The 72,089-nt window shown below is 41.6% G+C and overlaps 1 protein-coding gene across 2 annotated transcripts; it reads left to right on the top strand.

The window, feature by feature from the left end:
• Window positions 1–9,491: 9,491 nt before the first annotated feature.
• Window positions 9,492–52,657, top strand: pax7a (paired box 7a). Of its 2 annotated transcripts, none has more exons than XM_061727380.1 (9): window positions 9,492–10,097; window positions 11,329–11,564; window positions 12,420–12,564; window positions 13,019–13,147; window positions 30,174–30,373; window positions 37,277–37,442; window positions 37,877–38,073; window positions 49,106–49,355; window positions 50,424–52,657. In XM_061727380.1, exons 1-9 carry the CDS (start codon window positions 10,010–10,012, stop codon window positions 50,537–50,539), a joined length of 1,527 nt encoding a protein of 508 aa, XP_061583364.1. In that variant the 5' UTR covers window positions 9,492–10,009; the 3' UTR covers window positions 50,540–52,657. The 2 variants fall into 2 exon arrangements, with proteins under 2 accessions (XP_061583364.1, XP_061583365.1); XM_061727381.1 differs by having other exon boundaries at window positions 12,420–12,549.
• Window positions 52,658–72,089: the final 19,432 nt, after the last annotated feature.

Consider the following 72,089-nt stretch of genomic DNA (forward strand, 5'->3'; position numbering starts at 1 on the left):
TGCCACAGTGGATGAAAAAGTAAATCCTGTGGGTGAAACAAAAACAACCTGTAAAATTTGAAAAAAAGTTTTAAAAAAATGAAATAAAATATAAAAATCTTCAAATTAATTGTCAGCCTATAGTTTTGATTTCATTTCCTAATTTCTTTTGATTCACAAAATCACTGACAGCTTTAGCAATAATTAATCAACAATTTCTTGTTTGTACTGAACAATTTTGAAGATTTCAAAAGCCAGAACCAAACTTCATAAACAGAAAGCTTATTGATATGTCACACACAGGCCATAAACTGTGCTTTCCATCCACTTTGGCTTTATTTCTCCCTCGACGTTGATACAAGGAGCTCATGCCAAGACGGCAATAAAACACGTCTTGTGACCAAATAAAAAGGACGAGTAATTATAATTCACAATGAAATATGTACTATTTTGTAGTGACCACTATTAGTTTAAAACCAGCAAGTAGTTTTATCATAGTGGTGAGGCACAGATTACAGAGTACGGGTCAAATTTATGCATTTTTTTTGTGTGCGTGTGGGTACGCATTTTTGACAAAAACTGACAGGCCAAACAGATTTTGTGGACAGAAGGAGCACTGGCAAAACTGTAAAATAGATTAGTTCTGTGGTGAGTACAAGGGGAAGAAAAATGCATGGATGCCACATGCCGTCATGTGGACGGCATGGTAGTTTAACATTTCATTTAACTTTATAAAAAACTATATAAAAGGAAGAAATCTGAATAGGTTCTGAATATGGGAGCTTGATTGAATTTAATCTGAATGATCTGATCAAGGGAAACATTTACGTACACAAAAAAACATTTATTTTTTTTACTATTCTAAGATTTCTGGACATAATAAAGAAAAAAATTCTGCTTCTTACAAGTTTTTGAAATTAGGGATATACAGTTTTTAGATGAACAGCAGCACTCAATATATAACACCATCTCAGTATTGATAATGTAAGATGCAGAAGTGTAAAAAACACCGTTGAACCACCCGTAGCACCATTTTCATTAAGATTTATAGGGAATTAATTCATACACAGTTCTCTTAACGCCCCACTACACAGTTTTAGTCGGGTGGAGGTCTAGATTCTTATAGAGCCACTGCAACACCTTATTTTTTTCTTTCTTTTGTTTCAGCCATTCTGCATTAGATTTGCTGGTCGTATTTTCTTGGGTTCATTGTCCAGTTGAATCACTTGACTCAACCAAGTCTAGGTGTCAGATTTATGGCCTCATTTGACCCTTGTGCACTTTTTTTTTTTTTTTTTTAATACAGAAGTCCAAAACCAGTCCAAGCCCTCCCTCCACCACCATGCTTCACAGCCGGTATGAGGTGCTTGTCCTGATATGTTGTGTTTGTTTCACCAAATACACCACGGTGCATTTAATTCACTTCAAATTCATTTCATTCAGTTTGATTACATTAATTTAGAGAGCATCCGTTCCGTTAAAAGTCATCTCAGGGCACTTTACTCATAAAGAAAACAAGTTCAGTACAAGGCCAGTATAAAACAGTTCAATTCAATCCAATTATAATGGAATTACATTTGATTTAAAACCAATTAGTTATAATACCACCCGGTGCCATCCAGGTAGACAGAGTCTGCCTTCCAACCCAAAGCTGGGGACTGAGTCAAATGTCAAAATATATCCCTTTCAATTTTATGTGTCTAGATAACATTGTCCAGTGTTCAGGTGCAACTTCTTGCTGTTTAGCGAGCAGGCATCTGCTTGCTCTTCCAAACAAGCTTTGCTTGATTAGTTTTTCTTTTATAACTGACTGTTGTATTGCGTTTTAAAATGTACATTTACCTCAAGAGTTCAAGGTGCTGTTTTTGTTTCTCTCGCTCTCTCTTTCTGCTTTATTGCAGTGTATCTGAGCAGTGGCCCAACCTTGGAGTGAAATTGCTAGGATATCCACCTGGCCCTACTTTTAAGAACCGGAAAGCAAACAAATGATATCTTATCATCTTCAGATATGTCTAACTAACTTGAGGAGCATGTGCTCTCTTGTTCACATGACTGTATATCGAAAGGCATCAATACAACACAGTCTCCATCAAGACCACTCCCTGATCTTCTCGTTGTAAAGAAATTAAGAAAAAAAAAATCTGCGCCAATATTTAATCATTTTCTCTTTTACTAACGCTTGGCAAGTCCAGCATGTTCGTTGAGAATAGGCAGGTTTGTTTTTGTATATTTTTGTTGTTAAACACCCTCCAAGAGAATTAAGAGTTCAGGACTGATAGATTATATTCAATGTTTTTGCTTTTCTTTTTAGTATGCTTTTACAGTCTGTCTTATAACCAAATATTATCCTCCGTCTCTGCAATCTGTACATTTTGATCTCAACAATTTCACTGTATCTGCTAGAATACAAGTTTTGTTGTTTTTTCCAAGATTAAATATTATAAAGGCAATAAAAAAATAATAGAGTCAATAGAAAAAAAGGTTTCAAATTTACAACTAAACATGTTTGAACCATTTGAATATTCCTCCCAAAATGCAATAAATCACGTGCTCATGCTTCACCTCTGAAGGGGCATTGAAAAAAAATGCTACGGAGATGCTTCAACCCTTGATGGAAGTAATAAAACAGTTAAGAGCCAGGGCAGGAATAGTTAATGTAGATAATATTGGGGTTGAGCACGCATACGTTGAGATTTCTACTATAAAAAGGTCCTGACCTTTCTGTGGTGCCGCCGCTCTCCCCCGGACCTCCACTGGCAGAGCTGAAACGGCAGCGCCACACCAGTAGGTTGTGTGAGAGGACAAGCGGATTTGGCATGCACATCAGAGCGTGATACCCAAGCATTTTGCTCCTATCACATGCCACACACACCGACACTGAGACACTCGCGCGTGCACACTCACAAGTACAGCACACACGCAGAGAATTCCTGGTCGTATATAATGGATTGCAACACTGGCCACTGTAATGAAATGATGCCAGCAACACACAGGATTCCTTTACAGCCAACTTACTAAAGGTCTGAGTGTACTTGTGATGTCCAATGTTGTTGTTGTTGTTAAAAATAAAACAGTTTAACCGCTTTAAATGAAACTTTATGTCAGAAAATACATAATCTGGCCAATGGGAATTGTCACACAGCCATTCTTCATTGTCCTTAAATGGACAGAGCATGAATGAGTTCAGATTTGAAAACTGTATTCAGTTTAATTTGATAGGTAAACATTGTAATTGCTAGAAAAGCGCTTCTGGTTGCGTTTCAGTCAAAGCTTTGAAGGGATTTTGGGGGAAAGCGACACATATCATCAGGGATGAACTTTTCCAAGGTGCCGGTTGACTGATTTAGTCTCACGCTTCAGGGAAATCTGTTCATCTGTGATCTTTCACATCATCTAGGTGTTCACGTAACCTGCTTGTTTAACAGCCAGTGTCAAATGCACAAATTTCAGCATGTGTAACTGTAAAAAAAAAAAAAAAAAGCCTATGTCTGTTGATACTGACACTAAACCCAGAGCAGTCTTATCTTAGGGACATTGTAGGCGACCATGACATGTTATACACCATTTAAAATGTTGCATTATGTCAATGTGTGTGAGCCAGTCTGAGGCAAATCATCAAAGACATGAAATCATCGGTTGGCTGTGATGCAGTACTTTGTTTATGCGCAACTCGGACACACATGCGCTGCTTTAAACTCTCATCCTTATGTAAAACAAATGTTGGGCATAATGGTGTATTTGAAGTTGAAGTGTGATCGCTTACGACGGCGGAGCAGAAAGGAGGGCTTTTTTTGGTGTTCTGTTGTATTAAACCGAAGAGGGCAGGTAACCCTGCTGTGGGGTGATAAGAGCCTCTGAGTATCCAGACAACAGGTTTTTTGTTGTTGGGGTTTGTTTTTTTTGACATTGTGTTTAAGGGGGATAAAGAAGAGCAGTTTCACTTCCAAGAGACAACAGTCATCATCAGCACTTTATCATGTGCCTTGTATTTTTCGCCTGTTTGCTCCCCGGCTTCAAAGTGTAAAATCGCTCTCATTCGTGGACTTAAGATTGTCTGTCTTTGTGCATTGCTGCGTGCACCATCTCCACCCGTTCGTTAGCGATCGGACTAGATTTGGAATCCCTCGCTTTCCTTTCGAGACCTCTATCTGCACATTCATGTCCTGAGTTTGTGCTGCTCCTGCCAAGAGAAGGTGTTACTCGTGATGAGCAGAATTCACACCATAATGAACATTGACAAGCTGCCACCCGCTCTGACACCGATCAACCCCCAGCCACCATGCCTCCACCGTTGCACCCACCTGCACCCATCCAGCTGAGTCCGCCTGTTTGTTCAATGTCACCCTCGAACCTCATTTCGGCTGCAACAAAAAAGCACCGTTAACCTTCATGTCTCTGAAGCTTGGCCAAAAACGGCTATGCGCTTCTCCTTATTTTTAACAAAGTTTTACGATCCTTTGGGTCTCACGTACACTTCTCAGTTTTTCTGATCTGTTAGAAAATGCGGAGAGAGCTGCCCTCCCTAAGTGGCCTGTAGCTGTGTTTGATCACTGGTTGAGTGATTCGCTCGTAACTCAAACGCCAGACTCGGATGTCGACTTAACATATGTTGTTTTCCTCTCCAGCACCACACGTTGTGGGTGAGCAGTACACATGATGTTGTAGGAACAAGTTTGTTTCGGGGTTTCTTTTGCGGTGGTTACCAACCCTGCTGGCTTGAAGTGCCACAAAATAAATCTCCATTTCTCATTTGACTCTGAGTTGTGGCCAAATCAGTCAAAAGCTCAACTCACTCCTTTTTTAAGATTTCTACATATCACAGATGTGTTTAGCATTAGTGTTTCTTTGCTAAAAATGCTCAAATCAGGTCAAATGATACTTGGCGATTGGATAGTCTGTCTTTTTATGTCAGTGGGAAGGTTTCCTTATTTACAGGTTTATCAGGCAACCACTTTTGAATGTCTGCAGCGTGTTTGCTGGTAAACATTAAGATGCAGTTTCAGATCACTTAGAAATATCAAACTGTGATTCATGTCCCGGGTAAATTAGTTTCTTTGGATATACATATGTGTATATTCTGTTTTTATAGGCAACTAGGTCCGTACATGGAGGTGGGAGTGCGTTTGTTCGACTGTCATCTGCTGAAACCCAGTTCTTCTTCCATCCCCACCTGCAGATTCTTTCACCATAATTCATTTTTAGACCTCAGCTTTGTTTTCAAGTGTTGTTTCCTTTTGCATACTTTGCATTTAGGCATTAAAACCTGAAGTAGTTGTGGTTATAGGAAAAGGTAGTGGCTTGCATTAATACAGACCTTTCTTACGACATGTTAAAAATGTCCTTTTTTTCCGGCTTACGGGATGGCAAATTATCACAAAAAAAATTAAAAGACATCATGCAGGCAAAAAAAAAAAGAATATAAAACCTTCCCACACATTATTTAAAAGTCACACTAAGTGATGTGGAAAAAATAAAACATGCATCTATACATATGTTTGAATGTTTAAGAAACAGAAGTGGATTATAGTTCATCAGTGATTCCTAGAAACAAAGAAACCGCACTGGAACAAGCTTGTTTCCTATCATCTGATTGTTTTTGGGGTTTTCTGTTGTTGTTGTTTTTAAAGTTGTAGAAATGATCTTTCTGTCTCTTCTTCAATGTTCTCTTAAGGATCAATTAAAAAAGAAACACTAATCCTGAGAAGCCCCCTCTCTGTACTAACTAGTCTAAATGATCATGCGAAATCAGTTTATTAGTTGTTCTTTTGAGAATTTTTAACATTTTCCAAACTACTTTGCCTTCATTTTACTTTTCTCTTTCCTATGAATGTATAGAGCGAGTTGCAGACCGAACAGGAAGATGTCAGACAAAGTTCACATGTCACCTAACTTGTTCCAAATGAGTTGGAGGAATTCCTTTCTCCTCGCTCTCCATATTAACCAAACATCACCTTGTCATACCCTACATGCCTGTTCAGAGCTCCTCCTCTTGCCACACATAATGTGATGAATATCTCGAATCAGCTTTCTTTAATTACAGTTACAACACATAGTAATCTCTTCACCAGTCTCCCTCTAACAGTGCATTTTATATGCTTGCTCTCGATCAGTGTGAAAATAATTCCCATAAGGAGATGATTACATATCTGGATAATTCTGAGCAGATGTGAAAATGTCTCAACGTGCTAACAAGGCAGCGGTGGAAGAGCAGACTTTGTCACTATTGAAGCAGCATAAAATATCCTCCACTGACGTCTACAATGAAGGTGAAACATAAAGCGGTACAGGATGATAGCAAAAATATGTTTCCTGGTTTTCTCTTCGTGAAACTAAACGGCTTCCTCCTAGAAGTCTTTTGGTCGCAGTTTATCATGGTGAATTATGTTTTTCAAGAGCATAGATTTTGCATGAAATACGATCAATGGCCGCATAAGTGAGAGCAGCCGTCACAGGAGTGAATGACAGCTGATTGATAAACTGACCACTTCAACAGATTTAAGATCATTTTTAGAAACAACAAAGGACAGAACAGAGCTTTCTCAGCATTAAAAATGCACGCGAAATAGAAAAGATCTTCACAAAACAATTCAGAATTAGGAATTTCTTTGCATCATTGTTATTCAGGTCTGCAGGGCTCAGGAGATGGAGTATTTGTTTGAATGTTTACTTTGGTTTGAATTTGGTTAGTGCTCAAATTATGTTCATCAGAACTTTTTGACTGTCAAATTTCTGATTATAGATTGTCATGAAATAGCTGTCTTTTTTGTTTGAACAGAAAAAAACCCAACTGCTCTCACTATTGCAGTGTATTTAACATCCACTGAACAGTTAACTGAAAGGAATCTCATAGAAATTGATTTAGATATTATACTCTTTGCAACAGAAATGAAAAAAGCACATTTGGTTTCAGTTTAGTTGCATTCAAAAACAATACTTAATGGAGTTTTTTGTTTTTTAAAGGAAAAACTTTTTTTTACCGTGTTTGTTCATCTGGGAAAAAGATAAAGCCTAAATTCGCAATCCATCTCATCAAAGGTGTTTTTTTTTCTTTTGTGTTCAACCAAAATCTCTACAGAAATACATGGTTGGGTGGATGGGGAGTGGGGGAGGGAGAGAGGGATACACCTACAAGCAAAAAAGAAACTTAGGTAATATCCATATCACAAATAATGAAAGGCTATGCAGGAAAGTGTTTGAACAGCAGTCCTGATCAAGATAAGATTGGAGACAGTATCATGAGAGAGGAAGTGTTTTTTGGGTGTTTCATTTTTTTTCTTTTGGTTTTTTTTCTGTCTGCTGCAGCTGAGAGGAAACTTCAGTGACAGAGTTACATGAGCTGAACTCTGCAGAAACAACTGGGCTAAATGGGGTTTAAGGTGTGACCAGGATGAGCATGAGTCAGACTACACCAGATGCAAATACATACATAGGATTATAAAACTGTTGTTTTGAAGTGACATAAGCTTACACTTAAGTGGTGTTTGTCCCATTTTGTAACCAAGAGTGAACATAATGTCTTCATGTCACATGTTTGGCCCTGGAGAGTACTCCAATACTACTTCTTAAGAATTAAAAATGAAATAAAACAATGAATTGCTAAAACCAGACTTGCCTGGATTTGAAATTTTAAAATGAACTGTTTTTATTATGATGAGCTTTATTTTTAATGCAACTAAAATTAGTTAAACTGGTTGTTTCAAACACCAGTAAATGGCTGATTTGTGTTCATGACAAGCTGAAGTCAGCAGTGATTAGGGAATTTGACCGCTGGTGTCAGTGCATGGAGAGATATGTGAACATAAAAGTGGGAATAAAAATGGTGCATCTAAACAACATCTAAAAAATTAGCTTTTTACCTTTTTTTTCCAGCTCTGATTTTATTCTTATTGGTTTGCAGCCTTTTTGTTGAAATGTTGTTGTTTTTTTTCCATCTCTTGTAAAGATCGAGCAAACAAAAGATTGATATAACCAAGATTGCATTTCATGTTGGAAACAAAACTCACCTGTGTCATCATGTTTGCGAAAATAAACTACACGTCATCTTTTAAAACTCCTCATAATGTCGATTTTTTTTTCCGCGCACTGCAAAAGCTTCTCTTCTTGCTGTAATTATCAACAGCTGCATAGCAAATGAATATCAGGCTTGTAATGATTAGGAAAACAGAGGCAAGACCTGATGGCGCTGAACCAACGGTATTTTTTTGCGGGAATATACGGGGTTATCAGTTTCATTCGTGTGTCAATGCGCTTTCAAAAACATACCTGCTGCAGATTCACAGAAAGAAGAGCAACAGAGACGTGGAATATTTGTGCTTTCCTGAACAGAAATGTGCCGTTGTCTGGATTCCACATGATTGATGCTCGACTTAATCCAGCGCTCTTTGCGCCTTCCCAGGAGGGTGAGCGGTCTCTTTGTGCTCTCTGTCCCATGTGAAGCAAACCAAAGCGGGAGAGTGAGGGTCAGAGCTATTCGGCAGGGTACCAGATCCTTCCCACCGGCACATCTGCATGTGAAATCGCCATTTCACCCCTCCACACTCCCTAATTGTTGCTAAAATTATTTGTGAAATTGCCTTCCACCAGGAGTGTTTTCCACGGCAATTGTCACACAATTTTATATGCACGGTGGGCCCACCGAGTTAACACATGCACCTCTTCTTTTCTGCCATATGTGCTCTTTCTATTTGAGTTTAATAATGACGCATTATTTATTTAACAATTACCTTTAAGCAATTACTCGTGTGCCTATACTGCAGGGCAAGTCAACCTGTTGTCATCAATATCCTAGTCGATCCAAGTGTTGCAGACTAATTGCCACACAAAAAAAAAAAAAAAATATAGGAGCAATTTGGTTGTTCATGCTGCGCACATTTGCTTAATTAAAAGGTTAACAAGCTGAAGGCATTTTATACACTAACCTTCGTCTGGCAGGGCAGCTTTAGCGCAGTTTCATGTCGAGACTCAATACTTTGGGGGATTTTTGCATCAAATAAAAAGCTTTTCGTACACACACAAGTTTTAGTGAGTCAGAATTAACGAATTTGAGAAATTAAATTAGATAGGTTTACCATATTTCTTGTCTTCATGTTGGGTTCCTGTATTACATTATTATTAATTATGAGATTGGGGATTTTTTTTATTGACACTTTCTTTTTCTTTTTTATTCCTGTAAATGCATGTTGCAGGATGTGTATTTTTATTTTCAAAAAAGAAAGAAAGAAAGAGTTGAAATATGATATTCAAATATTAATATTCCACAGGTTTGTTCAGCTGAAAGTAATCGAGGCCGACACGTTTGAGCTTTAGAATAACATTTATAGATACATTAACATTTTGAACTGTTTTTGGTGTATGGGGTCTGACGAGAGAGGCAGTATTGAAGTAAAAGTGCAATGTGTGGATCTGATTGGTCGGCCGGTTCCTGGCTAAACCCACTCTCTTTCATCCATAAAAGAAAGACCAGGGAGCCTATGGGAGCGCTCGGCTGTCTCCTCCTACGACATGCACGAAAGTTGGCCACTTAAACTACTTCCAGCCAGCCATCAGACATTATTCTGAACCCAAACTACACCAAGGCAAAAGAATAACACTGCATTTCCCCAGCGCAGATCATTCAGGTGCTACTTCTCCATTTTGCAAACTTACGACTGGAGAGGTTTTTACTCCATTTGTTGCTGCCATTTTTTCTGTATTTTTGGCATATTAATCGCGCCAGAGGACAGCATAAATCTTATTTTCTCTCCCCCCCACCCCCCTCCCCCTCCATCACCACCACCACCAAGTGGAAGAAGGGCTTGTTAAGATCCACCGCATGGGATTGGGATTTGACAGCAGCAGCCGCGCATCTTTTTGAGTATTTTAAATACATTACGGGTTTATTTTTTTAATTCTTACTTTATTTTTTATTTTCTGTTCTGGGCTTGGACTTTCAGAGACTTGCAGATTCGAACAGTGTCCAGGTTGTTGTTGTGGCTTTTTTTTTCTTTCTTTCTTTCTTTTTTTTTTTTTTTTTTCTCGCCTGAGTAGCTGCATGATGGCTACTCTACCAGGAACGATGCCTCGGATGGTGCGTCCTGCGCCGGGCCAGAACTACCCACGTACCGGCTTTCCTCTGGAAGGTGAGAAAAAAAGGACTCTCTCAATATATATATATAAATATATATATGTGTGTGTTTGTGTGTGTGATATTTGGACTTGTGCTGATAAAGCACGACAGTTGTCGGCTCTGTCAGCTCGCCGCGTGGCAGTGACACAGTTTGTTATCGGCGACATGCTGGGAAATTAAGATGGGTGATAAATGCGCGAGCCATCAGGACTGATTCAAGTTCAAATCAAGTGATGCCTGCAGCCTTTAAAATGCCCTACACTTACACACACACTTACACACACTTACACACACACTTACACACACGTGTGTGTGTGTGTAAGTGTGTGTGTGTATATATATTTATATATAGCCTAAATAGGAAGATATTTGGGTTGTGTGTGTGTTTGTTTTCCCCCCCAACTGTTTCAGGCCTTATTTAATTAAACCCTCAGTAATTCTTCAAACAATTTCCCCACAAAATAGTTGCAGTCAAGCAAATCTATTTAAAAAAATAGTTCTAATATTTTTATTATTAAAACGGCAGTATTTTAATTGCTTCATGGCACTCTAAAATACTTCATCATAAATCATGCTTACGTGACCTCAATATTTGCATATAAATATAGTTTCTTTTCTTCTTTTTTTTTTTTTTTACATTTTGCGGCTCAAATTTGATTGTTAGTAACCTAATTGGATTTCTTTTCTCACCTTCGATGCCTATTACACTCAAGTCGTCTGCACATATGGGCGGAAAAAAAAGAGATCATCCTGTATTTGCATGCATTTGCGGGAGCAGTTTTCCCAACACCCGCTTCGTGCTCAAGTACCCTGGACTGAAATGTGTAAAAACCACGTAGCTCGCAAGTTACTCAAGCTCCGGGATTTGTTCAAGTGTCCTGCTGCTGGAAATGGCAATAACACATACAGCAAAGAGATGGCTCAAAGGATCACATCAATATTTGTACAGCATGACTAGGAATAATCAAGGTGGGGAGTGTCACCCTCTTTAGTGTCTCTTGAATGTGAAATTGCTTCCTGGAGAGGCCTCGGATGCGTCCTGTCAGCCAGACCGAGGCGGCATGAATTTGGCATGAAGCTCCCTTGAAAATGTATAATATGATAATATGCGTAAACCGCGCCCTATTAGACATCAGTTACAAATACCTTTTTATTTGATTAAACTGCAGCCTCGTTTGCTTTGCAGCAGGTTTTTTTTTTTTTAAATTCCTTTTTGAACCTCTTTTTTGTTTATTGTGGCGCAGTGTCTACCCCTCTGGGCCAGGGCAGGGTGAACCAGCTTGGCGGAGTGTTCATCAACGGGAGGCCTCTGCCAAATCACATCCGACACAAGATAGTGGAGATGGCCCACCACGGCATCCGACCCTGCGTGATCTCGCGACAACTGCGGGTTTCTCACGGCTGCGTCTCCAAGATCCTGTGCCGGTACCAGGAGACCGGCTCGATCCGCCCGGGGGCCATAGGAGGCAGTAAGCCCAGGGTGAGTGGGGGCCCGTGACCGCTGGGCTGCGTGGAGCACAGGCGCAGAAAAACTATTGTACCGAAAAGGCACGATGGTGATTATTAAGCCTGAATTATGTTTCTGCGTTAAATCCACGCAGAGCCTACGGCGTACCCTACGCCGTAGGCTCTGCGTTGGTGTAACGCGGGACTATAAATCTGCCTTTACTGATAGGTAGAGGATCACCACGAGGGTGTCAAACCTGCAGCCTAATAATAATAATAATAATAACAACAATGATAATAATAATCATACACGTCGTAAGGATGATGATGATAATATCATAGCAATAATTCGGCATGTGTTTTATAGCGCACCTGCAGGCTTCACATGATTTCTGTTAACATTTTTAAAATGATAACTATCGTGTTTTTTTTTTTTCAAGCTGATAATATTATATATATATCGTTTCACCCTTAAAAAGATGGCTTGCAAAATAATTTTTGAACTGACGTTCAAAATGAAAAGTAATAACACACACACACACACACACACACACACACACACACACACACACACACACACACACACACACACACACACACACACACACACACACACACACACACACACACACACACACACACATATTTGTGCCATACAAACATATATATATATAAAATTATATATTTATGTTCATGTGGGTTAAGCGCCATCAGTCCATGTTGTTGTTTTCCATGGAGTAACATTTCCAACAATGTCCCCATAATAAAAAGCTAAATAAATTAAAGTGTTCACCCTTTTTTGTATTAGATCCCGGTTGAAACTGAAATCTCTTGCCTTCCTCGCCTCTCTCTTCCCCCTTCTACCTTGAACATAATTTCAAACTTAAAGCAGGTGGCAACGCCTGACGTGGAGAAGCGGATCGAAGAGTACAAGAGAGAAAACCCGGGTATGTTCAGCTGGGAGATCCGGGATAAGCTGCTGAAGGACGGGGTGTGCGACAGAAGCACGGTTCCTTCAGGTGAGGCCTCATCTGGTAAGCTGCACTTTTTTTCCCCTTACTACCAGCGAACACTGCAGCATCACTTTTGAATGAATATTACCATGAATTCAACACGTTTTAAAGCCCAGCTTCTGATAACAAAACGCATCAGTAAGCACATTCAGAAAAAAATTATATATATCCTGTTGAAATGTGGCTTCAGTGGTCCATATACAGTTAATTTCCAAAATTGTGTTTTTTTCACTTTAATTATTAAAAATAAATAAATAATAATAATAATAATATTAATAATAATAATAATTTAAAAATAAACACCCACACACAAAACCCGCAATTTTATCTTGGATACTTTATCCACGCTGCTGCTTCATGTAAAACTTTTCATGTGCCATTTCTGTTTCATTTTTTTTTAATGTGTGATTGGATTACTATGGTTCTTTTATGGGTTTTAGGGCTAATCACCCATTTACCTTTTTGTTGCCATTAGTGAGCTCCATCAGCCGCGTTTTGAGGGCCCGATTTGGCAAAAAAGATGACGAGGATGACTGTGATAAGAAGGATGAAGACGGAGAAAAGAAAACAAAGCATAGCATCGATGGCATCCTCGGTGATAAATGTAAGTTAACTACAGAAAGCATTTGTCTCAAGTGACAAACCATTATTATTATTATTATTATTATTATTATTATTATTATTATTATTATTATTATTATTATTATTATTATTATTATTATTGGAAGCAAATGTTTTAAATAGACTTCCTTGACGTCCTTTGGGGATATTGTCGCACATCAGAGCCGCAGCTAAACGCACTAGGTTTAACTCGAGGCCAGCAGTTGTTCAGTCACTCAATTATTTATGAGAGCCTCGCAGAAGGTATTTAACAGCAGAAAATTAATTTGTGTAGCACATTTCTCCTCATTCATTCAGTCATTTAACGACCTCTAAACGACAGCTGACAGTTGACCCATTTCACAAACCATGTCAGTTCACTGACATTTCACCACTTGTCATTTAAAGGTGAAATCGATGTTCATATTATTATTTGCTCTATAAGTGATGCTGTTAGGTGAGAAAGATAAAGGGGTGTATTTTTGTTTCGTGTTAGTTTTTGTCATTAGTATTTACGAGGTTTCAGGAACCTCAAAAACATTGGAATCTCGTCTGGGGTCCCTTATATTTTCAAACATGCGCTACAAATCTTAGAAAAAAAAAACAACTATAGTTGAATAGAAATTATATTTATGGCTGGCTTAAATTTAAATATGAACACAGTGCAATTTCCGTGGTTAAATAATAATGGAAAGCGCAATGAAATACGCCTGATTTTATTTTCGAATTTTGCGAATTATTTGCTAAGTTTGACAAAAAACACACCGCCGTTTTTTTTCTTTCTTGGTTATCAAATATGTGAATTTATTTTAGATGTTTTTTGTTTTGTTTTGTTTTTTTTTATCACAGAAGCCCAATTTTTCTCAAAAGGACACTGTCAAACACTTTTCAAACTTGAAGATGAACTTCATGAGCAACACCTCCTCTCCATTGATGCGTTTCTCATGTCCGAGGTACAAAAGCAAATCCTGGAAAGCTAGGGTGGCCAAAGGATAAAAAAAAAAGAGAGAGAGAAAAGTTTGGACAAAAGGCACGGAGAGACATAAAGGGGGATGAATTATTCAGTGCGCCCTGCTGCTAGATAGTTTTGTAATTTTGTATAATGGCCCGTTGGAGAAGACTCGTCCACTAGCTTGAAAACGTCTTCTTTTTTTCTGTCACGCATTAATGTTTAGAGAAAAATGTGACCATTTTGTTACAAATATCGTCTGTACCCAAGTAGATGCGTTGTGAACACTGCTGACCAAAAATAACCGGCATGTTTTGCTGCGGGCTGGTCTTTACGCACAGCTATATAGTCGCACGCGTGCTGCTTTATGAGATAGTTTGACTTATAAAATGTTGACGATGTTATATATCTATATAATCTTTAATGACTCTGTTGTTTGTGTAAAATACCCACGTAATTTTACTTTAATTTTTTTTCTGGCGCTGTTTATAAGTGTTTTAAGCTGATTGTGTTTTTGTGCTATAAAAAGACACACACTCTGCGTAATGTAGTTTAGACTACCAGCATCCGGATGGCATTTAATAATGTTAATACTTATTAGAGTAAGCACTGGAAACGACGGTTGCTGAATAGGTGCTGTGTTCGTGCCGGGTGTAATAGCTTGAAGGCATGGTAAGAAATGTATTTATCCCCAATCAGCCCCTCACTCTCCGAGTTTGAAGCACAGCCCTTATGTGGAGAGGGGTTTTAAAGCAGATTAAATAGAGCCTTTTATTTCTTTTCACTTTCATCTTAGAGCGGAGCTCACAGTGGCTCGCCCTGGGCGAGAAAAAAAAAAGAAAGAAATCATGAGATTTTTTTTCGTTTATTTATCCAGATTTTAATACTTTATTTATTTATCTGTTTGTTTATTAGGTCTGCCTATTTGATTTCCTCAGAGGTTACATCTCGGATTTATCCCTGCTCTAATCTGTCTATATTAAACCCGTATTTAAACTATACAACAAATAATGTGCATTTTATTTTCCTGCACATGTTTTTCCAGAAGGATGTTGTGGTAAATTTACCAAGCAAACCCCGGCAATGTGTGCATCGAACATCGTCCCACATTTGTGTTTCATTCACAATTTACACCGTCCATTCAAACGCGCTAAAGAAAAACGCGCCAAGGATCAATTACGCGCAGGAAATAACTTAAAGAACTGCATCCAGATGCGCACAAAGTAGCCATCCTATTGTTTTGTGCCAGCCCGGTGATGAACAGACGCGACTGTCTCGCGTACTTCTGCGACAGCGAATAATCCAGCTGACCGATGGACACTTCAGCAGGGCTCAGCGTTTTCCCAACCTGTGCTCCTCAGTCTAATTAAACAGATGTCAGGTCGGATTATTTTAAGAGATCGGGGAATGAAAGTGACAGAGTGTTTGGAGAACTGGGATGAAAAGAGGCAGTTGATGAGATCCAGAGATACATATGCTATGAGCAGGAGCCGCCACTTGTAATTGTTTAAAGGTATTTGTAGAAAATAGTCCTCTCTTCATTTGAGTTACTCTTCAAAATGTTCAATTAAGCAGCACCCACCCCTAATAAATACACAAATAAATAAAACAACAATATGTTTTCCTCAAGAAACATAGAAGCAATAGAAGGAATAGTTTTTTTCCTAGTGATGAAAGTGTGAAACGCGACCCCCACTCCACCCCTGCGCTTTTTCACGTCACAAACACACGCGAGCTCAGGCTTTTACGCACACGCGCGCGCACCCCGGTCTCTAAGTGTATGGTAATATAATGTAGCTATATTTCGGGTCTAAAGCCGCGCTGAATGAGAAGGACAGGGGAATGAAGCGAGAGACCACTTCAAACAAATCCATCTGGAACAGTGTGTGAGAGAGATTCAGTGAAAGTATGGTGAAGTTATTTAGCTATTAATAACGTTTTTTCCTCAGGCATTGAGAGTGACTCCATCTGCACTTTCTCGCAGCTATTTGGCTGGGTGGAAATTGAGGGAGGCCCAAATGTTGGGCAGAGATAACATAACCATCATAGCCCAGACCCTGCGCTGTGCATCACTGCATTAAACTCGGATTAACCTCCCCTGTCCCCCCAGCACTCAAGCCACATTTCACTGGAATTTACATCGGTAGGCCTACATTTCTTATAAAAGAGACAGGAGCTGAAATACACAAAATAATCTTTATTATTATTATTATTATTATTATTATTATTATTATTATTATTATTATTATTATTATTATTATTGGGTTTTCAGTAGCCGATTTTAATAACAGAAAATGTGTAGCCTACTAAAAAAATCTTTTAAAAACTATAATCACAGAAATAGAAAGAAATCAATCAACCAATAATCAATAGGTGCTGTCAATTACATTTTTGGGCTCATTTGAGTCATTTTTAAAATTAAAATTAATAAATAAATATATAAGCCAATTTACAAAGGTCATGCAGGTCTGTAGCTTCATGAACAAAGTGAATTATCACTTGCCTTCAAATCTTTAACACTCCTCAAACTTTGGCTTCCTTTTTGAAGTTAAGTTGTTGTTTTTTTACAAGACTATCTTGAATTTCTACTTTTTGATTCATTAATTCATTCTGTGATTTACTAGGATGCTATTTCTTGATATCAAGTGTTGATATAAGCTATATGCTGCTAACTGCTACATGCTAGGAGCAAACACTCGCAGGTTAACAGCACAAACTATTTATTAGCGTTCACATAAACCTACTGACTGCTACATAATTCAGCTGATAAACAAGCTACCAAAAAAACAGTTGGCTATTACATCAAAAAGATAATAAAATAGTAATGTCCGCTTAACTATTCATTAGCTTAGCATGTTTTTTGGTTGTGAGGCAAGATGTTGCTTAGCAACCAGTGCTGTATTTTATCTGTTTGTTAAATAGGCGTAAAAAAACATCTGGCTAATTTCACTTTTACTTTATGTAGGGTAATAGGCTTAACAAAAGATTTAGAATAGAATATGTAGACTACACTATATAGCTAATCAAAGATGTGTGTCTTTGCAATGTTTTAATTCAGCCTTCTTCTTTTTCTAAATTGTGTGATTTGTGTTTGAGGCTTTTTAATGATATATTGTGAGACTCGATGACAAGAACGACTACCCTTGTCACAAATTGGCCTTTTGGTTCCAGCAAGGTATAATGTGAGCAAAAACCGAGCAATACAATAACACGAAACCCACTGCTTATGAGTAATGAACATCAATTTTGCAGAGGACAGTTTAAGCTTTTAGGCCTACAACCCAGCGAGACATTTCAGTGTCAGGAGCTTTAAGTGTCGACAGCATTAAGGAAGAAAAAAATGGAGTAGGCTTAAATTCACTCTGTGCTGGCATTTGACTTTGATCACATGAGAAATATTCATGGAAGCACAAACACTAGCTCTGTCACCATTATCCAGGCTGACAGTGATACCTCTCAAGGCTGTCTATTAATTAAAGTGGCGCTTACCATGTGGGACGACTTCCTATCTGGGCACAAAAATGGTTTTTCCATCTCTTGTGGGGCTCTTGAAAATGGGCAATCTTTCCTCTCCAGCTTCTTGTGGGAAATTTAAAAGTGTACAGAGGAAGACATGGGGATTTCTAGCTCATTTATAAAGACGAATTTATAATCCTTTCCTGCTTAATAACTTAAAAGGATTCAATTTCTCCCCTCATTTATGGGGTTATGATCACACATTGTTAGATGCAGATAGCAGCATTTCAAGGTTAACGTTTCCTGCTCAAAAATATCAGAACATAAGCTGTTATCCCATAGGTGCCCTTTGTTTAGCCTGCAATTTCCCATCCACAGATACTGATAGCCTCATTCTAGATGTTGTTACTATTAATGTGATAACAACGACCACGCCGAGGAATACTGAGTTGATAAGATACTTCCATGTCACAGAGTTTAAAAAAAAAAACTATGTGATATTTAATTATAGCATATAATTTCACCATCGAGAATTAAATTCAGTAGGCTTACAGAGACTCTGAGGATTGAATGACTGGTTGGGGGTCTCAAACCATACGAGACAAATTAAAGAGGAAGCGCTGCCCTCCAGGTATCCTGTCACAACAGTAGGGTGCTTCAGTGAGTCTCTCATTTCTGTCTGTGTTTTATTCCGCCAATTTTCACTATGGGGCTCTGGGAGCCTGCGCCTTGCCTGCAGGGCTGGAGGCCAAAAGAAATAGAAAATCTAAATTTTTCATCTCCTTCCTTTGCTCAAGTTTGACTTCTCTCTCTCCTCCTTCCATTCTTTTCACATCTGCATCACACATTCATGTCAACAGGTGGGGGTGTTAAAAAAACTTGTAGGCAGTTTGAAAAAAATTCCCAAAGCAGACAAATTGTTCCTCAATTTTACAAGAAAGATTTTGTAATTTTCTTCTTATACATACATACAAATATATATATATATATATATATATATATATATATATATATATATATATATATATATATATATATATATATATATATATATATATATATATATATATATATATACATTTTTGTGCTCATTATTATAACCATCACCAGCCCTATTGACTGAGGCCCCAAACATCTACATTTCCTTTTTAGGCATTGTTTAATTTATTCCCTAAATTGCCAGAGCTTTGTTAGCATTAATGTTTAATTGGCTGGAAGAGGATGAATGAGGCTGACAGGAATCAGCTGTCCACAGATTCCCCTGTGAGTCTGACTCGGAAATCATAACCTGACCAGCTTTTCCTCCACTGAAACCAGCTCGTTGAACTTGTCACATCTAATTAGGGCGTTAAAACGCACCGGGTGCATTGGTGAGAAACAGTAGGTGGTTGGTCCGGGGCAGCCAATAAGACCTTTTTGGGTCAGATGGTGGTGGGGGTGGGGGGTAGATGGATGGTGACGTTGCTGAATTGGACTCCTGCAAGCTTTTATTTCCAAGCAGCCCTCCATTTTCCGCTATTACTTCAATTATGGCCTTCCAGCAGGCTAAACAGGCCAGCGTGCGTGAACTGGCCTGTTTCTAATTAGGTATGAAATTAATTAGACCAGACATCTATTAAAGACTTTTAAGTTTGGCTCATTTTTTCGACCGAGTTTAAAGGTATAACAGTGGATTAATGGCTTAAATACACAATTACATGTCATTGCATCCCATCATTTCGGTGCTGTCTGTCTAACAGGTGTCACACAATCTATGAATTCATACAGACTGAATGGAAAACTGTATAATTCAGTAGTTTACAAACACAGGCTTTAAATTTTTAAACTAAATTATTAAGTTTTTATTCTATTTAACTCCCTGTTCGTATCAGCCTTTTGATTTGTAAAAAAAAATAAAAAGAATTAAGTTGTTGAATTACTTTATAGTCTTTGCATTCCCTCCAAATGTGCGTTCAATTCCCATTTCAAGAAGCTTTTTCTTCTCTAGAATACTTTTTTTTCTTGTATAGTTACAAGAAAGCCCTGTGATGTCTGACAGCCTGCTCTCACCATTGTTAGATGAACAGGCCCCTAGAAAAGGAAGAGAGAAAGAAGAGGGAGGAGAAAAGGCCTTTCTGTTATTTTCTGTCTTGCGACTTGCTGCATAGGCTATTCAAGCAAGTTGATGAACTCCTCCAAAAAGTTTATTAAGGGGACCAAAACAATACGAACCAAAGCCTCTGGGTGCCTGGGCAGACAGTTTATAAACTAGCTGCTATTGTGCCTCAAAGGCAGATGCTTGAATACTTTTGAATAGGGGCCTTCAAACTGACACGATCAGGCTGGACAGCAGCAGTTTTAAAGGGAGACAGGGTGCTTCTGCTGCAGCTCAGATCTCTGCCTCTTTCTGCATTAATGTACATCTGCAAAGGAAGGGAAAAGGAGGAGGAGCGGAGCACCGCCTGTCATGGTCACTGTTTTATTCTTTGGCTTTGACAATATACGTTTAAAAAAAATGTGAAATGATTATTAGTTATTTTAGTTAGATTCGATGAATATAATAATACACAAAAGCATTCAGACTTATGTATGCCCTACTTTTGTATATATACTGTATATATATGTATGTATATAGATAGATAGATAGATAGAGAAATCAGAAAGGCCCCATAAATGCGCAGTCGACGCATTCTTTTTTATTTTTTTTTGATGGGCCAGAGTGGTTACGCGCACTCAAGAAGATACATTATTTCTCCCCTTGTCAGTAAACAATGGACTGTCACTCTTTATCCTTCTCCCCTCCTCTGTCCCTCCCTCTGCAGCTTTCTCTTTTAGTCCTCTCAGTCTCTGGCTCTGTGCCTCACAACATCAGAGGGAGTCCAGTGATTTGTGACCCCAGCAACCCACACTTAATCTCGCTAAAGAGGGGGAGCATCCAGTTTACAGCTTGGCGGACCCCAAATAGACCAAGTCTGCTCTGGCAGGTGTCACCATTAGCAAACAATTGGTCCCCAGTCCCATGCCCCATACCCCAGTGTGACACTGAACCTAAACTATTCGAGGCTCGCTGAAAGGAGCCACATAATAGAGAATGTGGAGGGGAGGAGAGGAGGGTGAGGACAAGGGAGAGATTACACTCTCAGACAGCTATTAGCAGGGATGAGGCTTTTCTAAACAAACAAAAAAAAAAGAGAGAGAAGACGATCAATACTGTGTTAGTTTACCAAGTGGTATCATCATAGTGGCTTTGGAGTATTTATTTTCTGCTCCATTGTCTTTCTTGACTTCTCAAATGTCTGAGGGCTGTATTGGCAATCCAATTAAGTTTTTAGGGGGTCCTTGGAAAGCCCATTTTCTTCTCCAGGCCAGTCTTGTGTCTGCGCTTGCAGTGGGCAGTTCATTCACAGATTCTGTGTTGTAATGAATCCTGATTGGCCAATATAAACCTTCGATGGCGGACAATGACTGGGCCGTCCAGGGGGAAAACAACAGTCGGGGATGACAGAGGTCTGTTTGGCCCTGCGGGATTGCAATCCCTCTACTTCATTAGACAGAAGTGTCTTAGTAAAGAGAGCTGAGGAAATGGGAAGAGAATGAGTTGACATGTGGACTCTTGCTGCTGTTGAGTGGGTATGTGTCCTGACAAGGGGGGCTATGTTTTTAAAAAAAAAAAAAAAAAGCTATTTATTTACCGCTCGCTTCTGATTCATAGCCATGCCACAAGGTAAGACAAGTGCTCTCAGGGGCAGAGAGTTTCAAAGGTTTTAATGGGGAAAAACCTATTGTTAACCTTTTGTATTTGTTATTGGAAAACAATCTTAATTAATTGCTTGGACATATCTTCTCTGTGTCTTTCTTCCACCCCCCAAAAAGAAAACAATGGCTACAGCAAATGTAATTGAGCGGAGGCTAAAGTAGCTATTGTTATTTCCTTTCAACTAATAAGAGTAATTTAACTAATCTCTTCTACACGTCAACAATGTCGCTTCCGTCAAAGATAAACGTCCAATTCAGTAAATCAGGACATCACATCTACATCACATGTAGGTGAAGTACTTAAGATGAGGAAGTTTAGGCCTAAGTAGTGTGAAATTAAGCATGTAATTTCATAAACTGTGGTCATTTTGCCTGATAAGTTTTCTACCAGACAACAAAAACGTTGTCGTCCGTTTCCAGATAATGTCTCGTAGTGACAAAGATCCATAAATTCACAAAAGCTTTATCAGTAATTATGTACGATAACTGTGTGCAAATAATCATTCGGGAAGAACGTCTTGAGCTTGAGCGTCGGGCTTTTTGATTTGAGCTACGTGACACTTACCATCTTCAGTTCATCTGTTGAACTGGCTTTTTAATGCCCCCATCTTCATATTAAATTTGTAAGCATGCTTTTGACTACAGCACATGGAACCCTGTTTCATAGACTTCTCCTTTTTTATTGCTCACAATCATAGATGCATTAATGATGATGACTGAATGTACTTGAATAAGTAAAAAGAAATGCTCCATCCATACTCTATTCCCACCATTAGAGAGTTCTCTGTGCATTTGAGGAATATAGAATATCATTGCTTGTCAGATTGAATTTTCTGCCTGTCTGAAGTAAAAAAAATGTAAGATGAACGATGCAATAACAAGTACAATGTTTGCTAGGAAAAAAAAAAGATCTTTGTCTTGGTGATTAAGCCATTGTTATTGTGCTAAACAATGGAGGATCACAAAACTGAGAGTACAGTACATCGGGACATCTCAGGCTTTATTATGTCCGTGTTAAATTGTGCGACGGATGAGCGGGTAAGAGCCACATAATTTATTGAAAGAAATGTAGTTTCCTCCGATTCGCCTTGCCAGCTAAGGTTGTCAAACTCTGACAGCTGGCACAGATCAGGACAGTGTGTTGCATTATGACCGTCCGCTGGTTACCATGGAGCTGCATTAGAAAAGACAAAAAGCATTTCTGGCTAATTTTATTACAATACAGGAATAGCCCACATAATGTGCAACAGTAATTATGTTTAGCACAGTGCACCCGCGCTCTCCCTCCGTGATGAATAAGGAGCATTGACCATGGTCTGCTAGTTTAAAAAATCGCCATTAGCCTATGCTACTTAGGGCCAGAACATTTCATATTTTATGCTCTTGATGTGCTACACCACTGAAATATTCATTTGTTTTAATTGTGCATCTTTTTTTGTTGTTTTTTTTTCACAGCCACAAAGACAATAAACATGTTCCCTGAGTGTTGCAAATCAGAAATGTGTTTTTCTCCTACCAAGTTAAAATGTGAAAGCGCTTGTCCAAACAGTGGGGTGGAGCTCCTGTCCTCGTCGACAAAATAACAACTTCAAATGTTGTCCCCTCTTTTCAACTAATGGGCTTATTTCTGCATCGTCAGTCATTCTCTCCTTGGGGAATATGTAGTCTCAGTATAAAAAGCTTTTCTACTGTTCAACATTACAACCCCTCAATATGGACGGCTCTCAGAAATTAATGCCAAGTACTGTAACGCTAGACCGTGCCCAGAACATTTCATTTCATTTATTCATTTATATTACGTTTTACAGGAAATATCAATCCGATTGTTGTATATAAACAAGCTTTCAGACTAGAGTTTTGGTATTTGAAATCTGCAAAGTGTTTGCAAGATAAAATAACCTGATGGCCGCATGGAAAACATTTTTCAGGATTTTACATGCTGCTTAAAGCGACTTTTCTCTGATTTTGATTTTTTTGTAGATTTCGTTAAAAAGACATTCTACTGTCAGGACATGGTGGAGTAACAGATGAATATAGCTATATTTAAAGAAATGGATAAGTAGCTTTTCCTTGATGAAATATTTTCACCTTTGTTGAGATCAATTTAAACGGTTTTTGCTGTTGTTTCTATCGTTCTGTCTTTCGCCAACTCTTCTTCTTTCCTTCCTCACTGTCCTCGATATCACAAACTTTTCTACAATATTTGCAGCCCATCCTTGTCCAGAAAATTAGGAAACTTCCCTTGGGCACTTAAAAATGTCCACTGTGCATTCCTATACACTGCTCAGTAATCTCTCCTTGGCTTTGTCGAGAAAATGATTTGTTCCTCCAGGAGACCTCGGCTCACAGCCCTGAGACGTAGCTGTTTGATTTCCTGTGTAGGTTTTTTGCAGCTTTTTGCTGGGGGACCGGGGTTCTGGCTCCAGTGCCATTTGGCAGCGACCCCCATGGGCTCTTCTTTACTTTCTTGTGCTCTCTTAATTTCATTACTTTTGGTGTGACCTCAATTAGCAGAGACTTGGGCTCAGGCGGTGACATTCAGCTCTACAGAAGAGAAGACCTGGTGTGAAGCTGAGTTGTAGTAGAGAGGAGTAAGAGGTGGCGACGGCCTAACAAGTAGTGTTGCATTTTCTATTCTCTTAAGTCTTAAATGGCCAAAGTGCTTCTTTTCTTTTCTGGTATTGCAGAGGAGGGTTAGGGTTATACAGTCACAGTAATATTTTGATATCCCACATTGTGTTTGAAGCATATTTCTCCGTTCAACTAAGCCTTAAAAAATCAGCAAAGCAACACGATTTAAGCAATGCTTTGGAAAGAGACCATATTTGCCTCATGCAGAAACAAAGCATGTCTTAAAGTCAAAAGCAAACACTTATATTGTCCCTAATATCCCACTTTTAGCCTGTAGTATATTAAAGAAAAAGAATCCCACCCTTCAAGCCCCTTCACGCTTTCACACTTAGGCAGCGGAGAGGCATGGGGAGTCAATATGTCAGCGTTTATGGATGCCCTGCGGAGTTGCACAGGGCTGTCAGGCCCCTATTCAAGCTCTAATGGCCCCCTGAGGAGCTCGTCTCTCCGGGCTGAAAAGGCCGGGAGGCCCAGTGGACGCCCTGTTGTTGAAGGTGAGCGTGCGCTCTCATGGACGCGCTGCGCCTTCATCCATATGACAAGAGCCATAAAAGAGCATCACTCTCACTGCTTCTCCCTCTCTGTCTCCTCTGCTTTCTCTTGTGCCCCCCTCCCCCCACGTTCTCCCCACCTCAAACAGAGAGAAGGGGGCTAATTGTTTGTTGTGAGAGCCAAAGATTATAGAGCCTCCCATCTTTCTTCCTCCCTTGCCTTTTTCTCCTCGTTTTCATGCCCCCTACCCTTTTTTTTTTCTTCTTCTAAAGACCATGATTCTGTCAGAGAGACAAGGGAAGAAAAGTGTTGGAATTTTCTTTAGGAATGTTGATGGAAAAGCGCTTAAAACTCCCACTCTGGCAGTAAAGGCTTGTATATTTCCGCACAAGAACAGACAATTGTTGTCTAGTTGTATCTTGTTATAAAATATGTTTTTATTCTACAACAGTTGCTCGCAAAATATTATAGATCCTACTTTCTTTCTCAAGTTCTTCACTTGAAATAGACTTTGGCACAGGTGCCCTTGGCTGTCAGCCACCTGCTATAAACCAGTAATTGACATGATAGGCATGAGATAAAACTGAAACCACTGACATCTGTCCATAAAGGTGAACTGAAAATGATTTTATTTTAGATAGACTTTGGTTTTTTAATGTCCTCATGTACAGTTACACATCTCAGCCAGATTCAATTTCGGGTAAATGTCAAATTACGAGCCAGAGAAGGTCACTGACAACCAGAAGAAATTGATGATGCATTTTGGCTTGTTACCAGACGAAGTAAACAGTTAAGTTAATTTCGCCACATATCCAGTTGGTATTTTGATCTGAATATTTTAATCTAATATTTATAAATGAATTGCAACTCCGCTGAGGCCGTGCTCACTTTTTGCAGTTTCAAATTTGTTTTTCTATTGCATGGAAATATCCACAGGAAAAGATTATTCGGAGACAATCTGTCTTTAAACCTTTATAGTTATCGCTGTCATCTATCTTGTATGCATACAAGGGTCCTATCTCATACATCCTTTGGTAAATGCCTTGAATCACATGCCTCCTTTAACTTGGCAGCCCCTTAAGGATGAACAGGCAAGTGCATTAAACCGAGATGCCGCACCATTCTCGGAAAAATGCAAATTGGGAAGTTGTTAGTTATTTGATGTTGCTGTGCGACCCCCCCACCCCCGAAACATCCCTCCACTCCAGTGTTGGTGGTTGAATCGCATGCAGTCCTGAGGACAGGCAGGGCTGTTTATATGCAGGCCTGGAGCAGAGAAGACAGCACAGAGACAGATGCATGTCAGAGATAACAGATCCCATCTGAGGCAGATGCTTCTTATCACAGGCCTGTTTGCATAATTAGGCCTTTTGATATTCACCCCCTCTGACTGACAAAAAGTATAATTGCAGTATCAAGTACGACAAAAGGTAGGCACAAAATAAACAAGTCAACATAAATAGGGAGAAAAGAATCCGGTGTTATTTTTGTCCTGTGGGAAAAAAAAAAAAAGAGGGCGGAAAAAAAACAGCTTTTTTAACTAAATCTGCTGTCAGTCACAGTCAACTGGTGTGACTCGGTGCTCAGAGGCTGGTCCTGTGAATGCCTGCAAAAACACAGAGCATGAGGCCTGATTGTAATTATGCTGGAACTAATATGCTTTTCAAAATGAGCCATTATGAGCTAATGCTGCACTGCCAGAGCCCTGTCTGTTTTTGTCCCCCTGTCTTCGATAGTTTGCAAAGGTATGGCAGATATTGAGGCCATGGGTTATGATATCAGAGAAAGACTGGGTTGAATGCTGCTTAAGCTTATGAGGGGTTTAAAGCATCTGCACTGCTGCGAGAGCATGATTTCTTTTCCCACTTTGCAAATAGAAACTGTTTCATGTTACTTTCAAGACCAATTTAAATGATTTTATTTCATTTTTATTTTATAAGTAATGTAATATATAATAAATTCCTATTTTTTATTGCCATTGTACAAAGAGCTGTCACTAAAAACGTAAAAAGACCTCATGATGCTCCAATTGAGTTTATTGGAATCATTACATATCATAAATCTGCAACTTTATGCATCACTTGGTTAATTAAGAGAGCGTTGTCAGCTGTCTATTTAATTAACATTACCCCAGCGTGAAAGAATAAGACTGGAGAAGTCAGAGGGTCAGTAGAGAGAAGCGCACCAGAGAGGTGGTGGACATGAGGACTGGGTTTGAGGAAGCAGGGTGATGAGGATCCCATCTGCCTGTGGTCCATCTGCAAGGTCATCAGAGGAGCATCAGGGGCGAGAGCAAGCTTTAAACCTCACAGTAACCTTAACACTATTAACTAGCAGCTCAAGTCGTTCGAGAGCAAGAGCAGTGTTTTATCTAAAAGGTCTGGTCAGAATTAAAGCATCATCAAAGCAGAGTCACAGCGGGGTGAAGAGATCTAATGAGCTTCTTCACATCTGCAGACTTATAATATGGGTTTCTCTCACATTAATTAAAAATGGGCAACGATATGGTAATCGTGAACTTTCTCCCGTTACACAGCCATGGTTTAAATGAAAACACGTTTTATTTTTAGTGATTTCTTAATTGACACTTATAACAGATCTCACGGGGATAGCATAGTCCGCCGCAAAATCGCTGCACTGCACTATTTTGTAGATTTAAAGAAAATTATCTGTACCAAATGTTTAATAGGTTTGCCCATACTCTACCTCTCCACCAGGAGAGATTTCACGAGATTTGACTTGGTGATTTTTGCACAATGGGTCGAGAAAACAGATAGAAAGAAATGGTTCCGATAACATCTCAGCCCTTGTCCCGCTGGAGGAGGTGATGAACGTGGTGCAGATGGAGAAGCAGCGTAATCTGCTGCTGCTGCTCTTACACCTCCATTCAGACTACATCCTTTTTCTAAGCAAGGACACATTTTCATGACATTTAAATGCTCGAAGGGAATAAAGAAGTTAAAGAAAATCTGGTGGAAGACATTTTAAACTAATTGTAAAAAGGTTTTGAAACCTCTCCAAGAACTTTATTTTATGTACTTCATGTGTGGGGATATTTTGCTGTATCTTTGAGCTGAAGGGGGAAATTGCTCTCCGATTCAAGCACTGCTTCCTTCTTTGTCAGTGTGGAAACTATTTGTGTTTGAATCGGAAGCGTCTACAATAGTATAGATTTAGAGCACATCTTTAATCTATGCTTCCAGAGATTAACATAAAACTTTTTCAAGCCTAGTAATGACTAAATTAGATCGTTATAGGATAGAGTAAATGTTTTGTTAGTCATCTGAATCTTTAAACTTTCCATTTTTGAACTTATTTCTTCTAGAAGCTATTACATGCAGTAAAATGGGATTCGCTTAAAATGTTCCTGGTGCTATTTTTAAATCTCGATCAAGCATTTGCATTGACAAAATAGAGTGTAAACCTGATTAATTCCTGTTTATAATGGGCACAATTTAAATCAATATTCAAGTAAAACCTTAGAGGGCCTCTGGAGAAGATTATGCAGCTCTAATCGTGCCCACTGGATGGCTCATGATTAGATTCTAATTGGACAATAAGTAATGACACGAGCCATTATTGGTTTATCAATATCCCATGAACCTTTGAATGGCAATTACGGCAGTTGTATTAAACAAAGGTCTAATAAGAATGGAGCTTGACCTAAACTTGCCCTTAGCAGCCCTGCAGGGATTTCATTCAGTTTTATTTTGTCTTTTTTTTTTCTTTTAAACATAGTCTGAAAGGTGGCTGCCATCTTCCTGCAGTCTTCCTCGTGTTCACATTCAGCCTCAGTCTCCGGCTCTGTTTTACATCAACAAAGAAAGCAGCCATGTGTTTCCAGATATTTTCAGTGCTCCTCTCTCCAAATATAGTCAGCATATAGATGAGTTTTACATCCTCGGTCCCATTTGGCCCCATGCAGCATGCGCCGTGTTCCATTTTCCCTCACTCATTACAGGCAGGGCTGTTGACCTTGTGCTTGTAGTTCATGTGCAAGAGCAGATGTGTTGCTCTGCGGGCCTAATGATGTGCAGCGGAACGAGTCGTTGTCTGTTGGGTTTGTCACTGCAAGTATGACAGCATGTGACGACTGACGCTGAGGTTTACTGGAGATATATAGTTTGTGCAAGCCCCGTCAGACAAAGAGAGGACAAGCAAATGGTTTAAGGAGAAGGTTTTGGTGTCTCTCTCTGAACTCCTTTTGAGCATGTGTCGACTTCGACCCCGGTGTCTCCCTTCGGGGACGAAGGGGTGACTTTGGAAATTGATCTGCAGGCTGCTGGGCTGGTCTCAAGTGTGGTCATGGCTAGTTACTGGGCGAATGAATATACGCTTTTTCATGAAAACCAACAAAGGGATATGCGGTGTATGTACATATTCAACTTTGTATGTTCAAGGGTGTTCTGCAGCGGAGTGAGCTTGTGCTTCGAGAATCAATCTTTATTAAAAAGGATAAGACTGAAGAATTGATTTAATGAATGCGGCCTCATGTCCTGCAGCCACATGTAATCCGCAGAGAATCATTGAGCATGAGCTCAGGGGGACAAAAAATGTTCGTAGAAGACTCATAGAGTGGCCTGTAATGATAGTCTCCATATAATCCCATAATTCCTTGTTTAATTAAACTCTGGAGCTGGCCTTGAGACTCCGCCAGCTCTGTTGCTCTTTTGTTCTCACAGTTGTTATTTGGAGGCAAGGTCTGAGTATTCTCTTGTCCACTTATGCTGAAAGATTTGACTAGTGCAAGATGCAAACACCAATCGGAGCCGCGAAACAATGAATTCGACTCAGACACGAGATGCTCAGGTGAGCACTTTCACTTGAGCTGGATGGCAAGAGGCCTCCGTCAGAGGCAGAAATCTCCTCATGCACCCCTCTTCAGTATATCTCCCTTTATTTTTCCTTCTCCCACACTTTCTGGACGGTGCATGATGCAATCCAAGTAGGCCTGGAGCAACACTGGCACATCACTCCGCCTTGTCAATGTCTCAATGAGGACATTATGAAAATAAGAATTTTATGACATGAAATGAAAAGGGCCATGTAGTTTGAATAGACATGCAGAGGAGGTGAAAATGATGCAATTTTCTAAATTCAGTTATAATGGTAATATGCAATGGTAATGCGTATTTACTGTCAAAATTTCCCTGTCGGCCTGGATTGTAAAGCTTTGTGCTGTATCTACACTCCTCAAGCACAAATTCAGCTTTGTTGAATGCTAAAAAGTAATGTAAAATATGTTCTAATTCATTTAATGGCAGCAGGTGGAAACACATGGGACTGAATGGATCTGGTGTGATATTGTGCTCTATTTTATACAGTTTGGCTGAATTGTATATGAGTAATATGCCCTGGGCCAATGACAGAGAAAAGCAGGGTGAGGAGCAGCAAGGTGGCCTGTGCAGATTAACCCCACTACCCACCAGCTTCCCGCTCCCCCTTAGCTCTCAGCCTCCACAGCCTCTGGGGCCCCTCTCACAGGCAGGATTGTATATCAGGGCCTCTTCTATATTAAATAAATATCCACAGATTAAGATAATATTTTCTCTGTTGTATATTGAGAGAAGAGTGACTGTCATTTGAATCCTCTCTGATGCCAGCTCTCCTATCTTGAGCGACAAAGGAGTCCCTTTTTAAAAAAATGCAGATAATGCTGCTATTTTCTAAAAACACCCCTCAGTTAATTCACACAAATGGCTTCTTAACTCGATTTTCCATTACACAATCTCACAGGTGCCCTTCTGTACCTTTCTTTCCACCTCAGGCAACCGCACGGACGAGGGTTCAGATGTAGATTCGGAGCCCGACTTGCCCCTGAAGAGGAAGCAGAGGCGCAGCCGCACCACCTTCACCGCAGAGCAGCTGGAGGAGCTGGAGAAGGCTTTCGAAAGGACACATTACCCCGACATCTACACCAGAGAGGAGCTGGCTCAGAGGACAAAACTCACAGAGGCGAGAGTGCAGGTTAGACAAACAGCAAAAACAGAAAACACAGTCTTATCTCTGACTGAGGTCTGGTTTGGTGACTGTGGCAAAAAAAATGGGCCATGCTGTTTTTTTAGAAGGAAGGAAAAAGAAAAAGATTGTTTCAAGGACATCATGAAAACAAATATAGATTAAAGTAGGATTCTCCAAGTTGAACTTTCCAAAAATAATCTTTATGGCTGTATTTTTATCTATTTGTATCTAGGAGTTGTGAAACTGAGCTGAACAAACTTCACCTGTCAGCACGAGCGTGAAAAAAATATATATTTAAGCTCAATGTTTTGACTTTTACTATTAACCGTGACATTCGTCACATTTGTTTTCAACCATATCCCACTAAGACATGTAGAGGTGTCCACTATTATCCTTTATCTTCAAGTAGCTTGACAGAGGGACTTCATCCCTCACACCCAAGACCAGAGAACCCGCTCTGACGGTCTGAATGCCCTAAAGTTGCACGCACACGTACGACTGAAGGAAGATGTGTACAGTAGAGTTACAGCAACAGCTGTTCTTGCGAAGATGGAGAGGGGGAGAAAAAAAAGAGGAGAGGAGAAAAAGGGGATGCATTCCTGGCGGATTTCTCATTTCGGCCTTTGGCCAGGATCTCATCTCATCACTTTCAAGCTCGCCGCTGCTTGTAAAACCCTCCACATATCACACAGGGTTCTTCATCCTCTCTAGGGACCCCGTGCCCCGACAACAACATTAATCAATCAACCACTAGTAAAAAGGAAGAAAAAAAGAAAGAAAGAAAAGAACAGAAAAGCGGGGGGGTCCCCTCTCCTCTTACCACAGTCATTCATACTCACTTTAAAACTGCCCAAACTCCTCGCTGCATGCTAACTGTTCATCACACTACAAACACGCAGTTCTGGTAACTGATTCCACACATGTCTTTGTCCATCTTGAGACAAATCCCTCACAACCCCCTCCCCCCCCCACCCACCTCAACATGCAAGGGTGTCCAACATGTCTGAGCATTTACTACCTCACTCAGGGACAGCCAAATGTATCTCATGGTAGCTTGTTTCCTCTTTGGATCTCCAAGAACTTAATGCAGACAAGAGCTGCAAAAACCAAAAGCTTCGCTGGAAATCTGTATGGGATGTGTGCTCCAACACATTCAGGAATTGAATTCACTTTTGATTTATAGAGATTGAGTTTAACCAAACCACACATTTTTTTTCCTGCCTCATAGTCAGAATCACAACAAATGTCATGGTTTAGTTCTTCAGGGAGTCATCGCGGAGGACAGTGATACCTCATTTAAAAGAATAATTCATGTCTGTATTTATGGCTGTGTGTTTATGGATCAGTGTGCCAAATATTTATGGAGCAGCATGCCAGAAGTGGCTAAACATGGGAGCGGGAGAAGAGAGACACCAGAGCAGAGTGCTGTCTCTTTGTGGTTAGATAATAGACTTAAATGATGTCATGTGAAAACCTGAGGAATTTGAGTCATGGCTATAATTTGTTAATGCTGTTTTCCTCATAATCTAATTCTTTGAAGCTTTGAAAGTCTCGAAAGGTCAACTTAAACTTAATTTTCTGAGAAGGTTATAAAGAAAAGGGCTCTAGTAGCCAAAACAAATAATGCCCAAAGTGGTGCTGCAGTTTGCATGCTTTAGTGAACACATGGCTGCATAACTGCAGCTTTCAAGAGTTTTGTCTTTACATTTCTCCAAAAATGACAGAAGTTTGTAACATGACTTTTGAAGGCTGCTAGAATGTCTTTAAAACCCCTGCATAGCTAGCGTAAAACCAAATGCGGAAAGTTGTTTTTGAAAGGTAAATAAGGCTGTTTGGTACATGAGAAGATGTCCTCCAGCTGGGCTTTCACATGGGTGCCCAAATGACCCATCACAAGCCAGAGGAGAGGAGACCCTTTGGCCCGAGCGCAAAGCTTCTCCAGAACAGCTGCAATGACGCATCTTCCAGATGTCGTTAAGATTCTAACAGCAGTTTGGGGATGAGGGAGAAACTGCAGGGAGGGGGCTGCGGATGGGTCTCCAAAGCTCATATTTTAACTCGAATATGTGTGAGCTGTCATGGTTCACTGTTATGCATTTGTCATTAAACACAGTGTTAATGTGGAAAGCAGTTTTTACGTCGGGCGCAGAGGTGCACGGTGTGGGGAGCACCTCTGTAAATAAGGCCGCCATGGCGCTCAAAGCCGTGTTGTAAATTAAACAATTAGATTCTCGTGGAAGTGACAAGTGTTTGGCTTAGCGCTGATTCGCAACCTAAACTCATAAACAGGTCTAACTCCCATGTGTCTGCCCTCGTCTGCCATTTTAAGACCCTCTAACCATCTATCTTGGTCAGCCTTGCTGCTCCTTTCAGCGTAGTCTACCGGCACTGCTTTACCGCCACAAGCCGCCGCAATGGTTTTATCACCCCGGCTGACAAATTGTGGGATGTGATCCATATCTCTCAGCAATTAGTTCCAGGCCGTCTCAGTAGGAGGGGATGCTGCCAAGTCTACCTTCACTAAATCCTCCGCTGATGCTGTGTGCTCTGCCACTTTCCATCTGATAACCCCTCAGTTTTAACAGGAGCAGGCAGCAAAGCCATTCCATGAGAGCATCGTTTCGCGTCCGCTCCCTCTGAGGAGTGGACCCGGTGGGGGGAACCACTGAGGAGAGGAAGATGTGCAGGCAATAGGCTGAAGGTCGCTGTAAATCAGCTCTCACAGATGAAGGAAATTACATCCACCTCCTATTTAGACTGAAGTTTTTAAGAGACAGAGGCCGGCTCTGAGTCTTGGCTGAAGCTCATCATCTCAGCATGCCGCTGCTGGATCGCTTTCCCGAATCTGTCACATAGGTCCTCTTTCATTACCAATAAACATCCTGCATGTAGCTATTATAGTTAGTGGAATCTAATAAGGCATAAGCATTGCTGTTTACGAAGCATGCAAATCAATTTGGTAAAAAGTTTCTTTCTTTATCTGCGGCTTGTGCTGGCCCGAATGAGAGGACAGGAAAAAAAAGGGCCTATATGGAAGTCCGTATGCAACAGAGCTGGAAAGCTGAATTCTACACAGCGAGTGAAATGATCATGTAATGTTGATGATTCCTGACTGTTGTATCAGTCATGTTTCAGCACTGTGACAGAAAACCACAGCAGAGCTGAACCCAACAGGCAGCTGTATTCCCGCTAGTGCTGGTTTACTTTTCATAAAGGAATAAATAGGATTTGTGTAGATTGTAGGGAGGAAATTGTTGCACTGCATCAGTGTGAATGTTCGAACACTTTCTTATTATTAGAATTTAAATGACTTTGGTACAGTGCTTCTGTACTCCTGATACTTATCAAGCTAATCCCACTCTCCTCACAAATTCACACTCCTAGCTACTTTAATTAGCATAGTGCCAGTCTGGAAGGCAAGCAGGGAGGGAATCAGAGGGGAAAGAAGAGGGGAAGGAGAGAGGAGGAGGAGGACGTATGAGGCAAGGGGGAGGGGGAGGAGGGTGGTATTGCGTGGTATAAGACAGAAGAGGATTTATATGTTGAAACTGGTTGCATCACCCCTCTGCTGCGTTTTTGTGGGTATGAAGTCAGCAGCACATTTTGTTTTGTCATTATCTCTCTACGCTCAGTATTCATCTACAAAATGTTGCAAATTGGCTCCTGAAAGGCGTCTCATATTCAGGACTTGTCTTTGGCAAAATAATTCATGGAGGCTTGTTTAAATGGGCAATTCTGAAATAAGGGTGATCCTGTTTAAGAGAAACAACACGGAGGGATGTTTACTTCAGCGCAGTGTCATGCCTTCACAAAATTCGCAGCAAATGTGTATTATCACTGATCAGAGAAAGGCATGCCACTTGATCACTAGGAATCAATTCTTTTTACTGACAGAGAATGGAAGATTAAGGTCAAGGAAAAGACAGATGGGCCGGGGAACAAATTCATGGCTCTGTATTGAATATTTCAGGTTTGCTATCCAATTGCAGATTTGAGGTTTGCATCTAAAGCGCTCATCGTGCTATAAAAAGCATAAACTCCCCTCTATTCTCCTCTCTTCTTCCTTTGTTTGTCAAGCAGGGTTTAGCTTGACACTTGATGGGTCACAGGTCCTCTCTCTCCCTCCCTTCACAAACATTCACCACAATGATGCAGACCCGTCAAAAGAAACCTTTCCGTGCGTAACAAAAAAAAAAAAAGGGACAGAAGTGAGCCACAGAAATTCGGCTGCACACTTGTAGGTAGATAGAGAGACACAGAGGAAACGCAGATGCTCTCTGTACTGCAGAGAATTAAACCGGATTGGGGAGAGCAGGGGAGAATCTCTGGTCCAAGGTGACTTTGTGATCAGGTTCCAGAGCGCAGCCTCAAATCCTCAAGCTTCGGGCTGTGTGCTACTCAGTCCGAGAGTGGATGTGTGCATGCACAAGACTGTGCCACTAATGCATGCATGCCCGTTATAGTGCGCGGGCACATATGCATCGCCACCTGAGAGCATGTTTATCCCTGTCTGTGCTGAGAGCTGGATGACTGTTGGACAAAGCCACATGGCTCTCTACTTTCCATATATTAGAGTGGGTGTGATACATCTGCTGTTTGAATGTTCTTACTAAACAAGAACTGGCTTCTGTTTGAAAGATTGGATCATAGTATGACAGTAATGTTGCACTATAGCGATTCAAAACCAAAGAATAGCACAAAGCCTTTTAGATTATGATGATGCTGTTTACTTAAATCTTAAGACTAAATCCATATGAGGATGCCCGGTCAATAAGATTTTTCTCTCAATACAAGCAAACAATCAAGCATGAGTAAATATCCTTTAAAAGAGGCAATTTGGTACCAACTTAGGTCAAAGCAATAGTGAAATATTACTGACTATGTCTACTAAGTCATTAAAGTAAAACTAAACATGTATTGAAACTTTTGTCATCATTTTTCACAACAGAATCCCTTTAGAGTAGTACCAGGAGTGTGGTTGAGCATTTTATGCATATGTATTGGTTTAAATATTAACATCAAATGGGGTTAAAGTCATGTTTCAATGTTGACGCAACCCAACTGTAGCTTAAATCTAAGGCATGACTGTTATTGTGAACAAAATTGAAAGGTTATCAATGAAGATCGGAGTTGGAAGTTACGTAGAACGCGAACACAAACGCAACAAAGGGAGCGGCGAAAGCCAAAAGTGACACTTAATATTTAAGTGTTTTTGTGTCTGCCATGATGGAGCGCCTCCTTCCTAAGCTGGGATGACAAAAGGGGGAAGGAAGTTAAAGTGAGCATAAAAGAGAGGAGGGGTGAGTGGATGAGGTCGGAGGTGAAGTGGCACCGTGGGGTGGAGGGGGGCGTGGGGGGCTCCCTCACCACACCACCACCCCCACCCGCGCCCCCCCCCCCCCCTCCCTGGGTCAGGCAGCTGTTTGTCTGGCCCAGTTGGAGCTTAGTTCAGACCTGCGACCACGCTCCACTACATCCCAATAGCAGAAATTTCACTGGAGCCACAGACCGCATTTGTTTTGGAATAGCTGATTGAGGGATTCAGAGGAGGTCTTTAAAAGATTTCCTGTTGGTTTTCCAATTGTACATTTGAAGTTTGGCCCTTTTTTTTTTTTTTTTTTCATGCGACGACACAGTTGTTGTATCTCATTTACTTCCTTGTAAACTGAGCTAAAGGCAAGAAAGAAAAAGGATGGAAAAAAAAAAGAGGCAGCAACTGAGTGGAAAGAGAATCACATTTGAATTAAGATCTCGCTTGGGCTGAGATCCCTTGTAGGCCTATACGAGTTTATATGTATGTTTGTATGTACAAAAAGAGGCAGCCCCCCAAAAAAAGCAGAGTACGTCGCCGTGTAAGTCCCCTTGAAAGTGTCCCTCTTTAAGACCTGTTTAAAAGGGACGCCCCCTCTTTGTGTCCACTGTTCTCTGTGGCGTATGGAGGGGCTTTTGTCCCCTTCTTTCATGTGGTCTCACAATAGCCCTGGCCGTTTGAAACACAACAGTAGATGAACTGCGCTGACAGTGTATTAAACTCTGATGAATTGCCTGTGCGAGGCATAGATCAATGTCCTTCAACCCCAAGCACATAGTGAAGCCCTGCCTTGTCTTCGTAAATGGAACAGGTTGCTGGCTCTTTTCAAAAGAGTCTGATTATATTCATGTTTTGTTGAAGCAGAAGGCTTTTTAAAATGTGTAAATCTTTGCCATTCTAAAGAGTCCTATTTTTCCCCTTTTTATTCAGGGAATTGACATTGTGTCTCCTCTCTTTTGGCGCTGCTCATTCAGTGAGAGTTTTGCTGGAACTTGTTTTGACTGGCACGTTTTCCTCTGTAAAAAAATAAAATAAATAAAAATAAAATATATATATGTATGTATATATATATATATATATATATATATATATATATATATATATATATATATATATATATATATATATATATATATATATATATATATATTATAGCTTTAAAGCTGCAAAATAAATAAAGAATCAGTACTGTAGCACTTTCTGTTTCACTGCATCTTCCAAAGTTCCTCTCAGCTTGATAAACACACTGGATGGAGTGTGATGCCCAGGCTAGTGGCCTCCCTTTGACCTTTTAGTGACTTTTTCCTTCTGAAGAGGGGCTAGGGGCAGCCTGTTTACACAGATCACAGCCGCTGCAGAACAGCAGGACATGTAGCTAGCAGCAGCAGATAAACCACTAACACACCAACCAGGAAATCAGTCACAGGTGACAGGACATCACTGGGTGTACCTGCAAGCATAAATACAGTTAAACAGAATCATTAACAAAAAAGAAAACAAAAACAAACAAAAAAAACATTACATTGAAAGGTAAAAGTTTTTGTTGTTGTTTTTTTAAGCTTTTATTTTGAAATGATACATTTTACCTAACTTCGCAGGTGTGGTTCAGCAACAGACGGGCTCGGTGGCGCAAGCAGGCCGGCGCCAATCAGCTAGCGGCCTTCAACCACCTGCTTCCTGGAGGATTCCCCCCCACAGGGATGCCAACTTTACCCACATACCAGCTGCCGGAGTCCAGTTACCCCAGCGCCGCACTATCACAGGGTAAAACTGACACAGCCACAAGTCTGGCAACACAAACATACAACATGCTCTGTCCTCCGGGTTTAATCCAATTTTGGCAAAGATTGCATTAGTCCTGTTTATTTGTGGTATGCCATCCATATTTTATTTACATGTTCATAAAGTGGTAGGAATCATGTGCTGCATATAAGAGCCATGCAGCAAGTAGTTATGTTTATAATCACATCTTTGTCACAGTGAAGCAGGAACAAGTCTCACATTATGAGTAGGGGGTCGTGTCAGCCCTTTACACTTTCCATGAATAAAAATGTTTGTACTTTCTTAAGAATTTTCAGGAAGGACATTTAATGTATGACTTATGACTCATTGAGCTTTAATTTTGAGGCCACTGTTTTCTACTGCAAACCTTTATTCACTTTGTATATTGTGTGTATGTGTGTGTGTTTGTGTGTCAGAGGGCAGCAGCACATTGCACAGACCCCAGCCACTGCCTCCATCCTCCATGCACCAGGGAGGCTTGGGCGCCGACAGCAGTTCCGCTTATGGCCTGTCGTCCAATCGCCACAGTTTCTCCAGCTACTCCGACACGTTCATGAGCCCCTCTGCATCGAGCAACCACATGAACCCAGTTGGCAACGGGCTCTCCCCACAGGTCAGTCCGACAGGCTTTACATCCGTCCCCCTGCCATGCCTGCACACACGCAGTTTGTAATGTTCCCTCGTAGGTGGTGTTAACATTCTTGAGTCAATCACCCCCTCCTCCTCTTCCTCCTCCTCCTCCTCCTCCTCCTTCTTCTCTTATTGCTCAGAAAATGTAATTGTATTTGAGTGAAATTAAAATTCTGAAACAGCGTGTTCAGCAGAATTACTGCCAGTGTGTGGTTTTACGTTCGCGTTTTCCAAAGCCCTGGATTTATTTTAGCTACTCCAAATTGCTACATTTGTAAAACAATTGGATTAACATCAACAAATTAAAATTCATCTTGATAGCACCACAAGTGCTCAAGCTGCTCCAAACAGCGGTTTCGACTTTCCTGGGACATCTAAATCCTGCACAGCGCAGTGAGAACACATGCAGATGAAATAATTAGCTAAAGCTTATAAATGTAGACCCATAATCTTCTTCACGTAATTGTCTGCAGCTGGAAGACTCCAGTGCTATGTGTGATTTAGTTAATTTTTTATTACTGCATGAGCTCTGCGTGCAGAGAGACGCTCTGCATGAGATTTTAGTTTTCCCTGCTGGCCATTTCACCTGCTTCCTGCACCTCACCTCTATCTACCCTTCTCTTTGCCGTCTGAATGCACGATACTGTACAGGCAGGTTTGTTCGCCTCCGTCTCTGAAAAGCAGCTTGGATTTGACTTCTTACACCTCCATTAATGAGCGTTTAAATGTGACTCTATGGTAAGGGTTCAGCTTTAAGTAGCACAGAATGAAAAATGATTTGTATTGATGCAAATCGTGTGTACGGAGTGAATTATACACAATTACCCATCAATACTGGCCAGTCTTGCCCACCCTCACCAACAAGATGTGGTTAACAGGCAGAAAATAAGATTGAAATGGTGTGTAAAGAGTTGAAAATGAATTTCAATGCTGCATTTGTCCACAATTACCCCGTCGTTCACACGTGTTTTATTGGGAGTTTTTTTTTTTTCCTTCTTCAAATATTTCTCAAAGCAGATTGGAAACATTCTTGGTATTACCCTCTTTCTTCATAGAAGAAAGAATTAAGGATTTTGTGACAAAAAAGAGATTTTCTCTCCTGCTGGAGCGACGGAGGATAACATGGAGGCTCACAGCGTGTTTGATTGTTAATCGTGGCACAGGGGTTTTAACTGCTAATGCTCTCGTTGCAAACCTGCAGAAAAACACCAGGAACATGGAGTCATTTTAATTTTTTTTTTTTTTTTTTCATTAATGGGTCTCTGTACTACTGGCATGGGGTGCACTGTCGCTTTCTCTCCCTCCCTTCTTAGGCATTCAAGAATTTCTCGGGATATTAAACATTTCCTGTCACAGTGAGGATTAGGGCAGGAGCTTTTGGGCGACTGTGCAGCATGGATTCTAGTATTCTATTAAGAGTGATTGATGAAAATCTTTTTAGAGATCCACCCAACATGCACTTAATTTGTTTTTCTTCTCCTTTTTTGTCTTGGTTTATTCAGATATTTTTTTTAAAGAAACGCTGTAAATTCTCTGTTTGTGGCAGATGTTTTGACCACGCAGTTGAAGCGAAATGCTTTGAATGCATACAGAATGCTGTGTGGCATTCCTATCAGTCTCTCAGCGTGGAGATGGATGTTCCCACTGACAGCAGAATCAGAGTTCACTTTCTGGTGCAGTGTCCTGCTGTGATGGGCAGCCCTTTCTCACTTCGGGTGTACTGCAAGCCACACGCACACAGAAAAAAAAACCTCACAACACAAAATCCACATAATGAATGCAAGGTTGACTCTGGACATTGCTTTGTTTTTTCTAACATTTAAGTTAAATGGCAAACCTAGATGTAGATGTGAAAATTGCTGATATTCTATATCTTATTTAATACCCAGCCCCCCTTATTTCATTCAATGTAATGTAAAAAAAAAAAACACACAAATACACAAAGAGACTCAGTGGAGATGGAAATGAGAATTTCATTTTTGTAAGTTACAGTAGGCATCTGTTTGCAGGAGATATGCTTGTGCGTCGGTATGTGCAAGCTATTTCTTCAAGTTTCTGGCATTGATAGCCTTGCAGTTGCTGTAAAGATTGACAAAAATTCTGTGATTCGTAGTAAATGGGTTGCAGTGGCGAGGTGCCAAGCTGTAATGGGATCCTGCAGCGTTCTGCGGTCCCCACAGGAGCTCGCGTCCATCCCAATCCATAACCTATCCCGACAGCACACATTTTCCCATTACAGGCAGTGGAAAAGCCATCCACACTCCAAACCGCTCGCTGTCATTGTGGGATATACAACATGTTTGGCTGGTTGAGGGAGGCGGTATATTACAGGGCTGTGAAAGCGAGGCTGCGCTTAGTTGGGTAAAAGGTATGAAACCAGAAGTGTGTTTTGTTGTTGGTCTTGTTTCATTTAGCTGCACAGCAGGTGTTGCAGAAAGGCTTTGGCATGAAGGACAGACATTCCAGTATTTGACTTTTAAGTTTACAAACTAGAAAGCAAGTTTACAAACTGTTTAAGTGAATGCGTTGCCAAGTATTAGTCAATTATTTCTTAGGGGAAAAAAAGGAGAATAGTTTTCTTTCAACAAGATAAGGCAATACCAGTCTGCGAGACACTTCTGAAATGATTTTCTGAAGCAGGCTTCATGGGCATTGCATATGTGTGAAAACATTTGGGCTGAATTCCTCATTATTGCATGACAGGGACACCTGCTGGGAGAGGAAAGAAAACAACTGCACCGGCTGGAAAGCTGCAAGAGGAGCCGAGTGGCACAACTTGGGTTTCAGCTCCTGTGAGAAATTTCGAGAAATATCGGCACCAGGGAATAGACAGAACAGGGAACCTTTGCAGAGAAAAAAAAAGCAGAAAGCAGCTCGGCAAAATGGTGTTCACAGGTATCATCTTATGATGAGGAGGCATGATAGCGCAATGTCCGTGGGAACGGTGCGGAAGAGATTTTAGTGCTGTTTCGATGGAGGAAGTTCACAAAGTTTTGTGAAGAACTTTTTTTTTTCTATTTTGCAGTTTTGTGAAAGTGTTGTGTGTTTTGGAATGACAAGGATGTGTGAGTGTGTATCCGAGGAGGGCCTTTGGGCTGTGTGAGTGGGCCGGGCCTACACATACACACACTCATACACATACACGGGATCAGAGGCAGAGCGGCTCTCACCCCTGCCTCCCTTTGATCTGTGTCCCCAGGCCTGCCTGCCCGCGCGGCGCTGCACCGTACCACGCACTGACACCATGCTCACCAGCGACTCCCCACAACTGTCTGAGAGAGATAAGCCAGGGGAGACTCCAAACTGTGCTGCTGCTCTTCTATTAGCTAGTGCAGACGCTTCTTTTAAAAATGGGATGAATTATTTTTAAGAAGCAAGCTCTGCCGTTGCCAAAAAAAAAAAAAAAAAAATGGAGAGGGGAAAATGTACGGAACAATCTGGAGCTCTGGCTTCATTCCGCCTCCCTCCCTGACTTCTAACAAGACATTCTGCACCTGAATACCAATGAGAGGGGGAGATTCATGTAGTCCCCCACATTATTAAAACTTGGGCATTAAGCCTCTCACCGGGCACTGTGTCAGCTGGCAGGCTCCACTGACAACAAATCAAAGAGGATGAGCACATAGCCTGCATTCATAGCTCAGCCACTCGCAGAGCAAGTGGGGGAATACATACTGGTTAATTAGAACTCCCATTAAAACAAATACTGTTACAATTTGGCAAGTACAAAAAAAGATGTAAGAGGCTTTCAAAAAAAAAAAATAAAAAAAAGAGAGACCTGCTGTTGGCTGTTGCCAAGAAAATCCAAGGACTGTAAATCATATCCACTGGCTATACTGTTTCTCAACAGATTATTAGTGTTTGCTGTTGTTTTGCAATACTTTGGAACTCTGAGGAAAGATGTTCTGCACAAACGTTCCTTCTCGCGCAACATAGTTGTCTCACGTTGGTCTTTTGCTTGCGAACGCATCAGCATCGGTTGAAGCCGTTGCTGGCTATGACTAATAATGTTGCTTCTCAGTCTGAAGTGGAACCTGTGGGATACTTTTAGAAACACAAAGTGCCACTTAAGAAGCGCATCAAGCTCTGCATGTAAGACCTGCTCTAGAGGTGCTGCAGGTGTCTACCACGGCCTCACCTGAGCCATTTGTTGCTCGCTCCGTCTTCTCAGTCGCTCGAGAAAAACCGAGTGCTGCCATTTTCATTTTCATTCCAAAATATTTCTGGTTGGCGCCTGGTGTATTCATAATCTATTTTTTCACCTACCAACCTTGCTTCCCTCCACTTGGCATTTTTGTCATCCAATGATGCCTTGCCAATAGTGTTTTGCATTCTCTCCCTCTCCCCACCTTCCTCTCCTGCTCCAGCTCTCTCCCCTGGAGAGGCAGCTCTTCTCCCTGCGCCCAGATGAAAGGCTATGACGGACAATAAAAATGCTATTTAAATGCAAGGGTGTTTGTGTGCGGGTGAGAGATATTTCCTGCTGAAAGTGAGCTGCTGCATCCTGATAAATAGTAAATATAAGGGAATGTGATTTACATTTATCTTGCAGAGGCAGCCAATATGAATTTCAGTAAATCCTAGAAGATGGGGATTTGAGGAGGAAAATGACTGAGACTGATTCACATGCTGTGTGTCCCACGCAGCTAAAATGCCTATAAGGTGGAGAGTGGCAGTGCCTTTATTAAAGTATAGGCACAGACATCGATCCTATCTAAAACACTTATTACACCCAGGAGTACACAGTGTCACAGGCTCATCTATGGAGATTTCCTGCCCCATGCACGCACAATGTGAAAGTGAATATTTCTATACGGATAATACAATCCATAATAATAATAATGATAATGATGTATCTGTGGTAGCAGACTGCTGAACAGGTGAAGTGTCTGGTGGAAAAAAACCCCACAAAACACTCATCTCCTCTGAGGCCGCTGGGGTCAGGGTGCAGGGGGTTATGGGACGGCTGGGGAAGAAGGAAGGCTCATCTGCTGTGAACCTGCCCTGCGAGCCTGAGGTTCGGGTTGTTGTCTAGCTGCATGTGGTTCCTGTTAGTTCCAGATGCCACTCTGACAGGTGCATAGCTGTGATTAATACTCTCTGAAGTTTTCTCTCGCCCATCTTGTAGTTTCGTCCTCACGGTTTCTTTCTGCATGTCCCTCTGTGGTATTCTTAGGTTCTCTGTCGCGTGCACCTTTGCAAACTTTATCTGGCACAAAAATATTTTTTGTAGCCTTTTTTTTATTATTATTATTATTATTATTATTTCAAAAAGCCTAGGCATGAATAATGCCAACAAGCTTCACTGCACTTGTCTCTTTAACAACTCTCCCTAACAATAAGATGAGAATATGGGATGGTGTTGGATCCTCAGCTGGTTGTCTCATGCAGCAGCTCTTCCCTCTCAGTCTCCAGCTGAGAGCCATTTCACTATTTATTTACATGTAATTATGGCTATGAGGTGCAGATATTAACACTGTCAAGAACAATTTGACCTGACATTTTTCACTAGACCTGGCCCCTGCTGTTTTCAGCAAACAACCTCCACTCCTCCTCCTCTTCTTCCTCCTCCCTCCCTTTTTTTTCTCTCCCTCACTCCCTCTCGGTCCGCCTCGTTTTCCTCCTGGAGCTGCTCTGTCTCTCTCTCTCTCTCTTTCGCTTTCTTGCACACACACAGGTCCTGCCTCACTGAAACCACTCTCCTGGAATCAGAAAATCTGCCGTTTAATTTAGAAGAGGCGTCTGTGCAAGGTGCAGAGTTGAAGACTGTGTGTGTGTGTGTGTGTGTGTGTGTGTGTGTGTGTGTGTGTGTGTGTGTGTGTGTGTGTGTGTGTGTGTGTGTGTGTGTGTGTGTGTGTGTGTGTGTGTGTGTGTGTGTGTGTGTGTGTGTGTTTGAGAGAGAGAGAGAGAGAGAGAGAGAAAGAGAGAGAGAGAGAGAGAGAGAGAGAGCGTGTGTGTGTCTGCGCTGGGGGGGGGGGGTTCTTATGTTCACAGTGGCTGAATCCATCCCATAGTTGCTCAAGCATATCACTCGCAGAGAATAGAGGATTGCTCCCCACACGTTCTCCAATTGCAGTCCAATAGACGGCATATTAACCTCTGCTTAGTGCGGGGCCAAGTTTATAGCTTATACTCGGGGACATTTAGGAGGTGGGGGGGGGGGCTTCCTACAGCTTGAACAGCTGTGCTTTCTTGAATACTAAAGCTACCATGAGCAAAAGTGGACAAGAAGACAAAAGGGGAAGTTTGAACAAGGCTAATATGGATGTAAATATGAACTTTATTCCATTCCCATTCGCTCCGCCTCCCTCTGCGCCCGTGAACACGTGGACGGAGCTCAGACAGAAGAGACACAGGCAGCATGCGGCTAACGTGTTGTGAAGAGTGACAGCTTGTTCCAGCGCCCGCTAATCGTCCTCATCTGTGCCTGACTTGTCAATGCCCAGATTCTGTCAGTGCCAATCAGCCACTTAATTGAACACAATTAGCACTCCACTCCAGCCCCCCCACTCCCCCCACCTCCATATGCATTACATTCTTCAAAGGCCTAGCCCCCCCCACACCCACCTCATCAAAACCCATCCTCCAATTCTACATCCCATTTTGCCTCCGTCTCTTCATCCCGTAGCGCCGTTCGAGGACACTTCAGTTTTTATAAATGTGCTGCGGCCAATTAACGCAGTGGCATGCAGGCCAGAGCCCGTCATCTGCTGCCTGCCACCAACCCGGCCGTCTGCTGCGGCCCCACGCCACCCCTCGCGCCACCTCCACCGTGACCAAAACGCTTTAATTCAATTTATGCAATCACTGTTATTTTTAAATAGTCATTTTGTCTGCTCAGATGAGGGGCCTTACTGCCCGCTGGGCCGGCCCTCTCATGTGAGGGATGAGGGGGAAGGGTGAGATGCTGTGGTAGCAAGAGTCGATGGACGTGGGAGGGGAAAGTCACTGATATTTCCATTTGTTATCTGTGTGTTTGATTTTTGTTTTGATTCAGGTAGTTTTCATGTCTGATTCAGATACTTAAACTATTCAAGCGGAGGGAAATTTAATTCTTACGTTTGAAATATATATACGATGGTGAATCTTAATTTAATATTCCGTCTCTTTCCAAAGTCAGATACTTTCCAGACACTGGATCCGTCTCACTTGTGGGTCGCAGAGTTAAACACTATTCCCGTCCTGTAATCACACCCTCAGGACTGGCCTTCAAATATTGATCTGAAATTCAGTGTCATCACCGAGGATCTTTTAATCGTTCTCAGCCGAAGCGGGTATCAGCCAGGCAGATCTGCTGAGGTTCACAATGCCATTCTGCACCACTCAGATAACTTACAGACATTTGGAGTGCTCATTTTTCCCCCGTCTGCCCTGGTGACCTCTGCCTAACTTAAAGGTACATCTTGGGGGCATTTTGATTTGGGCAGAACGGGGAGGTATCGGTGACAGAAGAACTAATCCAGTATTGCGCAGATTAAGAGTATTTGTGGAGTGGGGAGTGTTGGCGCTGGCGCTGGGAATGGAACAGAAGGGGTTCCTATCAGCTCTCTAGGCAGGCTGGCCCTCAGGCCAACACAGTCCTACAGGAGTCTTTGTACTTCCCAAAGCCTCCACTTTCCTCTCACTCACTCTATCACTCTCTCCTCTGCCCCCTTTACCTTCTTTCCATAGTCTATAGACTATTAAATTCCCTGCACTCCATTTCCTCTCTTTTCACTTGTGAATGTGTTGTTTTAATCCAGTGCAGAACTGCTCCCTTACTGTATTATGGTCAGGTGCAACCGTGACATCTGTGACAGTTGTAATGTGATTTTAGTGATTGACAGATTTTAGCCACACTCAGTCAAAACTGCCACGTCTAATGAAGCCATTCATTTCTTTATTGCACATGACACGTGGTTTAAATAGCTAAAGTTGAAAATGACTAATTAAAATACTTAGCAGCACCACATTTGCATTCCCTTTCTCTAACTTTTCTGTCTCTCTTTCAGGCTTTAACTTTTCTCGTATAACTCGCAGTGCTCCCTTCAGCTCTGTCTGTGTCATGTTGTTTTTAAATATCGACAAAGAACAGCAAGTCAAACATTCACGGAAACACAAAAAAAAAAATGTAATTTGACTGTTGAAGAAATTAGGGAGGTATGAAAGGGCGTCTTTTTGTCTCAAGTGTGCTGTTTATTTATCTGAAAGGATGCACATTGTATCAATTTACACTTCCCCACTTACTTTGCTACAGGCTGGAGGGCTCAGAAGTTGAGAGAATTAATTACTTTTTTATTATTATTTATAGAGTAATCTATCTGTAGAGAGAGTGAGAGAGAGAAAGGAAAAAGGGAAAGAGAGGGTGAGGGGAGGGGTGTGTGTGTGAGACAGAGAGAGAGAGAGAGAGAGAAAGAGAGCGGCAAGGAACGCCCTGGAGCATTGTCCTTTAAACTAGGTCCTGGCTCACATTATCTCCCAAACCAGCACTCACACAACGTCAAACAACAAACGAACAACGGGCTGCTGAGACGACGCTGTGAGCAAGACAGAGAAAGGGAGGTGGTGTGGTTGGGGAGAGGGAGGGAGGGAGGGAGGGAGGGAGGGAGTGGAGGAAGAAGGGTGAAACTACTCCATGTTGAACTAAATTAAAACATTTTTTTTTCTCTGTTATAAAGTTTTTACATTAATTTGAACTCAATTCACTTGTCGTGTACAACTTGAGCCCCATCAGTGTGCCACAAAAATATACATTTGACCAAAACGTAATATGTATAAAGTTTTGTTTCATGGGGTAACAGTAATATTAGAATTTTTTTATTAGCATATTTGGCAAAGTATTATTTGAAGCTTTAAATATGAGGTGAGTAAAAACCTTTTAGGGATATGAAGTCGGCAAAACCCTCCAATAAAATTAACTTAGCTGAGAAACAGTCCACCTCTCCCTGTGTTTTTAGTTTAGTTTAGTTTAGTTTATTTAGGATCCCCATTAGCTGTTACACTTGGCAACAGCTATTCTTCCTGGGGTCCTCAAAATATCATACAAAATACATACAAAAACATTGAATTAAAAATAAAAATAAAAATACAAATATTGCGAGAGAGAACAATTCATTACAGCATAAAAAAAAGTTAAAAGATAAATTACAATATTTTCATTGTGTATAAGAAAGTCCTTCAGTCGTTTCTTAAACTGCCTTTTATCGTTAATTTCTGTAATACATGCTGGCAAAGAGTTCCAGAAAGTCATTGCCCTGTACATGACTGTGTTCCTCATTGCCTCAGTTCACGGCTTAGGCATTGTGAATCGACCCATTGCAACATGTCTAGTGTTGTTTTAGTAGCGTTTAACAGTGAAAGGATAACATTATTTATAAAAAGCAAATGAAAATCCAACCGCTGAAAAAGGAAAACAAAGAAAACTTAAATCACCATGGTGCAGAATCCTATGCGAGGATATCCCCACACAAGCCCAACACTTATCGCGCTCCAAAGTGGCCGACCCTTCCTAATTTGCTAAAATAGCAAAACTGCAACATGTCAACGATAAGAAGTCATCTTCTTTTGAAGAACTTTTATGAGCATGGGTAATAACTGAGCCAAATGCTGGCTATTCTATTTAATAAGGAAACGATGTAATCAAGCTTCAATTAACCAGTGACTAAAATGGACTCATGCCTTCCAGCTGTCTCTCTCAGGACACTTGACTTCCTCCCCTCCCCTCCGCTTTTAGCAAACCATGAGGACATCGCTCCTCTTCCTCTTCAGCGAGTTCAGTTCGACTCCATATGTGAGGAAGCGAAACATGTGTCCGGCATGAAGAGGTCCATGAATCTCTCTCTTATGGAGAAATGTCACATGCTTTGTCCACAGATGTGGAAGGAAGCGATGGGGGTTTCCTTACTGATAGAATTAACATGTGGAAATGACTAACCAGCCTTTATGTTTCTGATGTGCTTCATATTTCCATGGAGGCCCTTTCTAAAGATATGATTAATTTGCAGAATGTGGTTAATTTCCCCTCTGTGGGATACTCCTGCCCTAGCGCATCAATTGTGGACTGTTTAGCTTGCCCCTGCATCACTGCATGCGAGCGTGTGTGCGTATGTGTGTGTCCGTTTGTGCGTGCGTGCTTGCAAACATATGTCTGTGTGCATATCACCCGTTTAACCACCTCCATGATGGGCTAATTGGTTTAGCAGCCAAGGGGCCAAAGGCCAGTGCAGCATAGCCAAGCTCAACATGAACCTGATGTTGAAAGGAAGGCTTCCCTGCAATAGGAGGGAAGCATATGTGAGACAGCTCCCTACCACCACACTCTCTCTCACTCCACTTCACTTAAAGAAACACGCAGCATAGGAAGAAAAATTCTTCACAGCAGTTTGTGTTTCACATTGGAGGAACACAAGAAGTAATCTCTTCCATTATAACATATTTGGAGACTTCCTCCTTACGAATGTCAGTTGCTATTACATTAATCTACCATATTGAATTGGAAGCTTTTATGTACTATGAATATTACATACGCTGTAATATTCAGGCAAACCGAACCTGCAGTATCAGGGGCCCCCTCACTTTGGTTTGTGGAGCGTACTTTGTGTTGGGATCTGAGGGGATCATTTACCAGTTCCAACTCCATTACTATTCATGAGATGGGTAGGCTAGGAGCGAGGGATTAGGGACTCCCTTGGTGCTTGTTGTGCTGTAGGCTCGGGCTCAGGCCTCAGGCTCTGGGACAGGGGCTGTCTGGCAAGGATGGTGGGTCTATTATCACCCTGGGACCCTTCTGTCCCACAGCAGAACACGTAGTGGCAGCGCCAGCTAATGGAAACAGTGTCTCTTGTTCTCTTTCTCTTTTCTTGACCTCATCACCCTGCGTGTATCCTCTCCCATACTCTTTAAAAAAAAAAAGGATGGAGATATTCCCTTTCTCCTTTTCAAAGTTGAAATTTTGAAGAAAAATGCCATTACGCTTTAATTGCTCCTCATCTTTCCAAGTTTTTTTAAAAACCCTGTTTTGGCTCCCTTTCCTTCAGGTGATGAGCATCCTGAGCAACCCCAGCGCTGTTCCCTCGCAGTCCCAGCACGACTTCTCCATCTCCCCGCTGCACAGCAGTCTGGAGAGCTCCAACCCCATCTCAGCCAGCTGCAGCCAGCGCTCTGACACCATCAAGAGCGTGGACAGCCTGGCTTCCTCCCAGTCATACTGCCCCCCCACCTACAGCGCCACCAGCTACAGCGTGGACCCCGTCACCGCGGGTTACCAGTACAGCCAGTATGGCCAGAGTAAGTAAAAGTTCTCATTGATGCTCAGTCTTTTGGCAAGACTTAACAAAAGTCTATGAAGTGATGTCCATCTCCCAGGAAGTGGAAACCTCCTGACCTTTGCACCTCGGATGGTAGAGGCAGACACGTGCTCTTGATAAAGACCCCCCCACCCCAGCTCCTCACCCCTCCATCCTGCCTCTGTCACACCCCACTCCGCTTGGCTTGGGAAGAGAAGAGGGCCACTTCAAAGAGCGACACACCCTCAGGGGCCACAGTGTCCTCTTGCCCACCTCTCTTTCTCTCGTTTCCACCACATACATATGCACACAGCCTCGGGTCAGGAAAGAGTTTGCTTTATTAGATTAGCATAATTGAGTGATGCTGTCACAGCCATTCATAAGAGGTAAAATGAAGCACATTTCCCCAACAGGCCAGCGAGCCAGCCAGCCAGCAGCTAACTCACATTTGTTTGTATTTATATGTTGGTTCAAGTCATGATTTGGCGCCTTGTGCATCTATTTATATTGAAAAAAAAGCTCTTCTTGCGCTGCTAAAAGCGGCCGTGTGTCAAGTCTGTCACGTTTTGGGCATGCGCTCCAGTGTTTTGACAGCAGCAAGAAACTGATGGCAGTGCGGATGTGAGCTGATGTGAGGTTAATTAAGATGGTGATTGAGCACAGTAGATGGGTAATGAATGGAGGAGAGAGGAGTGAGCTGCTGTCTCAGGATGAAAATGATCGGCCATGTGGAGTGTGGAGGGCATGAAATCAGAAATGCCAGTAGTAATGAAGACTGGCACACAGAACACACACGGGGACCCGTGTGAGTGACAGCACCGAGCCTTCACCAGGATGCACATGCTCCGTGCCAGGAGCATGCCAACCTCACACAAGGAACAGGGGAGGGGCTTTTATCGTTCACTCTCACTGTGTCCTTTGTTATTTATTTGACTCATTCTTTCCTGCCACAACTTATTTCAGCCTTAATCAGAGCAATGACACGACGTAGACAGGGACATATGTTTCTGGAGTCTCGTGCCTTTTCTCATGTGTGCTTTCTGGTTTCTCTCTCGTTGCTTCTCCGCAGCTGCTGTAGACTATCTGGCTAAGAACGTGAGCTTGTCCACCCAGAGGAGGATGAAGCTCGGGGACCACTCGGCAGTACTGGGTCTGCTGCAGGTGGAGACGGGACAGGCCTACTAAAGCCGCTCGGGGGCCCGTGCTGCAGCTCTCTGATTCGCCCGCTGCCACGCTCCTCCACGCTCCATCAAATCTGGACTCCAGCTTGCCCCTCTGCAGCTCGGCCATGACATCAGAAAAAGTGACACGTCAGTGCGACGAGCCGCTTCGGAGCATGGAAGTAAACTTTCAAACCACTTTCAGCCACCGGGCGACTTTGCGTCATTTCTTCTTAATACTTTGGGCAACTCTCCTTCCAACACAAACTGCAGTCCAACTCCCAAACCCTGCTTATTTAGCTCAGAGGGCCAGAGAGGAATCCATGGACGTTTGGCCTGCCTTGGCCCGGACTCCTCTTTGTCATTGCTGCAGACCAGCACACATTTAGAGCCATCGACGACATGTACTTTGACTTTGCTCTTCATAGTAGTTAACAAAACCAATATCATTTGAACAACTCCTATTCTTGTTCCTTTTTGATATTGTTAAGATTACCGTTGCTGTTATATGATTATGGTTAATGTGATTTTTGTTGTTCTTTGATTCCATTTGTATCTCTTTTCTCTGTTAGATGTTGGTGTGTAAAAACATGGAGGATGAAAGAGACGATCCGGGCGAGAATGTCTGTTGTGTGCGCGTGTTTGTGTGTCAACGCAGTCGCACAAAAGAGGATGATTGTTTTCCAAGCTGCTGTTCCCCCGACCTCAAATGTTCACGAGCAATTTGACCTTCCCACTTTCATATTCCTCTTGACATTCCTTAAGAACTTGGCCACTCTGTGGGAAGTCTGTCTGGATGGGTTCTGCAGGGAATTTAAGCAGCGTTTTGGCGGCCAATAGCTTTCCCCTTGTAACCTCCATCCCATCCTTAGCCGCGGCCCATGGGGAGAGGGCATTGTTTGCAAAAACAGGATTGGGGAAATTAATGTATTTTGAAATATGGACCTTGCCAAGGAGGGCTAACTCAACCCCACCTCCGTTCCCCACTCCTCCCAAATCCCATCGGCCAGGGAATCCTGTGTGACTTCAACAGTGGAAAGCAGATTAAATCGTGCAGAAATAATGTCAAAGCTAATTCACAGTGACCCTTCCCAACACTAGCCAGTCTTTCATTTTTTTTTGTACCAGCTTTAGCACGCTGTATAAATGCGCCTACAGTTGGTTTCGACTTCCTGACAAAACAAACATTCCTTTCGAAACATTCCTCGGACTCCAACTACAAATATACTACAGGCATTCCAGGGTTTTCTGCTGTAAAATTAAAAAGTCAACAAGCTGTGCCATTCACCTACACTGTGGAAAATCACATAATCCAGTCGGTTGTGAAAGGGCGCAGGTAACACCGCTGATTGCCCCCCCCACTCCGGTCTGGACTGGAGACCCGTGAAATCTTCCACTTGAACACACTCGCCAAAACATACAAAAAGAGAAAAAAATTAAATTGAAGTAATGGTTGATATGAGATATTTGTGTAGTACTCATAGTTGACTTTTGACATGATCAGAATCAGATCTGTTCCCTTTGAAGTGTGTATGCGTGTGTGTGTGTGTTTTTTTTCAGTTTTTTTTTTTTCAGTGTGATAATGTACACAAAGTTGTAAACATTCAAGATAGAAATTGGTCTTCTGTCGCCTTTTAAAACTGGAAAAAAAAAATGTAGCTGAATCAGACTGTGTATTGTTTCCTTATAAAGAATATGCTTTATACTAAAACAAAACTACTTTAAATGGGAGGGAAGCGATGGATCTGTGAAAGTAAATGTTGTTCTTTTGTTTTTTTTTCCTTTTAAATTTCTTTCACTGGCTTCTTTTATTTCAAATTTTGTTTCAGTTGTATTTAATTGGTTAATTTGTTGCAGCCAAACGTTTCCTTTCTGGTTTTGGCCCAAGTGTGAATGACTTTGTAAAGATTAGTGAAAAAAAAAAATAATAATAATAATAATAAATTCCACTGAAACTGTTCCAAGTGAAACTGTGTTAAAGAGGATCAAACTGAGCTCAAAGGACAATGAACGCTTGGTTTGTCAGATAGACTCCACGGACCACGCTGTACATTTGAAAGGTGGCCTGAAGAGGCGTCGCCACCTGCCTGAGAATTTGCCCCCCCCCCCCCCGGTTTTGCAGACTTTGATTATTAGCGCAGACCACTTCAAGCTGACGATGGCTTGAGCACACCTGCGATGATGATGTAAGCGACAGCGACCTCTCCGCTGTGGGAAAAACTGGACAGAGTCACATTCGATTGAGGACCAACAAGACTAATGCTGACTCTGCACTGAATCCGCACCACTTAAACGCCTCACTCCTGTGTATATTTTAAAAAAGAAGAATTTTAGAATCGTCTTTAGTGTATCAAACCCATTTCTAACACTTGCGTCGATAAACATTTGGATATTTAAGGCATACAGCTCCTTACCCCTCCTCTCTGTCTGTTTAGTTGCTTTCTGACATCTGTGCTTTGCTTTACTCCTTTTTCAGTTCCGCATGTGTGTATATGATCATGGTATAATTTATTCTGCTGTATGAAGTATTAGAGTAGTGGGAAACTTGTATTGGTATTTACTACCTTCAGCCTGTTGGTGTGTTTACTGTAACACTGGCGTAACTGTTATCTATTAAAGATCCAAAACTGATTCTTCCACTTGTCCCTTTTTATTCTGTGTTTTGTTTCAATGTACGGTATTTCAATTGTGGTTGTAGTTAGTTTTTTTTTTCTCGTAAATTTATAGTAACTACTATAAATTATAGTAATTTATAGTAGTTAACTGATTATCTTATTAGCAGTTGATCATTTAAATCATGTTTGAGATAAATATGCTTTGTTTTCTAGTTTTTACATTAAGATTTTCAGTATTTCACTCATTTAAATCATTTTAAACTGAATAACTTTCAGTATTTTTCCCATTCAATAGAAGAATTACTGAAGACAAATTATTAGTGGATTAATTGCAGCCCTGCTGTGAATTATGAGCAACATGCTTTGTGTGTCTACGCACCAAGGCTTGTGCATGTGTCAGTTTATTTCCTCCTTGTGTGTTCAAGAGCATCTGTGAGGTCACTGGGCCACCAGTGACTCTTCCAGCAGCGCTGATGTGATCAGGGAGTGATGAGCGCTCAGACGTCCAAGACTGAGAGACACAGACGGAGAGTGTTTTGAGGTGCAGCTGGAGGAAGTAATTCATCCTGCCCGCTGACCGGCAGCACTCATATCTCCAGCCACTGACCAGGGAATGCAGCCTGCAAATCTCTGCGGTATGGTGTGAATGCGGGGGAACTAACCGGCGTAGTACGGCAGCATCCGCTGTGTTTCAGATTACACAGACTAGGACAGAGCTCATTGACATTACACCAGCAACACTGCTGGAGATGTGTTGAGCGCACCGCAGAGATGTTCTCCCGTGAACATGGTGGATATGTCCCCAGTCACCGCAGCTTTATATTTCGATGCATAATCTTGTTTAAATCAGAAAAGACAGCCAATTATTCCAAGTTGCTCTGTGAGAGATGCATTTACGACTGATATGCCACAAAATAATAATGCTGTTTATCTGCACTCAAATGAGACAAATTAAGGGCATCACAAATCATGATTACTAACATCATGAAGTTCAAATTGTTATGGAAATGAATTTAATGCTAAAAGACTTCAGCGCTGATTTGAATAAATGTTAATTTAGTTTGCGTTGTCATAAGATGAATGTCATTCATATTTTATGAGGGAGAATCAACAGATATTTGTAATTTCCTTTAAGACCGAGACTGAAATCAGCTTCAAACTCTGGTTTTATCACCTCTTTAAATCATCAAGGCTCCTTGCAATTGATGCCAATAGGATTTGTTTTTCTTGTTGATGTTTTTTTTTTTTTTTTTAAAGGGTATTTTCCACCGTGATCAAATTCAGCGGGACTGACAGATTTCAGCGGATCATCTAAATACAAAAAATATGTATTGTTGGGAGGCTCTCTGCCTGCTGTGTGTCATCCCTCATATATTTCCTTAAAAGTTTGTTTTCTGGTTGTCCAGATAAGACCTTTGCATGTGCTATGGTTGTCCCCTTTGCTCCAGCTTGTCTCCTGAGGTGCCCGTGACTTTTACCTCCCTCTGGTTTGCTGTCACTCGGACCGGACGAGGTGGAGGCTCAGGCGCTGGTGTGGGGGAGAGCTTTGTGACACTTCCCTCATCTCCTCCTTTGATCCCCTAATTGATTGACTACAGGAGCAGAGGATAAACAGAGCCCACAAGAGCCGATTCCACTCGCCATTCTGGAGTGGTTTAGATAAAGTGTCGAGGCCCGAACTCCCCATTTCTTCCTCCTCCTCCTCTATATGGACATACGGGCATTGAAGGTGGCTCTGTGCCACGGTGGCTTAGCTGCGGGCCGTGTCCTCAGGACCGAGGCCTATTGCCTATTGCCCCTGTGTATAAACGGCTGGCGATAATGGGTTTGTTTAGATCACAGGGATGGAAATGAAACTCCTGAGCCCTAACTGTAGAGACCAGGAGGCCCTATCGCTCAGGAGGCAATGATGGAGAAGTTGCACACCCTCGGCCCGGTCATACTTACTTTGACAATGAGTCATGGAGTAGAGGCTCTGATTCAGATCTAATTTAGGACCAGGTTCCTGAAGCGGACCACCATGTGACAAATAACCTGCTGCCGAAGAGCCAGGAAAGCCATGAAGAGGAGGAGCGTACAACACAAAAACAGGCCAAATATGTCTCCATTTTAAAGAAAAATGCATTTGAAAACATAACTTTAGAACGATTTAAACCCAATATTATAATTATATTCTAATTTTACAAATTTGTCTTCATAAAGACTTCAGAACCGTGTGCAGGTATGCTAAGAAATGATTAAGAGATGCTCTGGGGTTCTTGGCTTTATTCTTTGAGATTATGTGTCACAGGGAGTAAAAAGCTCCCAGCTGTCGCCATGAAAGTACTTACAGTATAATAATCCCCCAAATCCTGTAATTATGCCAGCATACGCTGTGTACCTGAGCCTCAGCTTTGTGCTCGTCACCTCAAGGATCCCCCTGACACAGACACAGAAGCACAGCTTGCCGTGCATATATCTCCTTACCAACTATGTATCTTGCACTGGGAGGGAATCTTATTTTCAGAATATTTCAGGTTTTTTGGATTTCATGGTTACCTCTCTCAGGTATTATAGACAGATAATGAGTCATGTATGAGGGAAAAAAGCAGCAGCTCAAATAAGTATTGTCCTACATTAAAGTCGTGTGATTTACCAGACATCAGTGTGTCACCATTCCTGAACTCTTTCACCTACATTACGTTCAATCCGTTCATTAATACTCTACAAGATCATTCTAGACATTTCTATCCGATGCAGCAAATGCCCATTTGGACACCTCCCTCCAAGCAGTAAGAAAAAAAAAAAAAAACTAAAGGAAAGGAAAATAAAAGTCAGAGTAAAGTTGTAAATCTAAGAAATCTGAGCAAGATAAAAATCACTGTGAAGCCGAGCTGGATTTACATTTAAAATCTGTGCTGCGTTCACAAACTAATTAATATTAATAATAAAAATGGAAATGAGTGTAGTGGCAGCCCTAAGTGAAGAACAAGCTGGGTGCATTCAGTCAGGAGATTCATATACAAGCCCTTTCTCAGGAGAAGTGGGCTCTAAACAGGCGTGACGGCAGGGCATAGACCGCCATACACAGAGACAATTTTTCTAGATAATAGCCTATCACGCAGGATACAATTTAAATTAAAAAATGCAATTTTCACCTTGAAATGAACAAATGATTACAATTTCTATACAAATTAAGGCATCCAGGCTGTGCCTCAGTACTGTGCCAAGGCCATGAAACCTGACATAATTACCATGAAATACATTTTCAAATATTTGTATTTTGTCCATTGCTTTAAAACATGCCACTCTGCCTTCTGTGGGTTTGTGATCTCACCTTCTGGGGGAAATACATAAAAAAGAGAGAAAATCATCAGAGATGAAAAGCTCTTCAACAGGAGAGATAAAAATGTGGTGGGGGGAAAAAAAACAACCTCTTATACACATAGTAAATCAGCGCAGCTCGGCACAGCAGCCCCCAGAGCTATCTCTAAAAGCCAAATTACTGCTCCTTATCTGAGGAATCATATCTACCAGTTATCTGCTCCTGAGATAGGCTCCTCTCTCTCTTGTGCCTTGTGCTCATCGCCAGAAAAGCTATTTATTTGTGATTACAGACACCCTTTGAATAAAAGATGTTTATGTTTGAGATCCAAAGTTTGGACGGATTCTGAACTCCTCAGATTCTTCAGAGAGCGGAGTATTGAAGGCAGAACACCTTATTTGGGGAAGGTTGCTGGGGGTGGTCTGCTGCAGAGAGAGGGATGAAAGTGTAGCCGATGGGAAATATGAGACAAGACCTCGAACTTCTCTGACGCTCCTTATCACATATGCTTTCAGAGGGGATTCATACTGAGATGAGGTGTCGAATTGACTTTAAATGCTGAACTTTATGTTTGACACACACACACACACACACGCACACACACACATACACAGGAAGTTCTGGCAATGTATTTTGCAGAAAGCTGCCAAAAGCTGCAAAGTTTAGAGTTTTTAAGAGTTTCTCCACTTAAAGATATTCTGAGCCTTAACAATGAGGAAATGTGTAAAAGTCAAATATCATATTCCTCTAAAGAAAATTGCCTTTTAAAAGTTTCTAAAGCCTGTATCGGGCAGGGAGAGTGGCTTCGCAATGAACGCAAACAAAGTATGGTCAATACCGATCCTTATATTCGATAAAATACTCAAACTAATAAGCAAAACTTACTTCTACTTCCGCCCACTTCAGTCTAAAAATGATCTTTTTGCACGGTTTAAATACACCTTCACGCAAAAATATACAAACTTAGCTTCATCTACATTCATGGTCTTTCTTGAAAAAATAAAATAAAATGATTATGAGTATACCTCCACACCTCACTTACCCACTCTTTAGTTTTAATCAAAGGAGCCATCACGGACCACTTGTTAATCTTAAGTACCTCCTTTCTCCCTCCATTTACCTTCCCTCTCTTTCCCTCCATCTGTTGAAGTCCCTCAGCCAGAGAGGCGCACATCAGATTTCAATAGTTGACCTCTTAATGCTGGGGTCAGTGCTGCACCGGCAGCGATTTCACACTCAAGATGAAAGGGAAATGAACACTGAGGACGCTGGGGGTGACATGGGGCCCTGACCACGGCAGCCATTGCCACTCTAACCGCTTCGCTGCACCGGGCTGGGATCTGAGGTGAGCTGAAGAGGAGGAGCTGAGATTGAGGTTTGGATAAAGTCACTGACTTACAACAGATATGCAGTAATTGGCACTACGGTGTATGTTGTATTTAAGACTAATAGATTTCACTAGTTGCCCAGGTAAAAATCTAATTATAGCATTTAAATTGCATCAAATCATCAAAATATATATCAATATATATATATATATATATATATATATATATATATATATATATATATATATATATATATATCAATAATATAAGATATTCCATTTTTTTATGTTTTAAACTGGCCATTAAAGCTGAAAATCCTGTTTCTTTCAATTTGACATCAAGTATTTAATTGATGGCATTATTTTCAATAAGCAAGCTTTACAATGCACAGTATCATTAGAGTATTTAATTTTAGAAGCAAAATTTAGTTTAATTTCCAGCTCTGAAAGGGGTTCTTGTCCTTTTCCTGATGGCATGACCATCTGCCTCGGCATGTCTGCATGCACACAGGGGCAGGATTTTAAAGTGGGGGACATTTTGCACAGGCACGAATATTCCCAAATGTGTGGTGAAACCAAACATGACCATGACCCCCTCCATGAAATACAAAATCATAACAAAATAGATATTTTATAGAGGTTAAAAAAAAGTAAAGGTATTCTTCCAGTCAGACCACACCGACAAGGAGGAGGCGCTGAGAGCACTACGACATTCGAGAAGTATTCATCTAAAAAAAGTGTATTTATTGTCATTTGGAGATTTGAGCCTTTGAAAGAAAGAAATGTTTGACAGATGCAAATTTCAGACAAACACATTTTAAAAAGAAAGTCCCTTTCATTTGAAGGTTATATATTTAAAGTTACAAATTAGATCATATGAAAACTCTTACGGTAAGTTGGTGCAGTAAATCAAACTCTGCAAAATCAAGATCGTCATGGTAACATTTACTACAGTATGCAAAAAAAAAAGGTTTCAACAATTTATATATTTTTTTAAAACACAGCAGAAAACAACATTCAGAACCCTGAATATTCGGAAGATTTCAAAATCCATCTCCTGTCATTATAAATCAGACTTTCCCAATTCATCCATAGTTCGGGGTTTATTGCAAAGTTATTCATTTTTCATCCTCCAGCTACAGTGCATTGGCCCACACATAAATTTCACCCCTCACAGGTTGCAGGCTCACGTGCAGAGCAACGTGGCCATATTTGATTGACAGATTAGAGGCGGGACAAATTCAAAACTCGAAGCAGTGAAAAACTAGACTCAAAATGTGAGTTCATGTTGCTATATGAATGAGGTCTTGTATGCCATGTTCTGCTCGATGGTGTTTTGTTGCTTTGCTGACCCATGTTTTTGAGAAGCATGTGGGGAGTAGACTTTCTTGTTCAGTAAGTTTTTTTTAATTACTGAACAAACATAAGTGCATATTTTTCTGTAAGTAAATGTAACTAATTCAAATTCAGTTCCATTACTGCATGACATGTACATGACTAAATACTCTGTGAGGATAAAACTCAGATACGCATGGATGCACCAGTGATCTCTGATGCAGAACCAGAGGAGCCGACAGAAGCAGGGACCCATCAAGAAACTGTCCCAGCGTCGGCTGGTCTGAGGAGCTCCACCGAAGCTCCCGGTGTCACAGCCGCAAGAGCTACTGAACTCTAACAGATTGTTCATATCCACCAGTGAGCCAGAGTCATCCGGAAAGTGACCCGATGCTCGGCATCTGCCTGCCCACTGACAAGGCGCTCATTGCTGGTGTATTTCTTAGAGGCCATTATTGAATGAACAGTGAGACAAGGCTGGGAGTGAATGGACAGTTTGGTTACACCGCCATGAGGCTTGAGCTCCTTGGAGTAATGTACCGCTTAAGTACCTGTCAGCTTCATAAAGGAGGGAGTAGACTGTGTAAATGTGTGTGTAAATAGAGTGTCAGATCAGGACCCCAGGGAGTGGAGGTGGGGAGCGTGCATGTGTGTGTGCGTGTGTGTGTGTTTCGCTCTGCTCACTGATGCATACGCGCACATGCGCATGTTGGCGAGTGTGCGCGCGAGTGCCACAATAATGATCATTTAACCCTGCTCAGCATTCCCCTGGGCTCCTCGTCCGCCTTTTCGACTTCACAGTGCTGCAGGCTCTCTGCCTCTTCTGTCTGCTTCTCACGGCTGGGCACAGTCGGGGAGCGCCTCCTTATTCATTCATGAGAGAAGCACCGGATAAATAAAAAGGTTCATTACCGTGCTAAAGTGTTACTAATGACATGTACCTGCCACTGAGCACCTCCGAAAATCTAATGTGACACACTAGAATGGAAAATCTATTCTGCCGCACCAAGGCCTCCAATGGTGCTAGCACATACTCTATGGAAATTTCTCTCCGCTTGCCCTCCAATTGTGTCTCTCTAAAACCAATATTTACAATCCCATAGCCAATATGTCCTACTACGCCCTCTGCGCCTGCTGTTGCGACCTCCGTATTAGCTGAAAATTGGACTTTGCAAACTTAGCAGGGGAGAGGAGACTCTTCTCATAGATGATTGTGGGGGGTTGGGGGGGGGCACCGGCGGACTCAACATGAAGCGCAGGGAGCCTCTCAACCCTCAAACTGACAGCAGCCACAAAATGTCAAGTGAACGTACAGAAAGTGTCACCATGCTGCATTCCAGCAATTTAAACCAAACATTAACCGGGGTCTCTGAATATCTGGCTTTACATTACGGCTATACCCGGCGGTCTGCGCGTCTGTGATATAAGGTGCGATACAAGCTCCCCTTTGCCACCAAAATGTGTCACTTGATCACGTATTTTGCAGCTGCTGATTTATGCTAATAAGCTTGACAGCAGCACTTAACCAGTAACTAGAAAGAATGCTTTTGTAATAGTGTGATTGAAATAGCCAAACGCAAGGCACAAAGCTTGACTGACAGGCGCCGGGGCTGGATGCAGAAGCTTCCAAAGCTCCCACACTAACAACACTTAATGTCTTTGATGACACACTTCAATACTGCCACTGCTTTAAAGCACTACCAATCAATTTCACTGAAATCCTGACTCTTTCATGATGTTACACTATTTAAATCAAATGCATATATGGCACTTGATAACATAAGAACAAAATGAGTGTTTGATTATTTCGCTGGAATTGTGTTTCAAATATAGCAATTGTTGTTGTGCAAATTCAAATTTGGAATGCTTAATCTGTTTTTTCATGATGGACACTTGTTTCTGTGTCCACAGGGAAGAAGTTGCTGGGTTTTTCTGTACCACCAATAAATTAACCACAGCTTAATAGAAAAAGTCCAATAATTCTTGTAAACACAAATATCAAAATTTGATAAAAGGTTGCTTCGCTACCCAAAGATCTCTCCACACCCAAAATAGGGAAGAACGAACATGCTGTTTTTTATTTCTGTAATTAACAACACACATACAGTGAGTGATTGTCATATTTTAAGTTAATGGATATGTTGTTTCACATACTTGAGGAACTGCTGTGATGCTTTGTTTTGTTTTTTTCATCCAGATTTACAGCAAATCTTGTGTTGTTGGGTATAGATGCCACAATCTCCCATTACCACACGAGAGAAGCTAAATAAATAAGTGCAGTTATATTTTTTAGAGATACATCACCACCAACTGCTTCATCAAGTAAATCATAAATACAGGAGAACAAGGGGCACAATTCTATTATTTTCTAACAATATTCATTTTCATAGCGGCTTAAGTCTGTGGTGAATACAGCCCTGTTGGTGGTGTTGTCAGTGGACTGAGGGTGTGTCAGTCAGCTGTGGTTGCTGTCTCTCTTCCCGCCCTCCTCCTGAGCTAAAATACTTGTTGCATCTTTGAGAGCCCAGGAGCTAATTGAATCACAGCTTTCATCAGTGTCTCAGCAGAGTCTTTAAATGACTGTTTGCTCAACATGTCTGCACATTTCCTCTGATTAATTCATAAGAAGCCAAACGAAATGTTCTGCCTTGTTTGTCATGTCACATCCGAGCCCCGCAGTCCTCCTGCAGTCCGGTCTGTGTCAGAATTAACGCTTTTCAGCAAAAACCAGCAGGAAGTCAAGAACCGAGTTCATGTAAAATAACACCCTTCAGTTGGGGACAAATTTGTCTTCTTGTAATTATTAATAAAATATTCATTTGTAAGTTGATTACCGGTAAGTTGTTTTTTTTTCTTCTCAATATTAACAGAAGAGTCCCTGAGATATAAACATTGTGCAATAATTTTAAGAAATGATCAGAAATTTGTTGTACTGTATTTTCTTACTTCTTGTTTTATTTTGTAAAATGTCACAGCATTTCCTGGAATGTTACATTTACTTGAGTAAGAGGTTGTGTCTGTGAAATGTTTTGTCTTTTAATTTTTTTAATGTTCTTGTTTAAAAAAAAACAAGTTTCATTATTTTCAGTTATATTTTCAGCTTCATATTTGTCACTTCTGAAATGTTTTCTTTTTTTTTATTTCATAAATTGTTTTATTATATAAGATGTAGCTATGTTTTATTTATTTATTTTCTCAAGTGTTGTGTTTCTTTATTTATATGTTTGTTTATTTGAGGGTGATGCCTTTGTGAAATACATTTTCTCATTTTGTGATTTTCTTTTTCTCAGCGTTGACTTTCCTGCGGTACTGTTAAATGTTGGGTGTTATGAATGCTGCACTTTTCCTGTTCATTAAATGGTTTTTACTTGTTTTGTTTTGTTTTGTTTTGTTTTGCGTGGTCATTATTAATAACAAAAATACAATGCACAAGTGGCAGGATGTAGGTACGCAGTGTTCATGTATTCAAGTGTTCGGTCCTCCCAGATTAGATGTTTAATGAGGTAGGCGGCTTTACAGTAGCAGCAGAAACACGCGGCGTGAAGGTGTGTGTTCGGCTGCTGAGCGTGGATGTGGATGGTATTATTCCACGTGTTCCTGGTGTAAAATTACACGAGTGAACAAATCTCAAGAGGTTAACCTAACATCTAACCTGACATTATGATTCATGATGAAAAATATAATTTAGAAAAAGTCATAGATGATCCCTGTCGTATATGTGTGTGTGTATATGTGCAGGAGAGATGTGTCCTGTTAACTTCATGAGCTGCTCAGCAAAGTCATAAATGGCTGATCTCTTGATGTTCAAAAATGGGCCTCTGCTTCACTATGAAATGGATTAATTAAGTAATTTAATGTGAGTGTTGTCTGTGTTTGGTGAGACATGCATTCTAACATAACCTTACAAATGATAGTAATAATAATACAGGGAGAAAAAACAGTAAACTAAAGCGAAACTGCTTCAAGTCTGAAGTAAACTAGATACATCTGTTTGTGCCACAGATAGTATTGAATAACATCCCTGTTGAGTGTTCGGTAACGATGATAACTCCCAGTGAGACTCACAGTGGAGTTGACTCAAAAGCATGTATTTGTGTTGCTGACAGAAGAGAAACTCAAAGATGATTAGTCTCATGATAGATCGCTGTAAGGGTTAAATACTCGGTTGTGTTGTTATATCACAGACCTTGTGACAGCCCCTGTAATTATCTCTGCTCCAAACGTTTCCCAAGGGTCCCATAAACCACATTAGCCATTCATACAGACCATTCAGGCTTCTTTAAGGGCCTCCTTCCATCAACATCAACACACCAGCCCTCTACAGTACTTGCATCCATGATTAGACAGTGATCTAAACACTTAAATGCAAGGATTTCATTGTGATGCGCACAGCATGAAATTAGCTGGTGTTAGTTGTTTTTCTTTATTTGTAAAACGTCAATCAAAATCACCAGGCAGGTTTACCACTTCAGGTTTATAAAAAAAATCTCCAATCAGGGATTGACTGAGCGCACATTTGTGCCACGGCCCATTTGAAAAGCCGGCTCAGTTCCTTATTCAGCAACCTCTTCAGTCCGTGATTGACTTTTCCCTCGGCACCCTGCAGCAGATGAGGGACCAGAGCTTAAACCTGTTACTGTCAGCTTCTCACCTGGATCATAAGAACTCCTGCTCAGAGCATGCAAACCAATATCCTGCTATTCTTTGCACAGCCGCCCGGGATTCACAGCAGTGGCTTTTCACAAAGAGCAGGGTCGAGCGCGCTCTGTGTTATCTTATTAAGTTACCTGTAGCTAAGCTCTGAGCGAGCGCACACAATGGCAGGCAGTTAATGACAGTGCAGGCCCTAACCCCTTGTCCCCGGCCTTTCCCTGAGCCTCATTTCCGCGCGGCGGCTGCCATTTCACAGCTGTTAGCCGCAGACTCTCTTTGTCATGATTAAGGACAAATTAATAGATGCCTCCTGGTAATCAGCTTTCATTAGGGCTGTCAAACCGTCACTGGCATTCGCTCAGTGTGCTGGACACGGGATGATCACCTCCCAGTTGAGAGACACTGCAGCTGACTGGTGCAACCGCTCAGCTGCTGTATTGGTGTGCTTGGTGTGGCTAAAGTGTGGGTAACCAGAGCATTAACACGCTCCTTCGTGGCACAAGTGCTTGTAGTTGCTGCTTTAACAGTTCTCCATGTGGAGCAGCAAGATGGAGGTCATCGTCGGAATGACATAAAGAGTAGTCTTTCTGCTGAGTGTAATTGGCCCCAGCATGCTGAAAATGGACTGTGAAATGTAAAGGGGGGGTCAAATAATTGATTTTCCCCCGAATGCAGAATCCAGGGCAGGGCTGTTTAGTGAGTAATTTACAAGAGCAGTTCAGCCTGGGCTGACTGGCGTATCTGTTGAAAGTTCCCAAGGGCAGGGGAAGAGATAACACACACCTGAGACCCCGGAGCAGACGGACAGCAGTCACTCTGCCTCTCAGAGGGCAGAGAGGATTCACATCAAACTTACTTCCTCGAGTCTACGTATATATGCAATGAGAGGGGGGGGAGCAGCTGGGAGTTCACACACTCCACTTGCATGGAGAAACACGCTCTCCTCTCTTCTCTCCTCTCTCTCTTTCTGTCCGTCTGTGGTTTTCTTTCCTTCAGCCTCCCACCCTCCGTCTCTCTGCAGCATTTCTGGAATTGATGAAATAAACTCATCAGACTTCCAGCAAGTTTGGCATTGTGAGAGAGAGCTGAAGTCATTTCAGTATGTAGATTTCAGACTTAAACCTATAACCGTGTTGCGTGGTGCATGACCACCCCCACCTGCTGGAGAGAGAAGGCTGGGGTGTGCATGATGGGATAGGGACGTCTGTAAGACAGGATACAGCCTGGCCCTGTGTATGTTTCGTGATTTCTCAACACTGCAGCCTAGGGGAATTAAGACAATAGCCTTAATGCAAATGGCATAATCTAGTGACAAAATGGCATTTAATTTGCGATGCCAAAACTGAGCTGGAATACACGTGTAAGCTAATTGAGAACCATCTGCTTAGCAGTCTGCTTGGCTAAAATTGTTTTTTATCTTTGATTTGAAGAATTTCTGCTGAAGGAAAAAAATTTCAGCATCCACGAGCTCCATCATTTCTTTTTTTTTTTTTTTTTTTAAATCATACACACAATAAATAAGTGGGCTGTTTTATTTTACCACAAAGTCACTGCTGTCAAAAATGTAGATGAAGCCACCCAGAGCTGGTACACTGAACTCATCACAAAGAGCCATTTGTACAGCGCGCAGTCAGTTCTCTCCAATTTTCTTAAGCATCTTGTTAAAGTGCACCAAACAATTTCGAGATCAATTCCAGCATCAAAAAAAAACAATGCTCATAAATCCCATTTATTCAACCCATATTGTGTTGGAGAGGGCCCCTGTGTTTGCATGAAGGTAATTACAGTGGGATTTGATGTTGTGGTGTGCCCAGAATTCTCCAGCTTTAGATCAGGCTCAGGGTGCTCCACCCCATTAATACTCCATATGGGGAACCCAGCTGTGATCAGAATTGGACGAGCGGGAGGGGAAATCGATTTCATTTGCAGGATTATTGATGTAACCGAGATGCTGTTTGTATGAAACATAAAGTCTCATTTCAGAGGTTATGGATAAAACTGGATTGAGGGGCTGGCTGTTTGTTTTGTTCAATGAAACATTACAGAAACAGAGAAGTCAGTTCACTCGCTGCTGTACAGTCTGTACCCGCATTGCACCACATTAATACTTTGGAACGTTTTTTTTTTTGTTTTTTTTTAATTTCTCCCTCTTACATTTGCACAGATACATTTCCATGCTCACGCAAACTACTGCATGCAATATACGGAAAAGGTGGGGAAATAAGTCTGCCTTTGAAACCTTTTAAAAGGAGGCTGTGGGAAAATTAACAAGTAGAAAAAGATTTACTGCATTGCGGGAGACAAAAAAAAAAAAAGCACGGGTTCAAAGTACCACATAATGTTGGCAGTAACAAGTGACCTGGCATTCAGCCTTTTTTCACCCCTTGCCAAACTTCCCCCTCCACCTGTTCCCTGCATTTTTGTGTAGGCTTTACAAGTCAGGCCGATGTGTTGGCGAGGTGATCACACATACATTAAAAACAGTATCAGACTTTCCCAGGGTTCAGATGGCCTAACAGCTGGATCTTTCAACTGAATCCATCTCTCTCCTCAATTATTCCTCCTCCTTTCTCCGACTGCTGGTGGACACTGTCGTAGTTCCCACTCATATAACAGCAGCGGTTGGAGCGATGGCAAGCCAGATGGGAATTTCTTTCTTTCTTTTCTTTTTTTTTTTCTGCTCCAGTGATGACAGCAGCTCAATTGAGATAAGGTATAGTCCTTCATCACCAAAACAGGTCGGGGGGAGGACCATTTCCTTATACCTTTCCTAACACTTCATGGATAGATAAATATATTATTGCACAAAGCAGCTTCTGTAACGCTTGCATCAAGTTGTCTGATCAAAGGCATTTTTTCAAAACAACTGGTTGCAGTCGTCAATTAACGCATGCAGGCCTCCGAGGGCGGTCTCCTTCCCCAGCTCACGGTCCTCGTTCGGAGCAGATGTTCGGGGTGTTCTAGTGTCAGTGATGGGCACTGTAAAAGCTGGCTTACACATGTTCATGTCACCATATCGTTACAACTGGAAGAGGAAGTTATGTCATCGAGCCAGCTGGCTCTAATATGTACTGCGGCATTGTGTGAAAAAATATGGAGCGGCGAGGCAGCCAAAGTCAAACTTGGCCGGGCTGCCTACAATATTTCTTGCTTTGGGTTTGGGGTGCGGACAGACAAAAGGCATCCGCGGTAGAGTTTGCACAAGTTATCTGACTATGTCATTAATTTTACAGCGTATTCATGCACTTCCAAGCCCCCCACTGTCGGTTCTCGCCGCGCAGTCGTGTTTTCTTTAATAATAATTGTGGGTTTAAACATTGAGAAACGGGGCTTGTTGCAGTTGATCAAGGAAGTTGCGGTGCATTCAGATTTTGTCAGGGAGAAATCTGAGCCAAGTGAAAAAGGAGAGAGAAAGAGAGGGAGGACAACGTTTTCACAGGGCATGTCTGTTGTTTTGATATGGGCCCTGCTCGGAGTGAGAAGGGCAAGAGGGCCCCTGTCTGGGAGAAAGGGCTGAAGCTCTGTTATGGAGTTTAGTTCTCCATCTAGCCTAATAAAAAACACTTAAGCCAAACAACCCCCTCACTCTCTCCGTGTCTGATCCTGGGAGCTACCTGTAGGCCCTCCACAGCACACATTTAATAATGCTTTCAGGCAGGGTCTCTCCCCTCCCAAATCTACCCCTGCCACAGCGTTCTCAGGAAGGATATTTTGGGCAGTTATCCCAAACTTTGTTCATTTTAACCGCACTTCAACAGAGACGTTTCACGTTTTCTTTTCTCTTCTCTTCAAGTTGTTGTTCTTTGAAGGTGTTTGTGGAGACAGTTTGAAGTGGTTTTCCTTTGCCACCTTAATCCCTGGTTTCTGCTCCACGCAGCCTCTGATGTGAATGGGCAGGAATGCAATAAAAGACTGTGCCTTTTGATGGTGTTAAACCTGAATAAAAAGTGGCGTATTTTATTTGTTTTGCCTCGTGTTTGATTCTTAGGTAATGCAGACAATCAACAGGGTAGAGGAGTTAAGTGTATTATAAATTACTGAGAGGGAGCCACCTCGCTCTTGGAGCTCATCCTGATGCCGCCGCTGCCACTTTGGGTTATGTGAGGAGTAAAGTACTTTAGCAAAGACCGTGGAGCTGCACCACAGCGCTCCTTTGCATATCAAATGAACGGCAGCGCGCGATGGCAGTGCCAACCCAGGCGGCTATGTTGTGTGTAAAGGTGCTGCTGAAGTCTATTGAATATCTCCTGCGATGCAGGTCATGGTGGCACAGTGTCTGATGATGAAGTGTTTGTATGTGGAGTGTATAGACTTCTGAGGAGATGTCGCCAAGGCTGAGCTCTACCTCCAGCATGTGACATTTTTGATTTGAAGCATCACAGGTGAATATAGCAATTAAGAGCAAGCTATTCAGACAGAATATAATTAGGGATTTTACACAAGAGAGATTTTGTATTATCCCGAACTGGTTTCGTGTTTTTAAATTCATAAATAGGTATATTTTGAATGGTGCATGCCTTCATTGACTGTAAAAATAAATGTTTTCAGATTTTCATGCTGAAATCCCATGTTTATGGTTCCTTTTTCTGTGTCCTCAATCCACAAGGTAAAGATCCATGACTCTTATTTTCATCACAAAGCTTTCCGGGGTCCAGCAAACAAACTGTTGTATGGATGTACTATTGATTTCACATTCACACGTCCAGATTTAAAGGGACTATGGGATTGCCCGTGAATCCCAAAATCTGTGTGCTACTCACAGTCTGTCAAGTTGACATCCACTCTCTTCTGTAAACTGGCAAGATTATTCACTCAACAGGATCTCTCTGCCTTTCATCCTGCAAACTACAGGCCAATTCGACCGCTGACAGCCAAGTGATAGCATACAGATGGAAATGAGGGCGAGTGGGGGGAATGGTGTTTGTCAAACACTGGGGAAAGCTTCTGGGTTCAGGGAGTAGACTGTTGCGCCAGACTGGGTTTTCTGGCTTCACTTAGTGTGAGGTTTGAGTCCGGGAAATCTTCCACTTAACATCATACATGTTGTATATAGGGTGCACTTGAATCTTATCTGATTACAACCTGATGCAATGCACGCACAGCTGCTGGTGTGTTTAACACTCGCTTCACTATTGGGTTGCATAGCCTAAAGAGACTGTCAATGCACAAGATTTTATTTTGTTTTCCACCTTATATTCTAAACAGCCTCATCCTGAGCCAGAAAGTCAGTTGAGAAGCTATCATTCCTGCTAGTTATTTGCTGCAGTAAATCATGTCCGACAACTGCCTCGATAACAATCGCAAAACAACTAAACTGGTCTCAGAACTTGATATAAGCAATATGCGCTGTAAAACGTATTTCCTTCTCCTCGGGCAACAGAGAGTGTGCATTCTTCCCCGTAGTCCACCAAGCAATGCAAAGAATGTATTCTGTCTTTTCAATCATAACAATGGCATCCGCTTGGAGATGGTCATTGTGCTCCAGAGAGCACAATTCACAGTCCCTGGAATGAAACCAATTTGAGCTCCTTTCAAGATAATGCAAATAAATATCAGCCCCGATTTGCCTGCTTTTTCTCCCAACTTTCCTCTCTTCGCTGCCTTATCAGCACACAGAGCATTTCTGTCTTTCTTAAGGGTCGAATGAAAGGTCTCTCTTTTCTTGAGAATCAAGGCAGAGGAGAAGCCTGGTCCAGGACTGATTCATGTCGCACACACTGGTGGGATGTTATGCATGGATAATTGATTGTTGAAGCAGCATGGCCACCGTTGGATCTTGATGGTGCTGCCGAAATGTCACCTTACTGATGTTACAGCGGCGCCGATATTAAAAAGACTGGTCTCAAAGGCTTCCATCTGAGCGCGCTCCTCTCCCACTGTGTCTGGGAGAGACAGCACTGTTTGTCAGGCTTCTATTTCAGAGAGACAGATCTTGCATTTGCAACCTTATCTGCACAGGACAGTGCACCCACTTCCATAAGTGCATTGAAGATTTCCAATCACAGGGATATATCGCTTTCCTTTTAAAGTGGAAATCAAAAGTGTGGGAATAGTCACCAAAAAAAAAAAAAAATCATAATTGAGAACTCATAAGATTTTATTTATGGGTGGTTTGTCTCCTTCGAACCCCCCACCCCCCAAAATTGTAGCAAATACCCCCTTTAGCAACAATAAAGAGTCCATCATTTTAGTGGGAATCTTTTCATACCAATTTCAGGAAATTTTTATACAAATTTGTTTGGAAATGTCTCAGACATTAAGTCAGATTCTGTACTAGGCATTTATAGAAAAAGTAGGGGATTAAGTGGGTGGAATCCAGTTAATTTCAGAGTTAGGAGGGTATACCAAAAGCTGAGCCGGGACTGGTAAACTGTGTTAATCTATAAAGGCTTACACAGGTAAAAATAGACTACACCTGCATGCCTTTTTAACGTCATAATACTTTGCAGAGAGAGCGACGGAGACCACTGAGCATCCAATACCAGGGATGGGGGGAAAAAGAATGCTTTGCAATCTGTTTTCAGGGTAGCGTCCATACTTTGTTCGTCAATTCAGAGGTCCATACAGAACACTGAACAGAATTCTATTATTTTTGTTGAATTTGTGCAGCATGAATTATTCTGAGTTTAGAATAAAATGGATTTAAATAAATAAACCATTTCAGAATACAGGGCCATCTTTCAACATGCAGTTAAAAGTTATTGTTGTGTTCTATTGTATCTTATTTCTAGGAATATTTTCAAAAGCAATTGAAATATTTCTGCAATATTTGTTGTTAAAAATTGGATCCATGTTGCGTATATTGTTTTCTCACCGTGTTCTCTTACTCTGACATACTGAATTGATTCAGAACCAAGGGCTTCCCCTATAATCAAGTGTGAATGGACATGTAAACTTAGCCAGATATTAACAGAACTTGGCCTTTCTTCTGCAGACAGAGGTCCGTGCTGCCGTGTGAGTCCTGGTTGGCGTGACCAAGGTAAAAAAAAGAAAAAAAAGAAGAAGCAACCAGCTTGAGTAAGTGAGGAGGACCCAAACAAGACAGGCGGGAACACGCTACAATGCTGGGCTGCAGCAGTAAAGGGAGAGAGGAGCATTAATAGACACCATATGTCTGCATATTCTGAGGTCTCCAGCGTAAATTTCATTACCCAAAACACAAAATGGACCATCTAGAAGACGAGTGTAACGTGGCCCGAGACAGTTTCCGTGTGAAAAGCAGCCCGTTATGTGTGAGAGTCATGGCCCGATCTGTCACGCTGAGGTCTTTTAAAGGAAAAAATGGGGGGTTAGCAGCTGTTTGGTTCACCTGTCCTGTCCTGTACACGGCTCTCCATCAAACCACAGGCTACTGTCCTCACAGACCTGCACACACACACACACACACACACACGTTCCTTACACAGTAATGACACATCTAAGGCTCCTATCTAATGTGACAACATTTATAAGACCACGGCCTCTCTGTTTATCACACTTGTACAATGATATGGTGCTCCATTTGTATAAACACAGCGGTTAGAGTGGGAAAGATATCCATAAGGCCTTTAGCCGGCCTGCGCTCCGTGCGCTTTCCACTGGACAGCTATGAACTACGCAATCTTTTATTTTATTTCTTCCAAGTATCTACTTGTCAGGAGTTGGAACTTTTTGCCTGACTTCGATGCGGGAAAGTCTTTAGCGAAGAATGTGACACCGTGGATATGTGATTTAATTATATTTAACTGTTTGCACATATGTTCCCTTGTTTAAGCAGAAAAGTTACTACAGCGCTGCTTAAGCCACGGATTATCTGTCTGCGTCCTCTGCCTCTTTAGCATCAACACGAATTCACCCACTCAGAGTCTATCACACATCCACAGAGCTCCCTGAGAGAGCGCGGACCTTAGGGAAGCCCAAGCAGGGGAGGGGGACTTCGACGGAGCCGAGCGGAGCTGAGCCGGGTTGCAGTTGCGCCCATGGGCATGGCCCTCTCCCTCGCTGGCAACCACTTTGTTAGGCACACAACACTAATCCTCCTTGTGTCTTTATTGCCCTCTGTGCAGAGGAGCGGGCCGGGGCTGAGGCTGGGGATCAGCATCGCTGCAGGGCCAGTATCATCAGCGCTCCTTGTTTAAAGATAGGCCACACTGTACGGCATTAAGACATCTAATAGAGGCAAGCTGAGCACAAAATAGACTGATACTATATGAAACAGAGCGGGAGAAGAAAGAAAAAGGAGAGTCCTCAAATTTACGCCCCCTCTCCTCCTCCTCCTCCTCCTCCTTGGGTGAGTGGGGGGAGGCTGGGTGAAGGGAGGGGGGGGGGGGGTAATTTGAGGATAGGCAGATTATTGCAACTA

Source organism: Cololabis saira, chromosome 8 (genome assembly GCF_033807715.1).
Source record: "Cololabis saira isolate AMF1-May2022 chromosome 8, fColSai1.1, whole genome shotgun sequence".
NCBI lineage: Eukaryota > Metazoa > Chordata > Actinopteri > Beloniformes > Belonidae > Cololabis > Cololabis saira.

What these genes read in the sequence shown, in the direction of transcription:
- pax7a (XM_061727380.1), top strand. Translation starts at nt 10,010, where the DNA reads ATGATGGCTACTCTACCAGGAACGATGCCTCGGATGGTGCGTCCTGCG. An exon ending in TTCAGGTGAGGCCTCATCTG is followed by an intron (nt 12,565 to 13,018) that starts GTAAGCTGCACT and finishes TGTTGCCATTAG; the next exon opens with TGAGCTCCATCAGCCGCGTT. An exon ending in GCAACGGGCTCTCCCCACAG is followed by an intron (nt 38,074 to 49,105) that starts GTCAGTCCGACA and finishes CCTTTCCTTCAG; the next exon opens with GTGATGAGCATCCTGAGCAA.